Below are 72,089 nucleotides of genomic sequence, written 5' to 3'. Positions count from 1 at the left end.
CAACTCTAGATTTTGGAGGGCTTTCTGCAGAAAAATGGGGATTGATTTGTCCTTTTCCTCTGCTTATCACCCTGAAACTAACGGTCAGACAGAGAGGACAAATCAGTCTTTGAAGCCAATTTTAAGATATTTTGTCGCTGATCAGCAGGAGAAATGGTCATCATTTCTTCATCTGGCTGAGTTTTCTTTTAACAGTCGGGTTAATCAGTCCATGGGGACCTCGCCGTTTTTCTATAATTACAGGATTCATCCTCATTTTGGTGAGTTCTCCAGGATAAGTTCCGGGTGTCCTGGGGTGGATGTCACCATTCAAGAGCTGGGGGATGTCTGGAGGAAGGTTAAAAAGAACATTGGGGTGGTTCAGTATTGGCAGCAGGGGAAGGCCAATACGAGGCGCTCATCAGGGTCCACCTTCAAAGTGGGAGTTAATGTATGGTTATCCTCTAAGAATATTACATTGAAGATGCCCTCGCTGAAGTTGGGTCCTAGATTCATTGGTCCGTATGAAATTCTGGAGGTGGTCAATTCAGTTGCCTTCCGCTTAAAACTCCCTCGGTCTTTCCGTATTCCTAATGTGTTCCACAAGTCATTGTTGAAGGAGTTTATTCCCCCTGCTCTGTCTTCCTCACTACTTTCCTTGATTAGTCCTCTACTTAAGCATGCTGGCTCCTCCATCCAGTGTCAATCGTACACTTGCTGTTGACTGTGTAAGACTGATCCATGTTGAGTCTGTGCTGCAATCATCTGTGTTCACTTTCCTTGAGTAGTCCTCTACTTAAGCCTGCTGGCTCCTCCATCCAGTGTCAATTGTACACTTGCTGCTGCCTGTATAAGACTGATCTCTCTGTGATCTGTGCCTGACGCAGCCTGACTTTATTCCCTTCCCGAACTTAGACTCTTTGCTTGTGACCTGACTTCTCTTGTGCCTGCTCCCTGTAAACTGTCTTTTCTTTCTGGTTTTTCTGAACTCAGCTAGTAAATTGGATTTAGTCTCTGATTTCTCTTTGCTGTACTGCGCCATTTCCTGGACCTGACCTCGGATTGTTTGACCTCCTTTTACTTATTCAGTAAGTGGTGTATATTATTTCTTACTGTTGTTGTAGTCTTTCTCTCCACTTCTGGGGCTAACATTTACTATAGTGACTCGCATCACACATAGTGTTTTGGTCTACTGCAAATGTGGTCAGGAATTTCACACCTAGCTAAATGCTATGGCAAATCAGTCCATAAACTAGCGTAAAACATTTGGTCCGCCAGTCCACAGTCCACTGTAAAAGTGGTCTGTCAGTCCACAGTCTAATGTAAATGTTATGGCCATTCAGTCCATAGTCTTTTAGTCTACTGGAAATGTAGTCATGAATTCCACACCTAGAATAATTGCTGTGCTCAATCAGTCCTTAGACTACTGTAAATGATTGGATCAGTTAGCCCATGGACTAGTGTAAAACTTTTTGTCCGTCAGTCCACAGTCTGATGTAAATGTGGCCAGTCAGTCCACAGTCAGGTGTAAACGATTTCGTCATTGGGTCTACTATCTAGTTTAAATGCTGTGGTCCATCAGTCCAGAGTCTAGTGTAAATTCTTTGTTCATTTAGTTCACAGTCTGGTGTAAATGTTGTTGTTAGCTGATCCAAAGCCTAGAGGAAATGCTGTGGTCAGTCGGTCAACAGTCTAGAGTAAATGTTGTTAGTCTGTCCACAGTCTAGTGGAAAAGCTGTGGTCAGTAGCTCCACAGCCTAGCGTAAATGATGAGATCAGTCTCTTGTAATCGTGGCACTGAATGTTACACCGCTGATAAGAAGCCTATTCTATGAAACATAAGAACGTTTTCTTATTTTAGAAGACAGAGAATAAGGAGAAGAAATGTTCCTTACATCTCTACCTGAAATATGGTTGTGTTATACTAGGAGTTGTGTATAGAAGATATACATGTGAAAAACACAAACAATATATTCCCATGTACCAGGAAGGTGTTATTACACCCCGGCAGGCCTAGAACTTATGTCTAAACCTACAATTATCAGTAATTAATATGAACATTAATTACCTGTTAGGAGATTTTTCTAATTCTCTTCTTGAAATCCACAAGGAAAAATTTCACGTTCCACCATCTCACTGGGCGTCAGTCACCTGTAAATAGTCAAAGGTGTGATAATATGTTCCTGCTACATGCTATACACAAAGAAAAATATAACACACTAGGGACAAAATGACTTATTTCAGGTATAAGGACTGTGGTCAGTTTATTCTGAATCCTGTAGTCAGTCATTTGATAGTAGTTTTCTGGTCTACTTGAAATGTGGTCAGGTATTCATCCGTTAGATTGAATTTAAATGTAAATCTGAAAAAGGAATCAGTTTTCCCTGTTTTATAACATCAATCAAATAGGTAATCCCTTTATTTCTCCAGGTTTTAAATTCTCCCAATTTCATTAACTCCAGTGAAAGGGAATTATGCCATATCGGAGTAAAGGGTATGATACCCTTTGCTCTAGTAATCTTTCTTAGCCCCATGCAGCATGTACAGTTCACACCAAAGGAAATATTGGTTACAATTTCAGCTCATTCATGTTGGGAATATTAGATTCCAACATTGATAAAAGACAAGTGTATTTTTCTTAGGATATTAGTCTCAAAAGCTCTAACGTCATAAATATCCAAGTTTCCAATACTGACGTTGACATGCCAAGTACAACTTTATATTGGAAGACCTCAACCATCATGAATCGTCACAAAAGTTAATTACTCCTTCTAAGCCGATTATGTTTCCTGCTTCATATCACATCATATTACGCCAATATAAAGTTTGTCCCATTCTGCAAAAATTATGCCCACTTACAGGGAAAATAATTACCTGTTATCAGCCAACACTTTTTTCTCATTGATCGTGTTTTTGCCCTGCTAAATATTATTTATGTTATTATCAATATGAAGGCTAATATGTAACAGAGAAATGTCCCCCCTTATCTTATCTGCTACTAAAACCCCAGTCTTGTAGTTAGGGATTACATATAAGAAATATGACAAATGACCCCCACTTCCATCTTACTGTATACAGTATAATACTAGAAAGCTTTTACAGAACATGGAGACCTGAACAAAAATCTTTTCTGCTCAATAATTCGGATTTCCTTACCTCCCCTGTGTTCTCCAGTCCTTTTTCTCCCCTGCTGTTTGTGTGCACCCCTGTGATGACAACGGCCTGACCTGTACCCCCACAGCACCGAGTTCTAACATTACGATATTAAGCCTTTATGACATGATAAAAGAAGAGAAGCAAAGGAACCTGGGGACGATGTTGTCCTGTGGACGCATACAGCCTGCTGCTTCCTTACCAGCAATTTACAAATGTTCTGTACATCTCTAAATTTCAGTTTGAAGTAGAGAAACATGTGTCTGATTTAAAAGCACATTTTTATCAAATAAAAAAAAGATTTATCAATTTTTAAAAATGTTTAAAAAAGCTAAATTTGCTCCCTTCATCGTAAGGCGTGGCAGTATTTTTTGTAGAAATATTGCTCATCAAAGCAAACATTCAGATTTTAGCTTTAATGTTATTGTCACTGGTAAAATATGTGACTGGTTGTAATAGGGCCTTGTGTAACCACCATAATTCCTGGAAGAGCAGGAGGTGTTAGAGTTGCTGAAACACACAGAATAAAGCCATGTATGACACATGTCTACACCAAATAGACCGCTCTGCAGACTGATTCATTCTCTATGTGACCAAATACAGCAATATCTCAGGCAGTTCTATAGAGAATGAATGGAGCTGAGGTTTATATGCTGCACCTCCAACCTGCTTTCCTGAGATCAGTGAGGGTCCTCGGGGTTGGATCTCCACCAATCAGAAAGTCATCACCTATCCTATGCTAGAAAATTAATGATGATATTTGGATGCAATCCGATCCAAGGTCCTTTTGTATTTGGGGATATAAGTCCTTAATTAGTTTACCTTGTGGTCCTATAATTAGCATGTATTCTGATAATTCTAATTTATTATAGTAATTACCTGTCCAGAGACACCTCTTCCACATCTTCATGCTTCACCGCAATCGCACCAACTGCACAAGTGAATGGAAAATAGAGCTGAAAGTTCTAAGTGATTGTGACATCAACTACCTATGACATCATCAGTGATGACAAGCATAGGATGCTGGAAAGGGCATTGGATGATTACATAAAGGGTCACAATGGTGGAGGATGCCCAAGAAATGATAAGGGCTGATATTTAAGGAGTTAATAAAAACCCACCTGGTCACCCCCCAATAATAATAACACTATACTACACACAGCTTCTTAATTGGAAGTCTGTCTGATCATAGCTTTATTGAATGATGATTGATTCAACATGGTGAATATAAGAATTATTAAAAAGAAAAGTATAAACTACCCTGTAGTCAGAGTTCTTGGCAATGATGGCTTCATCATGAAATGCCAAAATCTGAAAAATCCCATGTACATTTCTACTTATGCTGACCAGTTGTACAGATACATTCAAGATTATTTTCCTTCACTACTCGATAAAACAACCAACCAGCTTCAGTGGTATACAATGGCTCCTGTGTACATAGCCCTAAAACATCACCCATCACCTATCCAACCTTAACTGGTCAACCTAGAATGTGGAACATTACGTAATGGATACAATACATACAATGCACAATGCAATACATACATACAATGTAATGAAGCACCTTCCTGTACCGGAGTTACATTCCTCAAAACCTAGTACAAATTTTCAAATAAAAAAATGAATATATGTATATATCTATATATATAATTGTCTAAGGGTCACTTCCGTCTGTCTGTCCTGGAAATCCCACGTCTCTGATTGGTCGAGGCCGCTAGGCCTCGACCAATCAGCGACGGGCACAGTCCGGCCAAGAATTAGTCCCTCCCTACTTCCGTCCAGTCAGTGCCCGGCGCCCGCTCCATACTCACCTCCAGTCAGCACTCACACAGGGTTAATGGCAGCGTTAACTGTCATGATCTCCATGGCCAGAGAACTAGCATAAGCCTCTATAGGAACAAGCTCTTGGAAGATGTAACTATACTGACCATGAACTAAACCTACCGCATCATCTAGAAGTAGCCAGGTAGCATGTCCTACTTTTTATCCCTATATGCCCAGCGCCGGCCGGAGAACTAAATAATGCTAGCAGAGGGAAATATAAGACCTGACTCACCTCTAGAGAAATGCCCAAAAAAAGGAGACAGAGGCCCCCCACATATATTGGCGGTGATTTTAGAAGAAATAACAAACGCAGCAGGAAAATAGTTTTAGCAAATTTGAGGTCCGCTTTCTAGATAGCAGAAGACAGAAAGCATACTTTCATGGTCAGTAGAAAACCCTAACAAAACACATCCAGAAATTACTTTAGGACTCTGGCATTAACTCATAATACCAGAGTGGCAATTCCTGATCAACAAGAGCTTTCCAGACACAGTAACGAAACTGCAGCTGTGAACTGGAACCAAAATACAAAAACAAAACATGGACGAATGTCCAACTTATCTAGTAGATGTCTGGGAGCAGGAACAAGCACAGAGAGGCTTCTGATAACATTGTTGACCGGCAAGCATCTAACAGAGAAGCCAGGTTATATAGCGACACCCAGATCTAATCAGAACAGGTGAACAGGGAAGATGATGTCACAAGTTCAATTCCACCAGTAGCCACCGGGGGAGCCCAGAATCCAAATTCACAACAGTACCCCCCCCTCAAGGAGGGGGCACCGAACCCTCACCAGAACCACCAGGGCGATCAGGATGGGCCCTATGAAAGGCACGAACCAGATCAGAGGCATGAACATCAGATGCAGTGACCCAAGAATTATCCTCCTGGCCATATCCCTTCCACTTGACCAGATACTGGAGTCTCCGTCTGGAAACACGGGAGTCTAGGATTTTTTCCACAACGTACTCCAACTCACCCTCAACCAACACCGGAGCAGGAGGCTCAACGGAAGGCACAACCGGTGCCTCATACCTGCGCAATAACGACCGATGAAAAACGTTATGAATAGAAAAGGATGCAGGGAGGTCCAAACGGAAGGAAACAGGGTTAAGAATCTCCAATATTTTATACGGACCGATGAACCGAGGCTTAAACTTAGGAGATGAGACCCTCATAGGGACAAAACGAGAAGACAACCACACCAAATCTCCAACACAAAGCCGAGGACCAACACGACGGTGACGGTTGGCAAAAAGCTGAGTCTTCTCCTGGGACAACTTTAAATTGTCCATCACCTGCCCCCAGATATGATGCAATCTCTCCACCACCGCATCCACTCCAGGACAATCCGAGGATTCCATCTGACCGGAGGAAAATCGAGGATGGAACCCCGAATTACAGAAAAACGGGGAAACCAAGGTGGCAGAGCTGGCCCGATTATTGAGGGCGAACTCCGCCAATGGCAAAAAAGCAACCCAATCATCCTGGTCAGCAGACACAAAACACCTCAGATATGTCTCCAGGGTCTGATTAGTCCGCTCGGTCTGGCCATTAGTCTGAGGGTGAAAAGCAGACGAAAAAGACAAATCTATGCCCATCCTAGCACAAAATGCCCGCCAAAATCTAGACACAAATTGGGTTCCTCTGTCAGAAACGATATTCTCAGGAATACCATGCAAACGAACAACATTTTGAAAAAACAGGGGCACCAACTCGGAAGAAGAAGGCAATTTGGGCAGGGGAACCAAATGAACCATCTTAGAAAAACGGTCACACACCACCCAGATGACAGACATCTTCTGAGAAACAGGCAGATCTGAAATAAAATCCATCGAGATGTGTGTCCAAGGCCTCTTAGGAATAGGCAAGGGCAACAATAATCCACTAGCCCGAGAACAACAAGGCTTGGCCCGAGCACAAACGTCACAAGACTGCACAAAGCCTCGCACATCTCGTGACAGGGAAGGCCACCAGAAGGATCTTGCCACCAAATCCCTGGTACCAAAAATTCCAGGATGACCTGCCAACGCAGAAGAATGCACCTCAGAGATGACTTTACTGGTCCAATCATCAGGAACAAACAGCCTATCAGGCGGACAACGATCCGGTCTATCCGCCTGAAACTCCTGCAAGGCCCGCCGCAGGTCTGGAGAAACGGCTGACAAGATAACTCCCTCCTTAAGAATACCTGTGGGGTCAGAGTTGCCAGGTGAATCAGGCTCAAAACTCCTAGAAAGGGCATCCGCCTTAACATTCTTAGAACCTGGTAGGTACGATACCACAAAATTAAACCGAGAAAAAAATAATGACCAGCGCGCCTGTCTAGGATTCAGGCGCCTGGCGGTCTCAAGATAAATCAAATTTTTGTGGTCAGTCAATACCACCACCTGATGTCTGGCCCCCTCGAGCCAATGGCGCCACTCCTCAAACGCCCACTTCATGGCCAAAAGCTCCCGATTCCCAACATCATAATTCCGCTCAGCGGGCGAAAATTTACGGGAAAAGAAGGCACAAGGCCTCATCACGGCGCAGTCAGAACTTTTCTGCGACAACACTGCCCCAGCTCCGATCTCAGAAGCGTCGACCTCAACCTGAAAAGGAAGAGTCACATCAGGCTGACGCAACACAGGGGCAGAAGAAAAACAGCGCTTAAGCTCCTGAAAGGCCTCCACAGCATCAGGGGACCAATTAGCAACATCAGCACCCTGTCTAGTCAAATCGGTCAATGGCTTAACGACATCCGAAAAACCAGAAATAAATCGACGATAAAAGTTGGCAAAGCCCAAAAATTTCTGAAGACTTTTAAGAGAAGAGGGCTGCGTCCAATCACAAATAGCTTGAACCTTGACAGGATCCATCTCAATGGAAGAGGGAGAAAAAATATATCCCAAAAAGGAAATTCTCTGAACCCCAAAAACGCACTTAGAACCCTTGACACACAGAGAATTAGACCGCAAAACCTGAAAAACCCTCTTAACTTGCCGGACATGAGAGTCCCAGTCATCCGAAAAAATCAGAATATCATCCAGATACACTATCATAAATTTATCCAAAAAATCGCGGAAAATATCATGCATAAAGGACTGGAAGACTGAAGGGGCATTAGAAAGACCAAAAGGCATCACCAAATACTCAAAGTGGCCCTCGGGCGTATTAAATGCGGTTTTCCACTCATCCCCCTGCCTGATCCGCACCAAATTATACGCCCCACGGAGATCAATCTTAGAGAACCACTTGGCCCCCTTTATGCGAGCAAACAAATCAGTCAGCAACGGCAATGGGTATTGATATTTAACCGTGATTTTATTCAAAAGCCGATAATCAATACATGGTCTCAAAGAGCCGTCTTTTTTTGACACAAAGAAAAAACCGGCTCCTAAGGGAGATGACGACGGACGAATATGTCCCTTTTCCAAGGACTCCTTTATATATTCTCGCATAGCAGTATGCTCAGGCACAGACAGATTAAATAAACGACCCTTTGGGTATTTACTACCCGGAATTAAATCTATAGCACAATCGCACTCACGGTGCGGAGGTAGTGAACCCAGCTTGGGTTCTTCAAAGACGTCACGATAATCAGACAGGAACTCAGGAATTTCAGAGGGAATAGATGATGAAATGGAAACCAAAGGTACGTCCCCATGAGTCCCCTTACATCCCCAGCTCAACACAGACATAGCTCTCCAGTCAAGGACTGGGTTGTGAGACTGCAGCCATGGCAATCCCAGCACCAAATCATCATGTAGATTATACAGCACCAGAAAACGAATAGTCTCCTGGTGATCCGGATTAATACACATAGTCACTTGTGTCCAGTATTGTGGTTTATTATTAGCCAATGGGGTGGAGTCAATCCCCTTCAGAGGAATAAGAGTTTCCAAAGGCTCTAAATCATACCCACAACGATTGGCAAAGGACCAATCCATAAGACTCAAAGCGGCGCCAGAGTCGATATAGGCGTCAGTAGTAATAGATGACAAAGAGCAAATCAGGGTCACAGACAAAATAAATTTAGACTGTAAAGTGCCAATGGAAACGGATTTATCAAGCTTTTTAGTACGCTTAGAGCATGCTGATATAACATGAGTAGAATCCCCACAATAGAAACACAACCCATTTTTCTGTCTAAAATTCTGCCGCTCGCTTCTGGACAGAATTCTATCACACTGCATGCTTTCTGGCGTCTTCTCAGTGGACACCGCCAGATGGTGCACTGGTTTGCGCTCCCGCAGACGCCTATCGATCTGAATGGCCATTGTCATGGACTCATTCAGACCCGCAGGCACAGGGAACCCCACCATAACATCCTTAATGGCATCAGAGAGACCCTCTCTGAAAGTAGCCGCCAAGGCACACTCATTCCACTGAGTAAGCACAGACCATTTACGGAATCTTTGGCAGTAAATTTCAGCTTCATCTTGCCCCTGCGATAGGGACATCAAAGTTTTTTCTGCCTGAAGTTCCAAATGAGGTTCCTCATACAGCAAGCCCAAGGCCAAAAAAAACGCATCCACATTGCGCAACGCAGGATCCCCTGGTGCCAATGCAAAAGCCCAGTCTTGAGGGTCGCCCCGGAGCAAGGAAATCACAATCCCAACCTGCTGTGCAGGGTCTCCAGCAGAACGAGATTTCAGGGACAAAAATAGCTTACAATTATTTCTAAAATTCTGAAAGCTAGATCTATTCCCTGAGAAGAATTCCGGCAAAGGAATTCTCGGCTCAGATACCGGAGCATGAATAATAAAATCTTGCAAATTTTGTACTTTCGTGGTGAGATTATTCAAACCTGCAGTTACACTCTGAAGATCCATTATTAACAGGTGAACACAAAGCCATTCAAAGATTATAAGGAGAGAGAAAAAAAAGAAAGACTGCAGCATAGACAGACTGGCAAGTGATCCAATTAAGAGCACAGAGAAAAAAAAAAAAAAAAAAAACTCTCAGCAGACTTCTTATTTCTCTCCTTTCTCAGCCAAGGATTTTAACCCTTTAGTGGGCCGGTCAAACTGTCATGATCTCCATGGCCAGAGAACTAGCATAAGCCTCTATAGGAACAAGCTCTTGGAAGATGTAACTATACTGACCATGAACTAAACCTACCGCATCATCTAGAAGTAGCCAGGTAGCATGTCCTACTTTTTATCCCTATATGCCCAGCGCCGGCCGGAGAACTAAATAATGCTAGCAGAGGGAAATATAAGACCTGACTCACCTCTAGAGAAATGCCCAAAAAAAGGAGACAGAGGCCCCCCACATATATTGGCGGTGATTTTAGAAGAAATAACAAACGCAGCAGGAAAATAGTTTTAGCAAATTTGAGGTCCGCTTTCTAGATAGCAGAAGACAGAAAGCATACTTTCATGGTCAGTAGAAAACCCTAACAAAACACATCCAGAAATTACTTTAGGACTCTGGCATTAACTCATAATACCAGAGTGGCAATTCCTGATCAACAAGAGCTTTCCAGACACAGTAACGAAACTGCAGCTGTGAACTGGAACCAAAATACAAAAACAAAACATGGACGAATGTCCAACTTATCTAGTAGATGTCTGGGAGCAGGAACAAGCACAGAGAGGCTTCTGATAACATTGTTGACCGGCAAGCATCTAACAGAGAAGCCAGGTTATATAGCGACACCCAGATCTAATCAGAACAGGTGAACAGGGAAGATGATGTCACAAGTTCAATTCCACCAGTAGCCACCGGGGGAGCCCAGAATCCAAATTCACAACAGTTAACGGACCGAGTTATGCCGTGTGTAACACACTCCGTTAACGCTGCTATTAACCCTGTGTGACCAACTTTTTACTATTGATGCTGCCTATGCAGCATCAATAGTAAAAAAAAATCTAATGTTAAAAATAATAAAAAAACAAAAAACCTGCTATTCTCACCTTCCGTTGTCCGCCGATGTGCGTGCGGCTGCCGCCAGCTTCCGTTCCCAGAGATTTATTGCAAAATTACTCAGAAGACTTAGCAGTCTCGTGAGACCGCTAAGTCATCTGGGTAATATTGCAATGCATCTCTGGGAACGGAAGCTGGCAGCAGCGGCTCGCGCATCGGGACAGCTTCGCTTTTTTTTTTAACAGGGATATGGTGCTCACACTGCTATATACCACATGGGCTGTGTTATATACTATGTGGCCAGTGTTATGTACTGCATGGCTCATACATGCATATTCTAGAATACCCGATGCGTTAGAATCGGGCCACCATCTAGTATACATATATATATATATATATTTGCCAAGCCTCTGTCAATCAGTTCAGAGTGCAGCCAACACATATATATAGGTTGTGTTCATTTGGAATGACATGACAGGATGTTCAATCAATAAAGTGCAATCTATATATTTAAAAAAATAACAGCAATAAAAACCACAAGTGAAAACATGAAAAAAAATACATCGTGATAAACTGTCAATAATATTGAACACATCTGCATCAGTTTGCAAATAAACTAAAAGAATTGTTTGTTGAAACATGGGAGCGGTGTGCACAGGTGATCATACTTAGCGTTATGTATATAATATTTTTTTTTCCAAGGAATAAGGGCAAGTTGGACACACTTTCTTTTCCACTGTTCCACTAGGAACTGTAATATCATCCGCGAAACACATATTTTGCACTACTACCCGACCCATACTCTGCATTCTCCACGTATCCAGGCCTTCATTTCCGCTAAGTAAATATCATTAACCTCTTCCTGACCAATCCCTTCATGCGCACTCTATGCCTATCCTGTGTCTGCTACCATGCTCATCAATCAAAAAAAAAAAAAAAAGACGATCCTGAGGCTTTACAATTTTACTTGGAAGCCAGTAATCTGGATACAGATATTCATGAGCTGGTGTTGGACTTGTTGCGATTCATACTCACACACAATTTGTTTACATTCAAGGATCAGTTTTTCTTACAGAGGCGTGGTACAGCAATGGGAGCGGCGTGTGTGCCCTCCTATACAAATCTCTTTCTTGGATTTTGGGAGAGGGGTTTGTTGATGGATGGTGCATACGCCTCTCCGCAGATCCTTGGGTGGCTTCGATTTATATTTTGTTTGTTTGTCAGGGCTCTGCCATGGATTTAGATGCCTTTATGATGGCTTTGAATCTCAACGAGTCCAACATCAGACTCACCTACCACTATGAAGGGTAATTTCTTTCCTTGATGTGGAGCTGAGAGTGCAGGATGATGGTTCAGTATATACTAATATGTATCGTAAAAAAAATCTGTCAATTCACTTTTACATGCATCTTCTGCACATCTGGGCTCCAAAATCAATGCTATTCCTACTGGCCAATTTCTTCAGGCTCAGAGAATTTGCTCTTCAGATGCTTTGTTTGAGGGACAGGCCGGAGACTTTGGCAGAGATTCAGGGATTGGGGATACAGCAACAGGAGTATTAAAAAAGGCTATTTAAGAGCTAAAAAAACAACAAAAGTGGATCTCTTGGCCCCACAAAGAAGCAAAAATAAAGAAAAAAATGAAGGTACGTGCTTTATCTCCACATACAATCAGCAGTGGGAAATGATGCGAACCACTCTCAAAAAACATTTTAATGACGGCACGCAGAGGCAGAAATTTGAAAGACACTTTGGTGTCTACTCATTATGTTTCAAAATCTCCCTCCTTTTTTAAGGGTAAGGGGAAAAGGAAAGGATTCTTTCCATGTGGCAACTGCCTGGCTTGAAAAAATCATAAAAGATCCACGTACTTCGTGTCATCGGACGGCCTCAAGACCTTTGATATTAGGGATTATATCACATGTACTACCACACATGGAGTGTATTATGCTATATGCAGTTGTAACCTAATTTACATTGGGTTAACATCACGTGAGTTGTGTGTGAGAACCCGTGAACACGTTAGGGATATTGAGGCCACCCGTGACGTGGATGACGTGGATTCTTTGAAAACAATACCAAGACTCTTTAAATTAAAACATAAATGTAACTCAGGGGATTTCAAAATATGGGGCATTGACTGTTTACATATGGGAATTCAAGGCGGTGATAGCTCACTGTAAGGATTCTGGACTTTCCCGGTGCCTGGCCAGGCTATTCTTGATTGGCCTGCACTTAAAAATGTCAAAGAGGTACAGCGTTTCATCGGATTTGCAAACTTCTATAGACTATTCATTCGTAATTTTTCTGAAATTGTGCGACCCATTACACTACTAACTAAGAAGGAAAAGACTTTCTTGTGGTCCGCACTGGCTCAGGAAGCTTTTGATTGTCTTAAATCCCGGTTTACGTCTGCACCGGTACTAATTCACCCAAACCCAGCACTTCCGTTCATCGTAGAAGTGGACGCTTCGGACTCTGCTCTGGGGGCCATCCTCTCACAGAGAACGGGAGAGAAAAGCTTGCTGCATCCATGTGCTTTTTTTTCTCGCAGACTCTCCGCTGCAGAAAAGAACTACGATGTGGGTGATAAGGAGCTTCTTGCCATTATCGCTTCATTTAAGGAATGGAGACACCATCTGCAGGGGGCATCACAACAAGTTATTGTGTTCACGGATCATCGCAATCTGGAGTTCCTTAGGTCTGCGAGATATCTTTCTCCACGGCAAGCTCGTTGGAGTCTATTTTTTAATCAATTTAACGTTGTCATTTCGTACCGCCCAGGTTCACGTAATGGGAAAGCGGATGCTTTGTCCCGAATCCATGCCATGGACTCCGTACCTGGGAACCCTTCTAAGACTGTCCTGTCTGATGCCAACTTTATTGGAGTCATTCAGAGTAAGGACTTATGGAAGACCATTAAGGAGGCCTACGACGCAGATCCATTTCTCGCCAACCCGACTGCTGATGTGAACTTGGTTCTCAGAAACGGTATGTGGGTCCGGGATCAAAGTTTATACATTCCAGAGGCTGTAAAGCTGCAGGTGCTCAAGTTTGTCCATGATTCCAAGTTGGCGGGTCATCGGGGGGTACAGAAGATACAGGAGTTTCTGAGCCTTTTTTTTGGAGGCCTACCTGTCTGAAGGACGTTAAGAGCTATGTTCTCTCTTGTGAGGTATGTGCACGTTTCAAGACTCCCCATGTATCACCTAGTGGACTGCATCAACCACTACCTGTCCCCTCTCGTCCTTGGGGGTCTATTTCAATGGACTTTATAGTTGAATTGCCCTCCTCTGGGGGAGAAAAATTCTATTCTGGTGGTTGTAGATCACCTTACTAAGGCTGCCCACTTCATTCCTTGCACTGGTCTTCCCTAAGCCAAGGAGACGGCTGATCTGGTCATCCAGAATGTGTTTCGGCTGCATGGAGTTCTGGACGAAGTCAGTTCAGATCGGGGAGTGCAGTTTACGTCCAAGTTCTGGAAAGGATTCTGTGATTCGCTTGGTGTTAATGACAGAACGGACGAATCCGACTGTAGAACAGTATCTTCGATGTTATATCAACCATTCTCAGGATGACTGGTTGGAGTTGCTCCCGCTCGCAGAATTCTGTTATAACAACTCTCAGAGTTCTTCTACTAAGGTAACACCTTTCTTTGCCAACCTAGGTTATCATCCCAGTATTCTTCCCAGATCTCCAATCAATGCACCGGTGCCTGCAGTTCATGAAAGGTTGGCGGCAATGAGACAGAATCTGGAAACCCTGAAGGAATCGCTATCTACTGCATAAGAGAAATATAAGAGATCTGCCGACAGGTTTCGGAAGCCTGCACCTATGTTCAAGGCAGTGGACTCTGTGTGGTTATCTACTAAAAACTTGAGATTGAACATTCCATCACAGAAACTCGGACAAAAGTTCATCGGCCCGTTCAAGATCTCTGGGATCGTGAGTTCCGTTGCCTGTCATCTGAAGTTGCCAAGAACCTTGAAGGTACACCCTGTGTTTCATGTCTCCCTGTTAAAACTGGTGTCTCCAAATACATTTCAGGGTCGGATTACACCTCCTCCCCAGCCTGTGTTAGTGGACGGACAAGAACAGTTTGTGGTAGAGAAGATTCTGGACTCCAGGATCCGCAGGAATCAACTGCAGTACCTCATCAAGTGGCAAGGATATCCGTCTGAGGAGAACTCTTGGGAGCCAGTGGGCAATATCTGTGCTCCTCAAGAAATTACTCTGTTCCATCAGAAATATCCTGACAAGCCTGGTCGTGGATCGTCCTGAGGCCGCTTCTGAGGTGGGAGTAATGTAAGGATTCTGGACTTTCCTGGTGCCTGTTCGCCCTGATCCAAGATGGAGTCTTGGATCTCGCCCTGTCATGGCACTTCCTGTCTGTCCTGATTATTTAAGTCTGGGTCATGTGTTCTAAGGTGCCTGAGTATATTGTGCTGCTGGCTCCTGAGCTTCTGCCAGTTTGCAGGTGAACTCCCTGCTTCTGCTCACTACTTGGTGGTCTGCCTTTCTTCATTCAGCTACCTCTCGCCTCTGGAACGTCTGCGATGAGCTGCACACCAGTGGAAGTGTCTTCTTTGTTTGCAAAACTTTTCCCAGTGTTGTGCCTCTTTGCACAACCACACCAGGTGAGCAAGGTTCAAGTTGTGCTTGTCTCATCCAGAAATATTTACTCATCTGCTACGCTTAGATAGCGCTCTCCCTCTTTTCCCCTTGTCCTCTCTTTCCCAGGACTGCATTCACACAATGCATCATCTGTGAATTATTGGACTCCTACTAACAAGTACTGGCACATGTGTGATCAAGTTTTGCTGGACTTCCTTATTTTAAGTACTGTGTGTATTCGCACTCTAACCTTATTGGACTTCCTTGTTTAAATATCTGTTCGCCTCTAAGTCTGCTGTGATTTACTTTATTGTGCTGAGGACCTTGTTACTACTGCAGGAATATCTGCATTATGCTCCATTTGCTATTTACTATATAGAGCTGAAGTCCTCTTTACAATTGCAGAAATATCTGTGTCAATTCTGTTGACATTTCTGTTTCAAGTAAAAACATTCTTTGCTGCAACTTTGTTCTCGGACTGGCTTTATCCCATGCTATTAGATTCCGTAGTACCCATATAATTATTACACTCACGCATACTTACTCAAAAAGAATGTAGGTGGATTGTGACCTTAGATACAATGGCACCTATGGGATTAAATGAGCAACTCAGCATCTCCTCCTTCTTATAAGTACCGTTCATCTCTGGATTAATGATCATGGTTTTAATATTTTATTTTAACTATGTTTTTGTTTCTTTTTTTTTGTTTAGTATATATTTTATCAAGGAACATTGTTCTAAATATCCCATTATGAATCTGATAGCGTGAATATCCTTTCGATCACCTCTAGCTGTTCAAAACAGCTGACATGTCCCCGGAAAGATGTGGGCTTACCACCGGAGCCCACATCAAAGGGGGGGACTTCGACATCGGCGTACTATTTTGTTCGATGTAGGAAAGGGGTTAAACTACTTAGTTATACACGTAAATGTTGCAAAGTGTGTGGCTTGTTCTTTTGCTTACTAGCTATCAAGAGACAGGGCTTTTGATTAATGACTATTGTTTCTGTGTTTTTCAGTCTTTCCCAGCATTAATATGGACTTTAGAGCCCGTGACGGCGCATGACTCTCGTAAATAGATGATGTGTTTAAGGACACCAGTGATTTAAGCATGCAAGGAAATAATAAGAGGCTGCAAGAAACAATTGTGAAATTTAAGTAACTTTAGAGAAAAATGACTCGAGTTTGGTGGAATCACGCATTTTTAGATAAATATCTTCAGAAGGGGTTAATCCCTAGGGGGTTAAGGGTGCAGGTATTTCCATTCCTCCCATTGGTGATACTAAATTTTGGGATAGGTGGGAGGAATGTGCCAATAAATGCTCAAGTGGGTTTATGACACTTCTTAAAGAGATGAACTCTAACTCACTCAAGGAAATGAAAATTGAAATATAAATTCTTCAACCAACCATCAAGAGTGAAATGTCAGGAGAAGCACTAAAGAAATCAAATAATGATATAGATGTGGAGGTGCAAAAATGGTCTGAGGAGATCCAGCAAACAAAGGCAAAAAATTCCAACAAAATATAAATGATAAACAGTCCAATAGGACACATAAATGCAGAAACCTGAATGAGCGATCACGTCCTTTTTATAGGAACGAATCATTCTCACGATCTCGTTCAACATCCATTTGATCCACCACATCTTTTGAAGATCATCATACTGGTAAAAAGGACTGCCCTGAAACAGAGAGTGAGGGAACTCAATCTAACAAGAAAATAAACACGAGACAAAATGCTAAGAAAGGGCTTATGGGTATACAGTCGGATACCAGGTCCCAAGGGGGGCTACAGGTAATTAATCTATCTGATCATGCCCTCTCTACAGTTCAATTGCATGTATTAAATAGAGGCCTAACATTTTCTTCAACTAATGCCTTTGATTATTTTGCAGCACTAAAAGACCTCCATCTTTTTTCACGCAAACTTATTTTAAAGAAACTGCAATTCATGGGTGAACACGGACAGGATGCCTTAAGTGGGGCTGAGAGAGAGGCTCTTAGGGCTCTTCTTTGGACTTGGTCGAGGAACAAACACCTACACGAGAAGGTGGGTTTCCTTCAACTCTTTTACCCAGATCAACAAGATTACCCTCTTGTCCCTTAGCCCTGCGGGGGAGATTATCACCAAGCTGGTAGCGGAAGATTTAAAAAAAAAACTGTCCACACGGCGCCAATTTGATAAATTAACGTTTAAAGAAAGAGAAGCTATTGGTCAATTACAATCCCTTAAGGATGTTGTCTTTAAGGCAGCGTACAAGGGGGGAACATTGTGATCTGGCAGCAACATATGAGCAGGAGGCATTTCGCAAATTAACCCCTTTCTGACATCAGACGTAATATTTCGTCCATGTGACTGGGGCCAATTTGACTAAGGACGGAATATTACGTCATCGCGATCACCCACACTCACGGCGGTGGGCGGGCGATCGCCGCTGGGTGTCAGCTGATTCTGACACCTATCGCCGGCAGAGCAGGGGAGAATGATAAGAGCCGTGTTCAGCATCCAGTGCCGGGGAACAGCACTTACTGTAAAGCTTCTTCTCTGGCGCTGATGCATGTCACCTAGATGACATCTATGTGTGTTATGCATATGCACGTGTGCGGGACATTTTGTGGCCCGTGCTGACATTTAAAACGGACATGTCAGCATGTTTTGCCCCACGGACACATGGTCTGTGGACACCCACTGACATGTGCACAGACCCATTCACTTGAATAGGCAAATAGCGCTCCTTTCCTCCCGAGTCTCTACGTATGGCTAAGTAGTATTGTACAGCCACATATGAGGAATTGCCACTTTCAGCGAAATTGTGGGACAAATTCTTGTGCAATTTTTACCAACTTCTTGTGTGAAAATGTAAAATCTTTGGCTAAATAAAATTTTGGTGGTAAAAATGTTGCTTTGTCTTCACTGCCCAATAGTATAAAATTCTGTGACACACCCATGGTGTCAATATGATCACTGCACCCCTAGATGAATTCATTGAGAGGTGTAGTTCCTAATATGGGATCACTTATGGGGGGTTCTGCTGTTCTGGCACGTCAGGGGTTCTGCCAATGTGATATGGCACCCTCAAACCATTCCAGCAAAATCTAAACTCCAATTTGGCGCCTCTTCTCTTCTGAGATGTTTTGTTCAGTCATTCTACAGTCTTCTGAATATGTGATAGTCATACTACAGTCTACTGGAAATGTGGTCAGACAATCCACAAGTAGCGTAAATGCTATGGTCAGTCAGTCCATAAGCTAGTGTAAACGTTTTGATCCGTCAATCCACAATCCACTATAAAAGTGGTCTGTCCGTCCACATTCTAGGGTAAATGTTGAGTTCATTCAGACCATAGTCTTCTGGTCTACTGGAAATGTGGTCAGAAATTTCATGATTGTCATGATTACGGGAGCTTAGTCTCCAGAAACGCCTTGAGATTCTTACCCATATGGTTCGTGCTAAAGTCTGTATCCTCCATGTTTAAAGTTTGTGAATAAAGAAAACTCTTTTTTATGGACTCGGTGAAGCTGGACATTCTTTTGTTTTTTGGACTTTATACGCTTGGACACAGCGGGTCCGTGCTCCCAAGGTTTGGTTCTTGCATCGCGGGTGAGCTGGTTTATATTCCTTCCCAGAAATTTCACACCTAGTATAAATGCTGTGGTCAGTCAGTCCTTAGACTAGTGTAAATGTTATAGTCAGTCAGTGCAAACTTTACTGGAACTGTGGTCAGGCACTCCAAATCTAGTAAATCTAGTGAAAATGATGCTGTCAGTACGTCTTTTAACAATTGCAAATGCTGTAGTCAGTCAGCACAAACTCTTCTGGCAATGTGGCCAGTCAGTCATCAAACTAATGTAAATGATTTGATCCATTCATCCACAGACTAAAGTAAAGGTTTTGATCAGTCTGTCCAAGGTCTACTGTAAATGTGGCCATTCAATCCACACTCTAGTATAAATGCTGCAGTGAGTCAGTCCACAGCCTTGTATAAAAGCTGGTGATTCAGTCCATAGCCTTCTGGTCTACTGGAAATGTGGTCAGGAATTCCACACATAGCATAAATAATGTGCTCGGTCAGTCCTTAGACTACTGTAAATGCTTGGATAAGTCAGCCCATGAACTAGTGTTAAACTTTTTGTCTGTCAGTCCACATTCTGCTGTAAAATTGGCCAGTTAGTCCACAGTCTAGTGTGAATAATGTCGCCAGTGGGTCTACCATCTAGTTTAACTGCTGTGGTGAATCTACAGTCTAGTGTAAATTCTGTGTTCAGTTGGATCACAGTCTAGTGTAAATGTTGTTGTTAGTCAATCCACAGTCTGAAGGAAATGCTGTGGTAAGTCGGTCAACTGTTTAGTGTAAATGTTGTTGTTAGGGTACCATCTCACAGCGGCACTTTGATCGCTATGACGGCACGATCCGTGACGTTCCAGTGATATACTTACGACCTCGCTGTGTCTGACACGCTACTGCGATCAGGGACCCCGCTGAGAATCGTACGTCGTAGCAGATTGTTTGAAACTTTCTTTCGTCGTCAAGTGTCCCGCTGTGGCAGCATGATCGCATCGTGTAACAAAGGTGTGCACGATATTCTCCACCTCCATGTGCTGATTCTACATCGCAAATACGTCATGAAATTATCGCTCCAGCGCCGTGCATTGCGAAGTGTGACTGCAGTCTATGACGCTGGAGCGATAATGGAGCAACGCTGGAGCGATCGTGCCGTCGTAGCGACCAAAGTGCCACTGTGAGATGGTACCCTTAGTCATTCCACAGTCTAGTGGAAATGGTGTGTTCATTTGCTTTACAGTCTAGTACACCGCTGATAAGAAGCCTATTCTATGAAACATATGAACATTTTCTTATTTTAGAAGACAGAGGATAAGGGGAAGAAATGTTCCTTACCTCTGTACCTGAAATATGGTTGTGTTATCCTATGAGTTGTGTATGGAAGACATACATGTGAAAAACAAAAACAGTATATTCTGATCTACCAGGAAGGTGTTACACATCTCGGCAGACCTAGAACTTATGCATATACCAATGATTATCAGAAATTAATAGGAATGTTAATTACCTGTTATGAGATCTACAGACTAGTGTAAAATTTTGGTCTCTAAGACCAAGGTGTACTGTAAATCTGGCCAGTCTGTCCACAGTCTAGTGTAATTGATGTGGTCAGTCAGTCCACAATCTAGTATAAATGCTGTGGTCAGTCGGTCCACAGTCTAGTGTAAATGTTATGGACATTCAGTCCATAGTCTTCTGGCCTAATAGAAATGTGACCAGGAATTCCACACCAAGAATAAATGCTGTGCTCCTTCAGTGCTTGAAACAGTCAGCCCATGGACTACTGTAAAACTTTTTGTCCATCAGTCCACATTCTGATGTAAAAGTGGCCAGTCAGTACACAGTCTAGTGCAAATTCTTTGTTCAGTTGGTTCACAGTCTAGCGTAAATGTGGTTGTTAGCCGATCCAAAGCCTAGAGGAAATGCTGTGGTCAGTTGGTCAACAGTCTAGAGTAAATGTTGTTAGTCTGTCCACAGTCTAGTGGAAAAGCTGTGGTCAGTAGCGCCACAGCCTAGCATAAATGATGAGATCAGTCTCTTGTAATCGAGAGATTGAATGTTACACCGCTGATAAGAAGCCTATTCTATGAAATAGAAGAACGTTTTCTTATTTTAGAAGACAGAGAATAAGGAGAAGAAATGTTCCTTACATCTCTACCTGAAATATGGTTGTGTTATACTAGGAGTTGTGTATAGAAGATATACATGTGAAAAACACAAACAATATGTTCCCATGTACCAGGAATGTATTATTACACCCCGGCCTAGAACTTATGCCTAAACCTAAAATTATCAGTAATTAATATGAATATTAATTACCTGTTAGGAGATTGTTCTATTTCTCTTCTTGAAATCCACAAGGAAAAATTTCACGTTCCACCATCTCATTGGGCGTCAGTCACCTGTAAATAGACAAATGTGTGATAATATGTTCCTGCTAAATGCTATACACGAAGAAAAATATAACACACTAGGGACAAAATTATTTATTTCCGGTATAAGGACTGTGGTCAGTTCATTGTGAATCCTGTGGTCAGTCTATTGATAGTTTTCTGCTTATGTTATGTTAAGTCATTCTACAGTATTCTATAAATGTTATAGTCAGACTACAGTCTACTGGAAATGTGGTCAGACAATGCACACCTAGCGTAAATGCTATGATCAGTCAGTCCATAAACTAGTGTAAAAGTTTTGGTCCCCCAGTCCACAGTCCACTGTAAAAGTGGTCTATTAGTCCACATTCTAGTGTAAATGTTGTGTTCATTCAGTCCATAGTCTTCTGGTCTACTGGAAATGTGTTCAGAAATTCCACACCTAGCATAAATGCTGTGGTCACTCAGTCTTTAGACTAGTGTAAATGTTATATCCAGGCAGTGCAAACTTTACTGGAAATGTGGTCAGGCAGTCGAAATCTAGTGAAAATGACAAGGTCAGTAAGGCCTTAAAAAAGTGCAAATGCTTTGATCAGTCAGTATTCAAACTAATGTAAATGCTGTGATCATTCATCCAAAGACTAGATTAAAAGTTTTGATCCGTCAGTCCAAGGTCTACTGTAGATGTGGCCAGTCAGTTCACAGAATAGTATAAAGACTATGGTCAGTCAGTCCACAGTCTAGTGTAAATTAAATGCTCATTCAGAGCATAGTGTCACGATCTCCATTCTGTTCCTGTCTTCTATGTTACTTTGTGTAGAAGCTGTCAGTCTGTTTTGGTTGTGCTGGTCTGTGCTGCAATCATCTGTGTTAACTTTCCTAGATTTGTCCTCTACTTAAGCATGCTAGCTCCTCCATCCAGTGGCAATTTCCAAGAGTTAAACAATGAAAAATTCTTATCGGCTTCCACTTAATCCCGATCAATATAATCAGCTTTCCGGGGCTAAATGGTTTTCCAAACTGGATCTCAGCGGGGCATATAATCTGATACGGATTCGTGAGGCTGATGAGCGGAAGACAGTATTTTTACCATCTGAAAGTGTCTTTGAAAATCTCGTTATGCCTTTTGGTCTAACGAATGCAGCTGCGGTTTTTCAAAATTTTATGAATTATATTTTCTCTGATTATATTGGCAAATCTATTGTGGTTTATTTAGATGATATTCTAATTTTCTCACCTAACATGGATTCACATTATAAACATGTCCGTTTGGTTCTGCAAAGGTTGAGAGATAATTGTTTGTTTGGGCAGATACCCTGTCTCGTGGTCTTGATTCTGTGTCTCCTCCAGAACCTCCTTCCTCCATTCTTCCTCAGGGTATTGTTGTGGTCATGGTTTCCACTGATCTGGAACCTGGAATCCGTACTGCTCAGTACTTGGCTCCTTTCAATACCCCTGAATGCAAGCTGTTTGTCCCTGTGTATCTCAGATTATGCCTTCTGCAAGGATTCCATGATTGTGTATTGAGTGTTCATCCAGGGGTCACTGCAACCCCGAAGGCAGTTGCTAGAGACTGTTTTGGTGGTCCACCATGCATAAGGATATTAGAGATTTTGTGTCAGCTTGTGAAACTTATGCACGTGCCAAAGTACAGCATTGCCGGCCAGCCGGGGAATTGGTTCCTTTGCCAATTCCAGAAAGACCATGGAATCATTTGTCCATGGATTTCATTTCAGATTTACCGCTGTCTGGGGGGATGACTACTATTTGGGTGGCAGAAGATCGCTTCAGCAAAGAAGCTCACTTCATCCCATTACCTGGGTTATCCAATGCTGAATCTCTCTCAAAACTGTTTATTATTGATGTGGCACAATTGCATAGGATTCTGTTACATATTGTATTGGATAGGGGTGTACAATTCAACTCTAGATTTTGGAGGTCTTTCTGCAGAAAAATGGGGATTGATTTGTCCTTTTCCTCTGCTTATCACCCTGAAACTAACGGTCAGACAGAGAGGACAAATCAGTCTTTGAAGCCAATTTTAAGGTATTTTTTCGTTGATCAGCAGGAGAAATGGTCATCATTTCTTCCTCTGGCTGAGTTTTCTTTTAACAGTCGGGTTAATCAGTCCATGGGGACCTCGCCGTTTTTCTATAATTACAGGATTCATCCTCATTTTGGTGAGTTCTCCAGGATAAGTTCCGGGTGTCCTGGGGTGGATGTCACCATTCAAGAGCTGGGGGATGTCTGGAGGAAGGTTAAAAAGAACATTGGGGTGGTTCAGTATTGGCAGCAGTGGAAGGCCAATACGAGGAGCTCATCAGGGGCCACCTTCAAAGTGGGAGTTAATGTATGGTTATCCTCTAAGAATATTACATTGAAGATGCCCTCGCTGAAGTTGGGTCCTAGATTCATTGGTCCGTATGAAATTCTGGAGGTGGTCAATCCAGTTGCCTTCCGCTTAAAACTCCCTCGGTCTTTCCGTATTCCTAATGTGTTCCACAAGTCATTGTTGAAGGAGTTTATTCCCCCTGCTCTGTCTTCCTCACTACTTTCCTTGATTAGTCCTCTACTTAAGCATGCTGGCTCCTCCATCCAGTGTCAATCGTACACTTGCTGTTGACTGTGTAAGACTGATCCATGCTGAGTCTGTGCTGCAATCATCTGTGTTCACTTTCCTTGAGTAGTCCTCTACTTAAGCCTGCTGGCTCCTCCATCCAGTGTCAATTGTACACTTGCTGCTGCCTGTATAAGACTGACCTCTCTGTGATCTGTGCCTGACCCAGCCTGACTTTATTCCCTTCCTAAACTTAGACTCTTTGCTTGTGACCTGACTTCTCTTGTGCCTGCTCCTTGTAAACTGTCTTGTCTTTCTGGTTTTTCTGAACTCAGCTAGTAAATTGGATTTAGTCTCTGATTTCTCTTTGCTGTACTGCGCCATTTCCTGGACCTGACCTCAGATTGTTTGACCTCCTTTTACTTATTCAGTAAGTGGTGTATATTATTTCTTACTGTTATTGTAGTCTTTCTCTCCACTTCTGGGGCTAACATTTACTATAGTGACTCGCATCACACATAGTGTTTTGTGTTGTGATTTTGCTTTTTGCTCCCTCTAGTGGTCATTAGTGATTTGACTCTGGAGCGTCTGTCTTTTCCTATATCCTCACCTGGGCCGTTAGTTCAGGGGCGTTGCTATATAGGCTCCCTGGACCTTCAGTTCAATGCCTGGCATCGTTGAAATCAGAGCTAATCTGTTGTGCTCTTGTCCTCTGATCCTGGTTCCTGTTTTTCAAGCTAAGTCTGCTTCTTTGTTTTTTGCTTTTGTTTTGTTTGGTATTTTTGTCCAGCTTGTTCCTATCTGTATCCTGACCTTTGCTGGAAGCTCTAGGGGGCTGGTGTTCTCCCCCCGGACCGTTAGACGGTTCGGGGGTTCTTGAATCTCCAGCGTGGATTTTTATAGGGTTTTTGTTGACCAGATAAGTTATCTTGCTATATTCTGCTATTAGTAAGCTGGCCTCTCTTTGCTGAAACCTGGTTCATTTCTGTGTTTGTCATTTCCTCTTACCTCACCGTTATTATTTGTGGGGGGGCTTGTATCTTGCTTTGGGGTCCCTTTCTCTGGAGGCAAGAGAGGTCTTTGTTTTCTTCTCCTAGGGGTAGTTAGATTCTCCGGCTGGCGCGAGTCATCTAGCGATCACCGTAGGCATGATCCCCGGCTACTTCTAGTGTTGGCGTTAGGAGTAGCTATTTGGTCAACCCAGTTACCACAGCCCTATGAGCTGGATTTTTGTATCTTGCAGACTTACACATTCCTCTGAGACCCTGTCCACTGGGGTCATAACAGTATGCCAGGCCAGTATTAAATGTTTAATGCATTGCAGAAGTGGGATTATAAGAAAGAAAATTTTGAGGTTTTTTTTTCCCTCTCTCATTTTTTTTTTCTTTTCCCCTTTACCTCAGAGTGGCTTAAGCTTGCTGCAGACATGAATGTCCAGACCTTGATTACAAGTGTGGACCAGCTTGCCGCTCGTGTGCAGGGTATACAAGATTATGTTACCAGAAATCCTAGGTCTGAACCCAAGATTCCGATTCCTGAACTGTTTTCAGGAGACCGATTTAAGTTTAGGAATTTCAGGAATAATTGTAAATTATTTTTGTCCCTGAAACCTTGTTCGTCTGGAGACTCTGCTCAACAAGTAAAAATTGTTATTTCATTCTTACGGGGTGACCCTCAGGATTGGGCTTTTTCGTTGGCGCCAGGAGATCCGGCATTGGCTGATATTGATGCGTTTTTTCTGGCGCTCGGTTTACTTTATGAGGAACCCAATCTTGAGATTCAGGCAGAGAAAGCCTTGCTGGCTATGTCTCAGGGCCAGGACGAGGCTGAGGTGTATTGCCAAAAATTTCGGAAATGGTCCGTGCTGACATATTGGAACGAGTGTGCACTGGCCGCTAATTTTAGAAATGGCCTTTCTGAGGCCATTAAGAATGTTATGGTGGGTTTTCCTATTCCCACAGGTCTGAATGATACCATGTCCCTGGCTATTCAAATTGACCGGCGGTTGCGGGAGCGCAAAACCGCAAATTCCCTCATGTTGTTGTCTGAACAGACACCTGATGTGATGCAATGTGATAGAAAAACCGCAAATTCCCTCATGGTGTTGTCTGAACGGACACCTGATTTGATGCAATGTGATAGAATCCTGACTAGAAATGAGAGGAAAATTCATAGACGCCGGAATGGCTTGTGCTACTACTGTGGTGATTCTACACATGTTATCTCAGCATGCTCTAAACGTATATCTAAGGTTGTTAGTCCTGTCACCGTTGGTAATTTGCATCCTAAGTTTATTCTGTCTGTAACTTTGATTTGCTCACTGTCATCTTATCCTGTCATGGCGTTTGTAGATTCAGGTGCTGCCCTGAGTCTTATGGATCTCTCATTTGCTAAGCGCTGTGGTTTTATTCTTGAACCATTAGAAAATCCTATCCCTCTTAGGGGTATTGATGCTACGCCATTGGCAGAAAATAAGCCGCAGTATTGGACACAGGTTACCATGTGCATGACTCCTGAACACCGCGAGGTGATACGTTTTCTCGTTCCACATAAAATGCATGATTTGGTTGTATTGGGACTCGCATGTGGAGCAGGTCAGGATGGTCTTTAAAATTTTGCGTGAAAATTCTTTGTTTGTCAAGGGCTCAAAGTGTCTTTTTGGTGTACAGAAGGTTCCCTTTTTGGGGTTCATTTTTTCCCCTTCTGCTGTGGAGATGGACCCAGTCAAGGTCCGAGCTATTCTTGATTGGACTCAGCCCTCGTCAGTTAAGAGTCTTCAGAAGTTCTTGGGTTTCGCTAACTTCTACCGTCGTTTTATCGCTAACTTTTCTAGCATTGTGAAACCTTTGACGGATATGACCAAGAAGGGCTCCGATGTGGTTAATTGGGCTCCTGCTGCCGTGGAGGCTTTCCAGGAGTTGAAACGTCGGTTTACTTCGGCGCCTGTTTTGTGCCAGCCTGATGTCTCATTTCCCTTTCAAGTTGAGGTGGATGCTTCAGAGATTGGAGCAGGGGCCGTTTTGTCGCAGAGAGGCCCTGGTTGCTCTGTTATGAGACCTTGCGCCTTTTTCTCTAGGAAGTTTTCGCCTGCGGAGCGAAATTATGATGTGGGCAATCGGGAGTTGTTGGCCATGAAATGGGCATTTGAGGAGTGGCGTCATTGGCTCGAGGGTGCTAAGCATCGTGTGGTGTTCTTGACTGATCACAAAAATCTGATGTATCTCGAGTCTGCTAAACGCCTGAATCCTAGACAGGCCCGCTGGTCATTGTTTTTCTCCCGATTTGACTTTGTTGTCTCGTATTTACCAGGTTCAAAGAATGTGAAGGCCGATGCTCTTTCCAGGAGCTTTGTGCCTGATGCTCCTGGAGTCGCTGAACCTGTTGGTATTCTTAAGGATGGTATTATCTTGTCAGCTATTTCTCCAGATCTGCGACGTGTGTTGCAGAGATTTCAGGCTGATAGGCCTGATTCTTGTCCACCTGACAGACTGTTTGTGCCTGATAAGTGGACCAGCAGAGTCATTTCCGAGGTTCATTCCTCGGTGTTGGCAGGTCACCCAGGAATTTTTGGCACCAGAGATCTGGTGGCCAGATCCTTTTGGTGGCCTTCCTTGTCTAGGGATGTACGGTCATTTGTACAGTCCTGTGGGACTTGTGCTCGAGCTAAGCCTTGCTGTTCTCGTGCCAGCGGGTTGCTCTTGCCCTTGCCTGTCCCTAAGAGACCTTGGACACATATCTCCATGGATTTCATTTCTGATCTTCCGGTGTCTCAGAGCATGTCTGTTATCTGGGTGATATGTGATCGCTTCTCCAAGATGGTCCATTTGGTTCCTTTGCCTAAGCTGCCTTCCTCTTCCGATCTGGTTCCTGTGTTTTTCCAGAACGTGGTTCGTTTGCACGGCATCCCTGAGAATATTGTGTCAGACAGAGGATCCCAGTTCGTTTCCAGATTCTGGCGATCCTTTTGTAGTAGGATGGGCATTGACTTGTCGTTTTCGTCTGCTTTCCATCCTCAAACTAATGGACAGACGGAGCGAACTAATCAGACTTTGGAGGCTTATTTGAGGTGTTTTGTCTCTGCTGATCAGGATGATTGGGTGACCTTCTTGCCGTTAGCTGAGTTTGCCCTTAATAATCGGGCTAGTTCCGCCACCTTGGTTTCGCCGTTTTTCTGCAACTCTGGTTTCCACCCTCGTTTTTCTTCGGGTCATGTGGAACCTTCTGACTGCCCTGGAGTGGATTCTGTGGTGGATAGGTTGCAGCGGATCTGGAATCTTGTGGTGGACAACTTGAAGTTGTCACAGGAGAGGGCTCAGCGCTTTGCCAACCGCCGCCGCGGTGTGGGTCCCCGACTGCGTGTTGGGGATTTGGTGTGGCTTTCTTCCCGCTTTGTTCCTATGAAGGTTTCCTCTCCCAAGTTTAAACCTCGTTTTATTGGTCCTTACAAGATATTGGAAATTCTTAATCCTGTATCCTTTCGCCTGGATCTTCCTGTGTCGTTTGCCATCCACAACGTGTTTCATAGGTCCTTGTTGCGGCGGTACGTTGTGCCTGTGGTTCCTTCTGCTGAGCCTCCTGCTCCGGTGTTGGTTGAGGGCGAGTTGGAGTACGTGGTGGAGAAGATCTTGGATTCTCGTCTCTCCAGGCGGAGGCTTCAGTACCTGGTCAAGTGGAAGGGCTATGGTCAGGGAGATAATTCCTGGGTGGTCGCCTCTGATGTTCATGCGGCCGATTTAGTTCGTGCCTTTCACGCCGCTCATCCTGATCGCCCTGGTGGTCGTGGTGAGGGTTCGGTGACCCCTCACTAAGGGGGGGGTACTGTTGTGATTTTGCTTTTTGCTCCCTCTAGTGGTCATTAGTGATTTGACTCTGGAGCGTCTGTCTTTTCCTATATCCTCACCTGGGCCGTTAGTTCAGGGGCGTTGCTATATAGGCTCCCTGGACCTTCAGTTCAATGCCTGGCATCGTTGAAATCAGAGCTAATCTGTTGTGCTCTTGTCCTCTGATCCTGGTTCCTGTTTTTCAAGCTAAGTCTGCTTCTTTGCTTTTTGCTTTTGTTTTGTTTGGTATTTTTGTCCAGCTTGTTCCTATCTGTATCCTGACCTTTGCTGGAAGCTCTAGGGGGCTGGTGTTCTCCCCCCGGACCGTTAGACGGTTCGGGGGTTCTTGAATCTCCAGCGTGGATTTTTATAGGGTTTTTGTTGACCAGATAAGTTATCTTGCTATATTCTGCTATTAGTAAGCTGGCCTCTCTTTGCTGAAACCTGGTTCATTTCTGTGTTTGTCATTTCCTCTTACCTCACCGTTATTATTTGTGGGGGGCTTGTATCTTGCTTTGGGGTCCCTTTCTCTGGAGGCAAGAGAGGTCTTTGTTTTCTTCTCCTAGGGGTAGTTAGATTCTCCGGCTGGCGCGAGTCATCTAGCGATCACCGTAGGCATGATCCCCGGCTACTTCTAGTGTTGGCGTTAGGAGTAGCTATTTGGTCAACCCAGTTACCACAGCCCTATGAGCTGGATTTTTGTATCTTGCAGACTTACACGTTCCTCTGAGACCCTGTCCACTGGGGTCATAACAGTTTTGGTCTACTGCAAATGTGGTCAGGAATTTCACACCTAGCTAAATACTATGGCAAATCAGTCCATAAACTAGCGTAAAACATTTGGTCCACCAGTCCACAGTAAAAGTGGTCTGTCAGTCCACAGTCTAATGTAAATGTTATGGCCATTCATTCCACAGTCTTTTAGTCTACTGGAAATGTAGTCATGAATTCCACACCTAGCATAATTGCTGTGCTCAATCAGTCCTTAGACTACTGTAAATGATTGGATCAGTTAGCCCATGGACTAGTGTAAAACTTTTTGTCCGTCAGTCCACAGTCTGATGTAAATGTGGCCAGTCAGTCCACAGTCAGGTGTAAACGATGTCGTCATTGGGTCTACTATCTAGTTTAAATGCTGTGGTCCATCAGTCCACAGTCTAGTGTAAATTCTTTGTTCAGTTAGTTCACAGTCTGGTGAAAATGTTGTTGTTAGCTGATCCAAAGCCTAGAGGAAATGCTGTGGTCAGTCAGTCAACAGTCTAGAGTAAATGTTGTTAGTCTGTCCACAGTCTAGTGGAAAAGCTGTGGTCAGTAGCTCCACAGCCTAGCGTAAATGATGAGATCAGTCTCTTGTAATCGAGGCATTGAATGTTACACCGCTGATAAGAAGTCTATTCTATGAAACATAAGAACGTTTTCTTATTTTAGAAGACAGAGAATAAGGAGAAGAAATGTTCCTTACATCTCTACCTGAAATATGGTTGTGTTATACTAGGAGTTGTGTATAGAAGATATACATGTGAAAAATACAAACAATATATTCCCATGTACCAGGAAGGTGTTATTACACCCCGGCAGGCCTAGAACTTATGTCTAAACCTACAATTATCAGTAATTAAAATGAATATTAATTACCTGTTAGGAGATTTTTCTAATTCTCTTCTTGACATCCACAAGGAAAAATTTCACGTTCCACCATCTCACTGGGCGTCAGTCACCTGTAAATAGTCAAAGGTGTGATAATATGTTCCTGCTACATGCTATACACAAAGAAAAATATAACACACTAGGGACAAAATTACTTATTTCAGGTATAAGGACTGTGGTCAGTTTATTCTGAATCCTGTAGTCAGTCATTTGTTAGTTTACGGTATATATTATGTTCAGTCATTCTACATTATTCTATAAATGTTATAGTCAGACTACAGTATACTAGAAATGTGGTCAGAAAATGCACACCTAGTGTAAATGCTATGATCAGCCAGTCTATAAACTAGTGTAAAAGTTTTGGTCCGCCAGTCCACAGTCCACTGTAAAAGTGGTCTATTAGTCCACATTCTAGTGTGAATGTTGTGTTCATTCAGTCCATAGTCTTCTGGTCTACTGTAAATGTGTTCAGAAATTCCACACCTAGCATAAATGCTGTGGTCACTCAGTCTTTAGACTAGTGTAAATGTTATATCCAGGCAGTGCAAACTTTACTGGAAATGTGGTCAGACAGTCGAAATCTAGTGAAAATGACAAGGTCAGTAAGGCCTTAAACAAGTGCAAATGCTTTGATCAGTCAGTATTCAAACTAATGTAAATGCTGTGATCATTCATCCAAAGACTAGATTAAAAGTTTTGATCCGTCAGTCCAAGGTCTACTGTAGATGTGGCCAGTCAGTCCACAGAATAGTATAAAGACTATGGTCAGTCAGTCCACAGTCTAGTGTAAATGAAATGCTCATTCAGAGCATAGTGTCACGATCTCCATTCTATTCCTGTCTTCTATGTTACTTTGTGTAGAAGCTGTCAGTCTGTTTTGGTTGTGCTGGTCTGTGCTGCAATCATCTGTGTTAACTTTCCTAGATTAGTCCTCTACTTAAGCATGCTAGCTCCTCCATCCAGTGGCAATTTCTGAGAATTAAACAATTAAAAATTCTTATCGGCTTCCACTAATTCCCGATCAATATAATCAGCTTTCCGGGGCTAAATGGTTTTCCAAACTGGATCTCAGCGTGGCATATAATCTGATACGGGTTCGTGAGGGTGATGAGTGGAAGACAGTATTTTTACCATCTGAAAGTGTCTTTGAAAATCTCGTTATGCCTTTTGGTCTAACGAATGCAGCTGCGGTTTTTCAAAATTTTATGAATGATATTTTCTCTGATTATATTGGCAAATCTATTGTGGTTTATTTAGATGATATTCTAATTTTCTCACCTAACATGGATTCACATTATAAACATGTCCGTTTGGTTCTGCAAAGGTTGAGAGATAATTGTTTGTTTGGGCAGATACCCTGTCTCGTAGTCTTGATTCTGTGTCTCCTCCAGAACCTCCTTCCTCCATTCTTCCTCAGGGTATTGTTGTGGTGATGGTTTCCTCTGATCTGGAACCTGGAATCCGTACTGCTCAGTACTTGGCTCCTTCCAATACCCCTGAATGCAAGCTGTTTGTCCCTGTGTATCTCAGATTATGCCTTTTGCAAGGAATCCATGATTGTGTATTGAATGTTAATCCAGGGGTCACTGCAACCCCGAAGGCAGTTGCTAGAGACTGTTTTGGTGGTCCACCATGCATAAGGATATTAGAGATTTTGTGTCAGCTTGTGAAACTTATGCACGTGCCAAAGTACAGCATTGCCGGCCAGCCGGGGAATTGGTTCCTTTGCCAATTCCAGAAAGACCATGGAATCATTTGTCCATGGATTTCATTTCAGATTTACCGCTGTCTGGGGGGATGACTACTATTTGGGTGGCAGTCGATCGCTTCAGCAAACAAGCTCACTTCATCCCATTATCTGGGTTATCCAATGCTGAATCTCTCTCCAAACTGTTTATTATTCATGTGGTACAATTGCATAGGATTCTGTTAAATATTGTATTGGATAGGGGTGTACAATTCAACTCTAGATTTTGGAGAGCTTTCTGCAGAAAAATGAGGATTGATTTGTCCTTTTCCTCGGCTTACCACCCTGAAACTAACGGTCAGACAGAGAGGACAAATCAGTCTTTGAAGCCAATTTTAAGATATGTTGTCGCTGATCAGCAGGAGAAATGGTCATCATTTCTTCCTCTGGCTGAGTTTTCTTTTAACAGTCGGGTTAATCAGTCCATGGGGACCTCGCCGTTTTTATATAATTACAGGTTTCATCCTCATTTTGGTGAGTTCTCCAGGATAAGTTCCGGGTGTCCTGGGGTGGATGTCACCATTCAAAAGCTGGGGGATGTCTGGAGAAAGGTTAAAAAGAACATTGGGGTGGTTCAGTATTGGCAGCAGCGGAAGACCAATACGAGGCGCTCATCAGGGGCCACCTTCAAAGTGGGAGTTAATGTATGTTTATCCTCTAAGAATATTACATTGAAGATGCCCTCGCTGAAGTTGGGTCCTAGATTCATTGGTCCGTATGAAATTCTGGAGGTGGTCAATCCAGTTGCCTTCCGCTTAGAACTCCCTCGGTCTTTCCGTATTCCTAATGTGTTCCACAAGTCATTGTTGAAGGAGTTTATTCTCCCTGCTCTGTCTTCCTCACTACTTTCCTTGATTAGTCCTCTACTTAAGCATGCTGGCTCCTCCATCCAGTGTCAATCGTATACTTGCTGTTGACTGTGTAAGACTGATCCATGCTGAGTCTGTGCTGCAATCATCTGTGTTCACTTTCCTTGAGTAGTCCTCTACTTAAGCCTGCTGGCTTCTCCATCCAGTGTCAATTGTACACTTGCTGCTGCCTGTATAAGACTGATCTCTCTGTGATCTCTGCCTGACCCAGCCTGACTTTATTCCCTTCCCGAACTTAGACTCTTTGCTTGTGACCTGACTTCTCTTGTGCCTGCTCCCTGTAAACTGTCTTGTCTTTCTGGTTTTTCTGAACTCAGCTAGTAAATTGGATTTAGTCTCTGATTTCTCTTTGCTGTACTGCGCCATTTCCTGGACCTGACCTCGGATTGTTTGACCTCCTTTTACTTATTCAGTAAGTGGTGTATATTATTTCTTACTGTTATTGTAGTCTTTCTCTCCACTTCTGGGGCTAACATTTACTATAGTGACTCGCATCACACATAGTGTTTTGGTCTACTGCAAATGTGGTCAGGAATTTCACACCTAGCTAAATGCTATGGCAAATCAGTCCATAAACTAGCGTAAAACATTTGGTCCACCAGTCCACAGTCCACTGTAAAAGTGGTCTGTCAGTCCAGAGTCTAATGTAAATGTTATGGCCATTCAGTCCATAGTCTTTTAGTCTACTGGAAATGTAGTCATGAATTCCACACCTGGCATAATTGCTGTGCTCAATCAGTCCTTAGACTACTGTAAATGATTGGATCAGTTAGCCCATGGACTAGGGTAAAACTTTTTGTCCGTCAGTCCACAGTCTGATGTAAATGTGGCCAGTCAGTCCACAGTCAGGTGTAAACGATGTCGTCATTGGGTCTACTATCTAGTTTAAATGCTGTGGTCCATCAGTCCACAGTCTAGTGTAAATTCATTGTTCAGTTAGTTCACAGTCTGGTGTAAATGTTGTTGTTAGCTGATCCAAAGCCTAGAGGAAATGCTTTGGTCAGTCGGTTAACAGTCTAGAGTAAATGTTGTTAGTCTGTCCACAGTCTAGTGGAAAAGCTGTGGTCAGTAGCTCCACAGCCTAGCGTAAATGATGAGATCAGTCTCTTGTAATCGTGGCATTGAATGTTACACCGCTGATAAGAAGCCTATTCTATGAAACATAAGAACGTTTTCTTATTTTAGAAGACAGAGAATAAGGAGAAGAAATGTTCCTTACATCTCTACCTGAAATATGGTTGTGTTATACTAGGAGTTGTGTATAGAAGATATACATGTGAAAAACACAAACAATATATTCCCATGTACCAGGAAGGTGTTATTACACCCCGGCAGGCCTAGAACTTATGTCTAAACCTACAATTATCAGTAATTAATATGAATATTAATTACCTGTTAGGAGATTTTTCTAATTCTCTTCTTGAAATCCACAAGGAAAAATTTCACGTTCCACCATCTCACTGGGCGTCAGTCACCTGTAAATAGTCAAAGGTGTGATAATATGTTCCTGCTACATGCTATACACAAAGAAAAATATAACACACTAGGGACAAAATGACTTATTTCAGGTATAAGACTGTGCTCAGTTTATTCTGAATCCTGTAGTCAGTCATTTGTTAGTTTACGGTATATATTATGTTCAGTCATTCTACATTATTCTATAAATGTTATAGTCATACTACAGTATACTAGAAATGTGGTCAGAAAATGCACACCTAGCGTAAATGCTATGATCAGCCAGTCCATAAACTAGTGTAAAAGTTTTGGTTCCCCAGTCCACTGTAAGAGTGGTCTATTAGTCCACATTCTAGTGTAAATGTTGTGTTCATTCAGTCCATAGTCTTCTGGTCTACTGGAAATGTGTTCAGAAATTCCACACCTAGCATAAATGCTGTGGTCACTCAGTCTTTAGACTAGTGTAAATGTTATATCCAGGCAGTGCAAACTTTACTGGAAATGTGGTCAGGCAGTCGAAATCTAGTGAAAATGACAAGGTCAGTAAGGCCTTAAACAAGTGCAAATGCTTTGATCAGTCAGTATTCAAACTAATGTAAATGCTGTGATCATTCATCCAAAGACTAGATTAAAAGTTTTGATCCGTCAGTCCAAGGTCTACTGTAGATGTGGCCAGTCAGTCCACAGAATAGTATAAAGACTATGGTCAGTCAGTCCACAGTCTAGTGTAAATGAAATGCTCATTCAGAGCATAGTGTCACGATCTCCATTCTGTTCCTGTCTGCTATGTTACTTTGTGTAGAAGCTGTCAGTCTGTTTTGGTTGTGCTGGTCTGTGCTGCAATCATCTGTGTTACCTTTCCTAGATTAGTCCTCTACTTAAGCATGCTAGCTCCTCCATCCAGTGGCAATTTCCGAGAATTAAACAATTAAAAATTCTTATCGGCTTCCACTTATTCCCGATCAATATAATCAGCTTTCCGGGGCTAAATGGTTTTCCAAACTGGATCTCAGCGGGGCATATAATCTGATACGGGTTCGTGAGGGTGATGAGTGGAAGACAGTATTTTTACCATCTGAAAGTGTCTTTGAAAATCTCGTTATGCCTTTTGGTCTAACGAATGCAGCTGCGGTTTTTCAAAATTTTATGAATGATATTTTCTCTGATTATATTGGCAAATCTATTGTGGTTTATTTAGATGATATTCTAATTTTCTCACCTAACATGGATTCACATAATAAACATGTCCGTTTGGTTCTGCAAAGGTTGAGAGATAATTGTTTGTTTGGGCAGATACCCTGTCTCGTAGTCTTGATTCTGTGTCTCCTCCAGAACCTCCTTCCTCCATTCTTCCTCAGGGTATTGTTGTGGTGATGGTTTCCTCTGATCTGGAACCTGGAATCCGTACTGCTCAGTACTTGGCTCCTTCCAATACCCCTGAATGCAAGCTGTTTGTCCCTGTGTATCTCAGATTATGCCTTTTGCAAGGAATCCATGATTGTGTATTGAATGTTCATCCAGGGGTCACTGCAACCCCGAAGGCAGTTGCTAGAGACTGTTTTGGTGGTCCACCATGCATAAGGATATTAGAGATTTTGTGTCAGCTTGTGAAACTTATGCACGTGCCAAAGTACAGCATTGCCGGCCAGCCGGGGAATTGGTTCCTTTGCCAATTCCAGAAAGACCATGGAATCATTTGTCCATGGATTTCATTTCAGATTTACCGCTGTCTGGGGGGGATGACTACTATTTGGGTGGCAGTCGATCGCTTCAGCAAACAAGCTCACTTCATCCCATTATCTGGGTTATCCAATGCTGAATCTCTCTCCAAACTGTTTATTATTCATGTGGTACAATTGCATAGGATTCTGTTAAATATTGTATTGGATAGGGGTGTACAATTCAACTCTAGATTTTGGAGAGCTTTCTGCAGAAAAATGAGGATTGATTTGTCCTTTTCCTCGGCTTACCACCCTGAAACTAACGGTCAGACAGAGAGGACAAATCAGTCTTTGAAGCCAATTTTAAGATATGTTGTCGCTGATCAGCAGGAGAAATGGTCATCATTTCTTCCTCTGGCTGAGTTTTCTTTTAACAGTCGGGTTAATCAGTCCATGGGGACCTCGCCGTTTTTATATAATTACAGGTTTCATCCTCATTTTGGTGAGTTCTCCAGGATAAATTTTGGGTGTCCTGGGGTGGATGTCACCATTCAAGAGCTGGGGGATGTCTGGAGAAAGGTTAAAAAGAACATTGGGGTGGTTCAGTATTGGCAGCAGCGGAAGACCAATACGAGGCGCTCATCAGGGGCCACCTTCAAAGTGGGAGTTAATGTATGGTTATCCTCTAAGAATATTACATTGAAGATGCCCTCGCTGAAGTTGGGTCCTAGATTCATTGGTCCATATGAAATTCTGGAGGTGGTCAATCCAGTTGCCTTCCGCTTAGAACTCCCTCGGTCTTTCCGTATTCCTAATGTGTTCCACAAGTCATTGTTGAAGGAGTTTATTCTCCCTGCTCTGTCTTCCTCACTACTTTCCTTGATTAGTCCTCTACTTAAGCATGCTGGCTCCTCCATCCAGTGTCAATCGTATACTTGCTGTTGACTGTGTAAGACTGATCCATGCTGAGTCTGTGCTGCAATCATCTGTGTTCACTTTCCTTGAGTAGTCCTCTACTTAAGCCTGCTGGCTTCTCCATCCAGTGTCAATTGTACACTTGCTGCTGCCTGTATAAGACTGATCTCTCTGTGATCTGTGCCTGACCCAGCCTGACTTTATTCCCTTCCCGAACTTAGACTCTTTGCTTGTGACCTGACTTCTCTTGTGCCTGCTCCCTGTAAACTGTCTTGTCTTTCTGGTTTTTCTGAACTCAGCTAGTAAATTGGATTTAGTCTCTGATTTCTCTTTGCTGTACTGCGCCATTTCCTGGACCTGACCTCGGATTGTTTGACCTCCTTTTACTTATTCAGTAAGTGGTGTATATTATTTCTTACTGTTATTGTAGTCTTTCTCTCCACTTCTGGGGCTAACTGTCATGATTCTCAATGGCGAGAGAACATAGCCCAGCATATATGAGAACTAGCTCTTGGAAGATGGAAACTATACTGACCATGAACTAAACCTGCCGCACAACTAGAAGTGGCCGGGTAGCATGCCTACGTTTTTTTATCCCTAGATGCCCAGCGCCAGCCGGAGAACTACCTAATCCTAGCAGAGGAAAAGCCAGTCCTGGCTCACCTCTAGAGAAATTTTCCCAAAAGGCAGACAGAGGCCCCCACATATATTGGCGGTGATTTTAGATGAAATGACAAACGTAGTATGAAAATAGGTTTAGCAAAATCGAGGTCCGCTTACTAGATAGCATGAAGACAGAAAGGGCACTTTCATGGTCAGCAGAAAACCCTATCAAAACACCATCCAGAAATTACTTTAAGACTCTAGCATTAACTCATAACACCAGAGTGGCAATTTCCGCTCACAAGAGCTTTCCAGACACAGTAACGAAACAGCAGCTGTGAACAGGAACAAAATGCAAAAACACACAAGGACAAAAGTCCAACTTAGCTGGGAGTTGTCTAGTAGCAGGAACATGCACAGAAAGACTACTGATTACATTGTTGACCGGCATGAAACTGACAGAGGAGCAAGGTTATATAGCGACTCCCACATCCTGATAGGAGCAGGTGAACAGAGGGGATGATGCACACAAGTTAAATTCCACAAGTGGCCACCGGGGGAGCCCAGAATCCAATTTCACAACAGTACCCCCCCCTCAAGGAGGGGGCACCGAACCCTCACCAGAACCACCAGGGCGATCAGGATGAGCCCTATGAAAGGCACGGACAAGATCGGAGGCATGAACATCAGAGGCAGTGACCCAAGAATTATCCTCCTGACCGTATCCCTTCCATTTGACCAGATACTGGAGTTTCCGTCTGGAAACACGAGAGTCCAAGATCTTTTCCACAACGTACTCCAACTCACCCTCAACCAACACCGGAGCAGGAGGCTCAACGGAAGGCACAGCTGGTACCTCATACCTGCGCAACAATGACCGATGAAAAACATTATGAATCGAAAAGGATGCAGGGAGGTCCAAACGGAAGGACACAGGGTTAAGAATCTCCAATATCTTGTACGGGCCGATGAACCGAGGCTTAAACTTAGGAGAAGAAACCCTCATAGGGACAAAACGAGAAGACAACCACACCAAGTCCCCAACACAAAGCCGAGGACCAACACGACGACGGCGGTTGGCAAAAAGCTGAGTCTTCTCCTGGGACAACTTCAAATTGTCCACCACCTGCCCCCAAATCTGATGCAACCTCTCCACCACAGCATCCACTCCAGGACAATCCGAAGATTCCACTTGACCGGAGGAAAATCGAGGATGAAACCCCGAATTACAGAAAAACGGGGACACCAAGGTGGCAGAGCTGGCCCGATTATTGAGGGCGAACTCCGCCAAAGGCAAAAAAGCAACCCAATCATCCTGATCCGCAGACACAAAACACCTCAAATATGTCTCCAAGGTCTGATTAGTCCGCTCGGTCTGGCCATTAGTCTGAGGATGGAAAGCAGACGAAAAAGACAAATCTATGCCCATCCTAGCACAGAATGCCCGCCAAAATCTAGACACGAATTGGGTCCCTCTGTCAGAAACGATATTCTCCGGAATACCATGCAAACGAACAACATTTTGAAAAAACAGAGGAACCAACTCGGAAGAAGAAGGCAACTTAGGCAAGGGAACCAGATGGACCATCTTAGAGAAACGGTCACACACCACCCAGATGACAGACATCTTCTGAGAAACAGGCAGATCCGAAATAAAATCCATCGAGATGTGCGTCCAAGGCCTCTTCGGGATAGGCAAGGGTAACAACAATCCACTAGCCCGAGAACAACAAGGCTTGGCCCGAGCACAAACGTCACAAGACTGCACAAAGCCTCGCACATCTCGTGACAGGGAAGGCCACCAGAAGGACCTTGCCACCAAATCCCTGGTACCAAAGATTCCAGGATGACCTGCCAACGCAGAAGAATGAACCTCAGAGATGACTCTACTGGTCCAATCATCAGGAACAAACAGTCTACCAGGTGGGCAACGATCAGGTCTATCCGCCTGAAACTCCTGCAAGGCCCGCCGCAGGTCTGGAGAAACGGCAGACAATATCACTCCATCTTTAAGGATACCTGTGGGCTCAGAATTACCAGGGGAGTCAGGCTCAAAACTCCTAGAAAGGGCATCCGCCTTAACATTCTTAGAACCCGGTAGGTAAGACACCACAAAATTAAACCGAGAGAAAAACAACGACCAGCGCGCTTGTCTAGGATTCAGGCGCCTGGCAGACTCAAGGTAAATTAAATTTCTGTGGTCAGTCAATACCACCACCTGATGTCTGGCCCCCTCAAGCCAGTGACGCCACTCCTCAAAAGCCCACTTCATGGCCAAAAGCTCCCGATTCCCAATATCATAATTCCGCTCGGCGGGCGAAAATTTACGGGAAAAAAAAGCACAAGGTCTCATCACGGAGCAGTCGGAACTTCTCTGCGACAACACCGCCCCAGCTCCGATTTCAGAAGCGTCGACCTCAACCTGAAAAGGAAGAGCAACATCAGGCTGACGCAACACTGGGGCGGAAGAAAAGCGGCGCTTGAGCTCCCGAAAGGCCTCCACAGCATCAGGGGACCAATCAGCAACATCAGCACCCTTCTTAGTCAAATCAGTCAATGGTTTTACAACATCAGAAAAACCAGCAATAAATCGACGATAAAAGTTAGCAAAGCCCAAAAATTTCTGAAGACTCTTAAGAGAAGAGGGTTGCGTCCAATCACCAATAGCCTGAACCTTGACAGGATCCATCTCGATGGAAGAGGGGGAAAAAATGTATCCCAAGAAGGAAATCTTCTGAACCCCAAAAACACACTTAGAACCCTTCACACACAAGGAATTAGACCGCAAAACCGGAAAAACCCTCCTGACCTGCTGGACATGAGAGTCCCAGTCATCCGAAAAAATCAGAATATCATCCAGATACACAATCATAAATTTATCCAAATAATCGCGGAAAATGTCATGCATAAAGGACTGGAAGACTGAAGGGGCATTTGAAAGACCAAAAGGCATCACCAAATACTCAAAATGGCCCTCGGGCGTATTAAATGCGGTTTTCCACTCATCCCCCTGCTTGATTCGCACCAAATTTTACGCCCCACGGAGATCAATCTTAGAGAACCACTTGGCCCCCTTTATACGAGCAAACAAATCAGTAAGCAGTGGTAACGGATATTGATATTTAACCGTGATTTTATTCAAAAGTCGATAATCAATACACGGCCTCAAAGAGCCGTCTTTCTTAGACACAAAGAAAAAACCGGCTCCTAAGGGAGATGACGAAGGACGAATATGTCCCTTTTCCAAGGACTCCTTTATATATTCTCGCATAGCAGCGTGTTCAGGCACAGACAGATTAAATAAACGACCCTTAGGGTATTTACTACCCGGGATCAAGTCTATGGCACAATCGCACTCCCGGTGCGGAGGTAGTGAACCAACCTTGGGTTCTTCAAAAACGTCACGAAAGTCAGACAAGAATTCAGGAATCTCAGAGGGAATAGATGATGAAATGGAAACCAAAGGTACGTCCCCATGAGTTCCTTTACATCCCCAGCTTAACACAGACATAGCTCTCCAGTCGAGGACTGGGTTATGAGATTGCAGCCATGGCAATCCCAGCACCAAAACATCATGTAGATTATACAGCACCAGAAAGCGAATAACCTCCTGGTGATCCGGATTAACACGCATAGTCACTTGTGTCCAGTATTGTGGTTTATTACTAGCCAATGGGGTGGAGTCAATCCCTTTCAGAGGTATCGGAGCCTCCAATGGCTCCAAATCATACCCACAGCGTTTGGCAAAGGACCAATCCATAAGACTCAAAGCAGCGCCAGAGTCGACATAGGCGTCCGCGGTAATAGATGACAAAGAACAAATCAGGGTCACAGATAGAATAAACTTAGACTGTAAAGTGCTAATTGAAACAGACTTGTCAGGCTTCTTAGTACGCTTAAAGCATGCTGATATAACATGAGTTGAATCACCACAATAGAAGCACAACCCATTTTTTCGTCTAAAATTCTGCCGCTCGCTTCTGGACAGAATTCTATCACATTGCATATTTTCTGGCGTTTTCTCAGTAGACACCGCCAAATGGTGCACAGGTTTGCGCTCCCGCAGACGCCTATCGATCTGAATAGCCATCGTCATGGACTTATTCAGACTCGCAGGCACAGGGAACCCCACCATAACATCCTTAATGGCATCAGAGAGACCTTCTCTGAAAATCGCCGCCAGGGCGCACTCATTCCACTGAGTAAGCACAGACCATTTGCGGAATTTTTGGCAGTATATTTCAGCTTCATCTTGCCCCTGAGACAAGGACATCAAGGCCTTTTCCGCCTGAAGCTCTAAATGAGGTTCCTCATAAAGCAACCCCAAGGCCAGAAAAAACGCATCCACATTGAGCAACGCAGGATCCCCTGGTGCCAATGCAAAAGCCCAGTCTTGAGGGTCGCCCCGGAGCAAGGAAATTACAATCCTGACCTGCTGTGCAGGGTCTCCGGCAGAGCGAGACTTCAGGGACAAAAACAATTTGCAATTATTTTTAAAATTTTGAAAGTGAGATCTATTCCCCGAGAAGAACTCAGGCAAAGGAATTCTAGGCTCAGACATAGGTGCATGAACAACAAAATCTTGCAAATTTTGTACCTTTGTGGCGAGATTATTCAAACCTGTAGCTACACTCTGAAGATCCATTTGAAACAGGTGAACACAGAGCCATTCAAGGATTAGAAGGAGAGGAAGAGAGGAAGGCTGCAGTATAGGCAGACTAGCAAGTGATTCAATTAAGAGCACACTCAGAACTAGAGGAAAAAAAAAAAAAAAAAAAAAAATTGTAGCAGACTTCTTTTTTCTCTCCTTTCTCAGCCAGTAATTTAACCCCTTTTTTTGGGCCGGTCAAACTGTCATGATTCTCAATGGCGAGAGAACATAGCCCAGCATATATGAGAACTAGCTCTTGGAAGATGGAAACTATACTGACCATGAACTAAACCTGCCGCACAACTAGAAGTGGCCGGGTAGCATGCCTACGTTTTTTTATCCCTAGATGCCCAGCGCCAGCCGGAGAACTACCTAATCCTAGCAGAGGAAAAGACAGTCCTGGCTCACCTCTAGAGAAATTTTCCCAAAAGGCAGACAGAGGCCCCCACATATATTGGCGGTGATTTTAGATGAAATGACAAACGTAGTATGAAAATAGGTTTAGCAAAATCGAGGTCCGCTTACTAGATAGCATGAAGACAGAAAGGGCACTTTCATGGTCAGCAGAAAACCCTATCAAAACACCATCCAGAAATTACTTTAAGACTCTAGCATTAACTCATAACACCAGAGTGGCAATTTCCGCTCACAAGAGCTTTCCAGACACAGTAACGAAACAGCAGCTGTGAACAGGAACAAAATGCAAAAACACACAAGGACAAAAGTCCAACTTAGCTGGGAGTTGTCTAGTAGCAGGAACATGCACAGAAAGACTACTGATTACATTGTTGACCGGCATGAAACTGACAGAGGAGCAAGGTTATATAGCGACTCCCACATCCTGATAGGAGCAGGTGAACAGAGGGGATGATGCACACAAGTTAAATTCCACAAGTGGCCACCGGGGGAGCCCAGAATCCAATTTCACAACAGCTAACATTTACTATAGTGACTCGCATCACACATAGTGTTTTGGTCTACTGCAAATGTGGTCAGGAATTTCACACCTAGCTAAATGCTATGGCAAATCAGTCCATAAACTAGCGTAAAACATTTGGTCCACCAGTCCACAGTCCACTGTAAAAGTGGTCTGTCAGTCCAGAGTCTAATGTAAATGTTATGGCCATTCAGTCCATAGTCTTTTAGTCTACTGGAAATGTAGTCATGAATTCCACACCTAGCATAATTGCTGTGCTCAATCAGTCCTTAGACTACTGTAAATGATTGGATCAGTTAGCCCATGGACTAGTGTAAAACTTTTTGTCCGTCAGTCCACAGTCTGATGTAAATGTGGCCAGTCAGTCCACAGTCAGGTGTAAACGATGTCGTCATTGGGTCTACTATCTAGTTTAAATGCTGTGGTCCATCAGTCCACAGTCTAGTGTAAATTCATTGTTCAGTTAGTTCACAGTCTGGTGTAAATGTTGTTGTTAGCTGATCCAAAGCCTAGAGGAAATGCTTTGGTCAGTCGGTTAACAGTCTAGAGTAAATGTTGTTAGTCTGTCCACAGTCTAGTGGAAAAGCTGTGGTCAGTAGCTCCACAGCCTAGCGTAAATGATGAGATCAGTCTCTTGTAATCGAGGCATTGAATGTTACACCGCTGATAAGAAGCCTATTCTATGAAACATAAGAACGTTTTCTTATTTTAGAAGACAGAGAATAAGGAGAAGAAATGTTCCTTACATCTCTACCTGAAATATGGTTGTGTTATACTAGGAGTTGTGTATAGAAGATATACATGTGAAAAACACAAACAATATATTCCCATGTACCAGGAAGGTGTTATTACACCCCGGCAGGCCTAGAACTTATGTCTAAACCTACAATTATCAGTAATTAATATGAATATTAATTACCTGTTAGGAGATTTTTCTAATTCTCTTCTTGAAATCCACAAGGAAAAATTTCACGTTCCACCATCTCACTGGGCGTCAGTCACCTGTAAATAGTCAAAGGTGTGATAATATGTTCCTGCTACATGCTATACACAAAGAAAAATATAACACACTAGGGCCAAAATGACTTATTTCAGGTATAAGACTGTGGTCAGTTTATTCTGAATCCTGTAGTCAGTCATTTGTTAGTTTACGGTATATATTATGTTCAGTCATTCTACATTATTCTATAAATGTTATAGTCATACTACAGTATACTAGAAATGTGGTCAGAAAATGCACACCTAGCGTAAATGCTATGATCAGCCAGTCCATAAACTAGTGTAAAAGTTTTGGTCCGCCAGTCCACAGTCCACTGTAAAAGTGGTCTATTAGTCCACATTCTAGTGTAAATGTTGTGTTCATTCAGTCCATAGTCTTCTGGTCTACTGGAAATGTGTTCAGAAATTCCACACCTAGCATAAATGCTGTGGTCACTCAGTCTTTAGACTAGTGTAAATGTTATATCCAGGCAGTGCAAACTTTACTGGAAATGTGGTCAGGCAGTCGAAATCTAGTGAAAATGACAAGGTCAGTAAGGCCTTAAACAAGTGCAAATGCTTTGATCAGTCAGTATTCAAACTAATGTAAATGCTGTGATCATTCATCCAAAGACTAGATTAAAAGTTTTGATCCGTCAGTCCAAGGTCTACTGTAGATGTGGCCAGTCAGTCCACAGAATAGTATAAAGACTATGGTCAGTCAGTCCACAGTCTAGTGTAAATTAAATGCTCATTCAGAGCATAGTGTCACGATCTCCATTCTGTTCCTGTCTGCTAAGTTACTTTGTGTAGAAGCTGTCAGTCTGTTTTGGTTGTGCTGGTCTGTGCTGCAATCATCTGTGTTACCTTTCCTAGATTAGTCCTCTACTTAAGCATGCTAGCTCCTCCATCCAGTGGCAATTTCCGAGAATTAAACAATTAAAAATTCTTATCGGCTTCCACTTATTCCCGATCAATATAATCAGCTTTCCGGGGCTAAATGGTTTTCCAAACTGGATCTCAGCGGGGCATATAATCTGATACGGGTTCGTGAGGGTGATGAGTGGAAGACAGTATTTTTACCATCTGAAAGTGTCTTTGAAAATCTCGTTATGCCTTTTGGTCTAACGAATGCAGCTGCGGTTTTTCAAACTTTTATGAATGATATTTTCTCTGATTATATTGGCAAATCTATTGTGGTTTATTTAGATGATATTCTAATTTTCTCACCTAACATGGATTCACATTATAAACATGTCCGTTTGGTTCTGCAAAGGTTGAGAGATAATTGTTTGTTTGGGCAGATACCCTGTCTCGTAGTCTTGATTCTGTGTCTCCTCCAGAACCTCCTTCCTCCGTTCTTCCTCTGGGTATTGTTGTGGTCATGGTTTCCTCTGATCTGGAACCTGGAATCCGTACTGCTCAGTACTTGGCTCCTTCCAATACCCCTGAATGCAAGCTGTTTGTCCCTGTGTATCTCAGATTATGCCTTTTGCAAGGATTCCATGATTGTGTATTGAGTGTTCATCCAGGGGTCACTGCAACCCCCGAAGGCAGTTGCTAGAGTCTGTTTTGGTGGTCCACCATGCATAAGGATATTAGAGATTTTGTGTCAGCTTGTGAAACTTATGCACGTGCCAAAGTACAGCATTGCCGGCCAGCCGGGGAATTGGTTCCTTTGCCAATTCCAGAAAGACCATGGAATCATTTGTCCATGGATTTCATTTCAGATTTACCACTGTCTGGCGGGATGACTACTATTTGGGTGGCAGCCGATCGCTTCAGCAAACAAGCTCACTTCATCCCATTATCTGGGTTATCCAATGCTGAATCTCTCTCCAAACTGTTTATTATTCATGTGGTACAATTGCATAGGATTCTGTTAAATATTGCATTGGATAGGGGTGTACAATTCAACTCTAGATTTTGGAGGGCTTTCTGCAGAAAAATGGGGATTGATTTGTCCTTTTCCTCTGCTTATCACCCTGAAACTAACGGTCAGACAGAGAGGACAAATCAGTTCCGGTTAGCGCTCTTAAAACATTGCGGCGCCGGCCACTCTACACACCGGCAGCAGGGCGCGGGAGCGCCGCATAGTAACTACACTTACCAGGTAATTTACTCTCTCCCATTGGGCCCTCACCCTGCCACTTATACCGCAACATCCAGATACCTTTAGTTATTGTATGCCCCTGACATGCTCATCTCTCACAGGTTCACAGAACCCACCTCAGGGCTACTTTTGCGTTAGTATACGCATTACTACTCGGCATTTAAGGTACATCATATACCTTTACCACTTCTTATACTCTATGTACCTCCTTTATCTCACGTACCTATATCATCTTCTCTGCAGTGTATGCCTTTAACCACAAGGACTCTTCCCTCTTCTCTGTGCACATTAAAGGTAATACTTTTTCTTCTTTTGAATCCTTTATGTTGATTGTCATATGGACTGGCTTCAGGAACCTTAGTCTGGCCCTGTGACCTTGCTTATGAGTATATCTCCATTTGGGGATTCACGTAGTGTTGCATTGTACATATGTATCACGTTATGTCACTGTTGCCTTATTTTATCCTCTTTTGTTTTACCTATCCTTTGTTTCTTTTATCCAGGTTGGGAACTTTATTTCTGTTTTTGTTTTGAGTAATTGTATATATTGTATGTTTACATATTCTGTCTTTATTTTTTCCATAGCGATTGTATGATTAAGGCCCTGGTAGGGCCGAAACGTCATAATAATTACCTCTGGTCGCTTTTCATGTCAAATAAACTCTTCACTATTTTGCAAATACACATACAGAGTGTGCGGTGTACTATATTCTCTATGTACGTGGGGCTCATACAGCCCACTACACCTGCACCTCGCTCCCCCATTACCCTGAGTGCGCGCCAATTTTCTTTACTCATCTTACCATAGTCTTGGCCGCTGCACCAGTCTGCCCTAATGTCCACTTCTACCTTTGCTTTTGATACAGCCACTAGCGCTAATATTGTCTCATCAGTGACTGGTTCCACTGAGTTTCTCAGAACACCTGCAACCGACTTGAGAACCAGGGATTATGAAAAGACTAAGCGGAAGCTAGTCTCATATGATTTGCATTGCACTACCCTGGCTGAATACTTTCGCCAGAGCAAAATTCCTAGAGGATTGAGATGTAATTTGCGACCTACACTATTCGCAGAAAATCCGGAATTTTGTGAAAGGTACAAACAAATTCTGAATAAATGCTCATTGGACATTATCGTCCTCACAATTGAATACCTCCAGAAGGAAATTATTGACGTTCAAAAAAGTATCCAGGCCATTGAGACCCAGCTGACGACCACCCTTTCATCTACCGACTGGACGGCACTCAAAACGAAAACGGACAAAGCCATAACGGAGTTCGAGAGGAACCTACAGGAACGTAAGAGACTTAAGTTCCAGAGAGACAGTGAAGACTACGCTACCGACAAAGTATATCGATGGAGCGACTTGTCCAAAACCACAAACTGGCGGTATCGCAACTATTCCAGGAGACCAGGATCCTACAGCTCCGGCAGCGACTCCTCCACCGGTTCCAACAGGCAACATTTTTTAGCCACAGGCCGCAGGGGAGGACGACATCAAACAGACCAACCCGAAGATCGCGGCGAAAGAATGGTGACCCGAAGCCAGGTAAGCCAGCCAATCAAGTGGTTAACATCTCCAGTTATTCCTTATCACCAGCGGAACTGACAGTCCTACAGAAAGGATTATCTTTCTGTCCGACACCCCACTGGGATCCATTCCAACTTGAGAAAGACTTGCATCGCTTCTACAGATCCATTAGACTTAAGACTCATTTTGGCAATATACCTACTTCGGACCCAGTTGGGAGGCCTTCCGGATCTGTTGATACTATCCCGGCACTATCTATCTCTTCTCTGGGACTTCGTAATGTCAGCACTTTTTCTCCTCCACACTCTTACCATGCTATCGAAACGTTCATCTCTCTGGTTGATCATGATATTAAATCCCTATCACATGAACAAAGATTAGGATTCTATCCGACACATACCAACATGACACTTGAAGAGAAACGGGCACTTTTTTCCATACGGTCCAACAATACCATCACTATAAAACCTGCAGACAAAGGGGGTGCCACGGTTGTCATGGACCGGTCACAATACCGGGGTGAAATACTTAAGACAACTAGCAGATACCAACACCTATAAGGCCATACCTAGGGACCCCACTACAGCTATCACCAAAAAAATTAGGGAACTCATTGAAATATACCTAACAAATGGCACGATCGATGGCAAGACGGCTACCTTTTTGCAGAACCCCCATCCAATCATTCCAGTTTTCTACGTTTTACCAAAAATCCACAAATCCCTATATAACCCCCCAGGAAGACCAATCGTGGCCTCCACCGACTCGGTTCTTTCACCACTCTCCATATTTCTCGAAAAGATTCTGACACCTTTGACAAAAAACACCAGGTCCTTTATATTGGACACTAACCAGTTTTTTGATAAAATTAAACAGATACACCAGGTACCTCCCCACAGTGTCCTCGTCACCATGGACGTTAATAGTTTATACACCTCCATAACCCACGAGAAGGGCATACGTGCCACCAGAGAACTACTGGAACACACAGATATGTCCATGAATGCTATATCTTTCTGTCTTGAACTTCTACATATGGTCCTTTTTGAAAATTATTTCTTATATGAGGACACCTATTATGCCCAGATATGCGGGACTGCCATGGGCTCAAATGTGGCCCCGGCCTACGCCAATGCGTACATGGATTACTTTGAATCACACCACGTCTACACCAATGAGCTTTTCTCTCAATATGTCCAGTACCCTTGATACATTCTACTTTACCCTTAACTCTACCTTCCATGAGTTGAAATTTACCATTCATACCCACGAAGCACAAATAGCTTTCCTAGATACCCTGGTATTGAAAGATGCTAACGGACTCCTAAAAACAGATCTTTACACAAAACCCACGGACTGCAATAGTTTGTTACTTTACTCTAGCTGCCATCCAGCCACCACCAAAAACAGTTTACCTAGGTCTCAATTCAAAAGAGTTTCCCGCATTGTCACGGATCCTGAGACGCGACAAGTTCGACTCACAACCATGGCACAGAAGTTCAGCGACAGGAGCTATCCTTCCACCCTCCTGACACAAGAACTCAACAGGTCTTCAAATCCACCGATGAGTCCCGCACCACGCCAACCCCAGGAAAGGATACCGTTCGTGCACACCCACCATCCTTTTATGACTAAGGTGTACTCGGTCATAAAAAAGCACTGGCCCCTCCTGGGCAGAGCCCATTCCGAAATCCCGTCCTTCAAGGTTCCTGCACTTATGAGCACGAGGAGACCTCCCAATATCCGCGACCAAATAGTCAAGGCAGACATGGGCAGCACACATCGAATACCAACACAGCAATTCTTAAGCTCACGCCGCAATGGGACCTTCCCATGCTTGAACTGTGCCGCCTGTTCAAATGTGATAAAATCTGACAATGTGACACACCCTAGGACTGGGAAATCTGATCCTATTCGCGGATTTTTTACGTGCGACTCAAATTTTGTAATTTACATTATTAAGTGCCCCTGCGGCCTAATTTACGTGGGCCAAACCACGCAGCACGTACTGGATAGAATCGCAAGCCACAAGTCCACCATCAGGTGTAATAAAATCTGGCTTCCCCTACCTGACCATTTTGTAAAGGCAAGACACACAGTGGCTCAACTTAAATTTCAGGTCCTGGAACATGTACCCCGTCCTAGACGGGGCGGTAATCACATCAAACGGCTGAAATCCGGGGAAACTTTTTGGATATATACATTAGATACCCTTGCACCTAGGGGCTTAAATAGGGACATAGATTGGCTGATCTAATTATTGTACCTCACTAATATTTTCCTCTTTCCTTACAGATCCGTTGAGTCACCCGGTGAGTCCCTTTATAAACATCACATTACCCATTCATATATCTGCCATCTACAAGATATGTATTACCTGTAGTAGTATCCCCTTTCTAGTTTCCCACAACATTCCATCCTACTTGTGCCATAAGTGCCACAGTCCCCTTAACATTTCTTTATTTTATACTGCCCTGTTCATTCTTTCTATATGCCCCAGGGTCTCCCCCCATTAGACACATTCGTTAAGCAAACTTCGCATCAGGTATGGGCCCCCCATGGTTATTTACAGCAGCTCCAGTACTGCTCATACAGACATAATTGTCTGCTATCAGCCGCTGACATGCACAGCGCCTGGGTTACTTAGCAACCAGGCACACACTGAATCGCCGGCCGCGCATGCGCAGTAGCGGTCCCTGACAGCTGGCCTTACTTCCGATGTCAGAGGCACCACTTCCGGTTAGCGCTCTTAAAACATTGCGGCGCCGGCCATGCTACACACCGGCAGCAGGGCGCGGGAGCGCCGCATAGTAACTACACTTACCAGGTAATTTACTCTCTCCCATTGGGCCCTCACCCTGCCACATATACCGCAACATCCAGATACCTTTAGTTATTGTATGCCCCTGACATGCTCATCTCTCACAGGTTCACAGAACCCACCTCAGGGCTACTTTTGCGTTAGTATACGCATTACTACTCGGCATTTAAGGTACATCATATACCTTTACCACTTCTTATACTCTATGTACCTCCTTTATCTCACGTACCTATATCATCTTCTCTGCAGTGTATGCCTTTAACCACAAGGACTCTTCCCTCTTCTCTGTGCACATTAAAGGTAATACTTTTTCTTCTTTTGAATCCTTTATGTTGATTGTCATATGGACTGGCTTCAGGAACCTTAGTCTGGCCCTGTGACCTTGCTTATGAGTATATCTCCATTTGGGGATTCACGTAGTGTTGCATTGTACATATGTATCACGTTATGTCACTGTTGCCTTATTTTATCCTCTTTTGTTTTACCTATCCTTTGTTTCTTTTATCCAGGTTGGGAACTTTATTTCTGTTTTTGTTTTTGGAATATGAGTAATTGTATATATTGTATGTTTACATATTCTGTCTTTATTTTTTCCATAGCGATTGTATGATTAAGGCCCTGGTAGGGCCGAAACGTCATAATAATTACGTCTGGTCGCTTTTCATGTCAAATAAACTTTTCACTATTTTGCAAATACACATACAGAGTGTGCGGTGTACTATATTCTCTATATCACCCTGAAACTAACGGTCAGGCAGAGAGGACAAATCAGTCTTTGAAGCCAATTTTAAGATATTTTGTCGCTGATCAGCAGGAGAAATGGTCATCATTTCTTCCTCTGGCTGAGTTTTCTTTTAACAGTCGGGTTAATCAGTCCATGGGGACCTCGCTGTTTTTCTATAATTACAGGTTTCATCCTCATTTTGTTGAGTTCTCCAGGATAAGTTCCGGGTGTCCTGGGGTGGATGTCACCATTCAAGAGCTGGGGGATGTCTGGAGGAAGGTTAAAAAGAACATTGGGGTGGTTCAGTATTGGCAGCAGCGGAAGGCCAATACAAGGCGCTCATCAGGGGCCACCTTCAAAGTGGGAGTTAATGTATGGTTATCCTCTAAGAATATTACATTGAAGATGCCCTCGCTGAAGTTGGGTCCTAGATTCATTGGTCCGTATGAAATTCTGGAGGTGGTCAATCCAGTTGCCTTCCGCTTAAAACTCCCTCGGTCTTTCCGTATTCCTAATGTGTTCCACAAGTCATTGTTGAAGGAATTTATTCCCCTGCTCTGTCTTCCTCACTACTTTCCTTTATTAGTCCTCTACTTAAGCATGCTGGCTCCTCCATTCAGTGTCAATCGTACACTTGCTGTTGACTGTGTAAGACTGATCCATGCTGAGTCTGTGCTGCAATCATCTGTGTTCACTTTCCTTGAGTAGTCCTCTACTTAAGCCTGCTGGCTCCTCCATCCAGTGTCAATTGTACACTTGCTGCTGCCTGTATAAGACTGATCTCTCTGTGATCTGTGCCTGACTGTTATGACCCCAATGGCGAGGGTCTCAGAGATATCAGCAAGTCTGCAAAGTACAAAAATCCAGCTCATAGGGCAGTGGTAACTGGGTTGACCATATATCTACTCCTAACGCCAACCCTAGAAGTAGCCGGGGAACATGCCTACGTTGGTCGCTAGATGTCTCGCGCCAGCCGGAGAGCTAACTACCCCTAGAAGAGGAAAACAAAGACCTCTCTTGCCTCCAGAGAAAGGACCCCAAAAGTAGGATACAAGCCCCCCACAAATAATAACGGTGAGGTAAGAGGAAATGACAAACACAGAGATGAACTAGGTTTAGCACAGAGAGGCCCACTTACTAATAGCAGAATATAGTAAGATAACCTATATGGTCAACAAAAACCCTATCAAAAATCCACGCTGGAGATTCAAGAACCCCCGAACCGTCTAACGGTCCGGGGGGAGAACACCAGCCGCCCTAGAGCTTCCAGCAAGGTCAGGATACAGATAATATGCAAGCTGGACAAAAAATGCAAACAAAAACGAATTGCAAAAAGCAAAAAAGCAGACTTAGCTTAATCAAGCAGGAACCAGGATCAGTAGACAAGAGAACTACAGATTAGCTCTGATATCAACGTTGCCAGGCATTGAACTGAAGGTCCAGGGAGCTTATATAGCAACACCCCTGACCTAACGACCCAGGTGAGCATAAAAGGAATGACTGACAACCCCAGAGTCAAATCACTAGTAGCCACTAGAGGGAGCCAAAAAGTAAATTCACAACAGTACCCCCCCCTTAGTGAGGGGTCACCGAACCCTCACCAAGACCACCAGGGCGATCAGGATGAGCGGCGTGAAAGGCACGAACTAAATCGGCCGCATGCACATCAGAGGCGACCACCCAGGAATTATCCTCCTGACCATAGCCCTTCCACTTGACCAGGTACTGAAGCCTCCGCCTGGAGAGACGAGAATCTAAGATCTTCTCCACCACGTACTCCAACTCGCCCTCAACCAACACCGGAGCAGGAGGCTCAGCAGAAGGAACCACAGGCACAACGTACCGCCGCAACAAGGACATATGAAATACGTTGTGAATGGCAAACGACACCGGAAGATCCAGGCGAAAGGATACAGGATTAAGGATCTCCAATATCTTGTAAGGACCAATGAATCGAGGCTTAAATTTGGGAGAGGAGACCTTCATAGGAACAAATCGAGAAGACAGCCATACCAAATCCCCAACACAAAGTCGGGGACCCACACCGCGGCGGCGGTTGGCAAAACGCTGAGCCTTCTCCTGTGACAACTTCAAGTTGTCCACCACATGATTCCAGATCTGCTGCAACCTATCCACCACAGAATCCACCCCAGGACAGTCAGAAGGCTCCACATGTCCCGAGGAAAAACGAGGGTGGAAACCAGAGTTGCAGAAAAATGGCGAAACCAAGGTGGCAGAACTAGCCCGATTATTAAGGGCAAATTCAGCCAACGGCAAGAAGGTCACCCAATCATCCTGATCAGAAGAGACAAAACACCTCAAATACGCCTCCAGAGTCTGATTAGTTCGTTCCGTTTGTCCGTTAGTCTGTGGATGAAAAGCGGACGAAAACGACAAATCTATGCCCATCCTACCACAAAAGGATCGCCAGAACCTGGAAACAAACTGGGATCCTCTGTCCGACACAATATTCTCAGGAATGCCGTGCAAACGAACCACGTTCTGGAAGAACACAGGAACCAGATCAGAAGAGGAAGGCAGTTTGGGCAAAGGAACCAGATGGACCATCTTGGAGAAACGATCACATATCACCCAGATGACAGACATGCCCTGAGACACCGGAAGATCCGAAATGAAATCCATAGAGATGTGTGTCCAAGGTCTCTTCGGGACAGGCAAGGGCAAGAGCAACCCGCTGGCACGAGAACAGCAAGGCTTAGCTCGAGCACAAGTACCACAGGACTGCACAAATGACCGCACATCTCTTGACAAGGAAGGCCACCAAAAGGACCTGGCCACCAGATCTCTGGTGCCAAAAATTCCCGGGTGCCCTGCCAACACTGAGGAATGAACCTCGGAAATGACTCTGCTGGTCCATTTAGCAGGCACAAACAATCTGTCAGGTGGACAAGAGTCAGGCCTACAAGCCTGAAATCTCTGCAACACACGTCGCAGATCTGGAGAAATAGCTGACAGGATAACTCCTTCCTTAAGAATACCCACAGGTTCAGCGACTCCAGGAGCATCAGGCACAAAGCTCCTAGACAGAGCATCGGCCTTCACATTCTTAGAACCTGGTAAATACGAAACCACAAAGTCAAAACGGGAGAAAAACAATGACCAGCGGGCCTGTCTAGGATTCAGGCGTTTAGCAGACTCGAGGTACATCAGATTTTTGTGATCAGTCAAGACCACCACACGATGTTTAGCACCCTCGAGCCAATGACGCCACTCCTCAAATGCCCACTTCATGGCCAACAACTCCCGATTGCCCACATCATAATTTCGCTCTGCCGGCGAAAACTTCCTAGAGAAAAAGGCACAAGGTCTCATAGTAGAGCAACCAGGGCCTCTCTGCGACAAAACGGCCCCTGCCCCAATCTCCGAAGCATCCACTTCAACCTGAAAGGGAAGTGAGACATCAGGCTGGCACAAAACAGACGCTGAAGTAAACCGGCGCTTCAACTCCTGGAAAGCCTCCACGGCAGCAGGAGCCCAGTTAGCCACATCAGAACCTTTCTTGGTCATATCCGTCAACGGTTTAACAACGCTAGAAAAATTAGCGATAAAACGACGGTAGAAGTTAGCAAAACCCAAGAACTTCTGAAGACTCTTAACTGACGAGGGTTGAGTCCAATCATGAATAGCTCGAACCTTGACTGGGTCCATCTCCACAGCAGAAGGGGAAAAAATGAACCCTAAAAAGGGAACCTTCTGTACACCAAAGAGACACTTTGAGCCTTTAACAAACAAAAAATTTTCACGCAAAATCTTGAAAACCATCCTGACCTGTTCCACATGCGAGTCCCAATCATCAGAAAAAAACAGAATATCATCCAGATAAACGATCAAAAATTTATCCAGATACTTCCGGAAAATGTCATGCATAAAGGACTGAAAAACTGAAGGTGCATTAGAGAGCCCAAATGGCATCACCAAGTACTCAAAATGACCTTCGGGCGTATTGAATGCGGTTTTCCATTCATCTCCTTGCTTAATGCGCACAAGGTTGTACGCACCGCGAAGGTCTATCTTGGTGAACCACTTGGCACCTTTAATCCGGGCAAACAAGTCTGACAACAACGGCAAAGGATACTGAAATTTGACAGTGATCTTATTCAAAAGCCGATAGTCAATACAAGGCCTCAAAGATCCGTCCTTTTTAGCCACAAAAAAGAATCCCGCACCAAGAGGGGAAGAAGAAGGACGGATATGCCCCTTCTCCAGAGACTCCTTGATATATGAACGCATCGCGGTATGTTCAGGTACCGACAGATTAAACAGTCTTCCCTTAGGAAACTTACTGCCTGGAATCAAATCTATTGCACAGTCACATTCCCTATGAGGAGGCAATGCACTTGACCTAGACTCGCTGAAGACATCCTGATAATCAGACAAATACGCCGGAACTTCCGAAGGCGTAGAAGTAGCAATAGACACGGGCAGGGAATCTCCATGAATTCCATGACAGCCCCAACTTGACACTGACATTGCCTTCCAGTCCAAGACTGGATTATGGGTCTGTAACCATGGCAACCCCAAAACAACCAAATCATGCATCTTATGCAGAACAAGAAAACGTATCACCTCCCGATGTTCAGGAGTCATGCACATGGTAACCTGTGTCCAAAACTGCGGCTTATTTTCTGCCAATGGCGTAGCGTCAATACCCCTAAGAGGGATAGGATTTTCTAATGGCTCAAGAACAAAATCGCAACACTTAGCAAATGACAGATCCATAAGACTCAGGGCAGCACCTGAATCCACAAACGCCACGACAGGATACGATGACAGTGAGCAAATCAAAGTTACAGATAGAATGAACTTAGGTTGCAAATTACCAATGGCGACAGGACTAACAACCTTAGTAAGACGCTTAGAGCATGCTGAGATAACATGTGCAGAATCACCACAGTAGTAACACAAGCCATTCTGGCGTCTATGAATTTTCCGCTCATTTCTAGTCAGGATTCTATCACATTGCATTAAATCAGGTGCCTGTTCAGATAACACCATGAGGGAATTTGCGGTTTTGCGCTCCCGCAACCGCCGGTCAATTTGAATCGCCAGGGCCATGGAATCATTCAGACCTGTGGGAATGGGAAAACCCACCATCACATTCTTAATGGCTTCAGAAAGGCCATTTCTAAAATTTGCAGCCAATGCACACTCGTTCCACTGGGTCAGCACGGACCATTTCCGAAATTTTTGGCAATACACCTCAGCCTCGTCCTGGCCCTGAGACATAGCCAGCAAGGCTTTTTCTGCCTGAATCTCAAGATTGGGTTCCTCATAAAGCAAACCGAGCGCCAGAAAAAACGCATCAATATCAGCCAATGCCGGATCTCCTGGCGCCAGCAAGAAAGCCCAATCCTGAGGGTCGCCCCGTAAAAAAGAAATAACAATTTTCACTTGCTGAGCGGAGTCTCCAGAGGAACAGGGTCTCAGGGACAAAAACAATTTACAATTATTCCTGAAATTTCTAAACTTAAATCGGTCTCCGGAAAACAGTTCAGGAATCGGTATCTTAGGTTCTGACATAGGATTTCTGGTAACATAATCTTGTATGCCCTGCACACGAGCAGCAAGCTGGTCCACACTTGTAATCAAGGTCTGGACATTCATGTCTGCAGCAATCACAAGCCACTCAAAGGTAAAGGGGAAAAGAAAAAAAAAAATGAGAGAGAAAAAAAACTCAGAACTTTCTTTCTTATAATCCCACTTCTGCAATGCATTTAACATTTAGTACTGGCCTGGCAAACTGTTATGACCCCAATGGCGAGGGTCTCAGAGATATCAGCAAGTCTGCGAAGTACAAAAATCCAGCTCATAGGGCAGTGGTAACTGGGTTGACCATATATCTACTCCTAACGCCAACTTTAGAAGTAGCCGGGGAACATGCCTACGTTGGTCGCTAGATGTCTCGCGCCAGCCGGAGAGCTAACTACCCCTAGAAGAGGAAAACAAAGACCTCTCTTGCCTCCAGAGAAAGGACCCCAAAAGTAGGATACAAGCCCCCCACAAATAATAACGGTGAGGTAAGAGGAAATGACAAACACAGAGATGAACTAGGTTTAGCACAGAGAGGCCCACTTACTAATAGCAGAATATAGTAAGATAACCTATATGGTCAACAAAAACCCTATCAAAAATCCACGCTGGAGATTCAAGAACCCCCGAACCGTCTAACGGCCCGGGGGGAGAACACCAGCCGCCCTAGAGCTTCCAGCAAGGTCAGGATACAGATAATATGCAAGCTGGACAAAAAATGCAAACAAAAACGAATTGCAAAAAGCAAAAAAGCAGACTTAGCTTAATCAAGCAGGAACCAGGATCAGTAGACAAGAGAACTACAGATTAGCTCTGATATCAACGTTGCCAGGCATTGAACTGAAGGTCCAGGGAGCTTATATAGCAACACCCCTGACCTAACGACCCAGGTGAGCATAAAAGGAATGACTGACAACCCCAGAGTCAAATCACTAGTAGCCACTAGAGGGAGCCAAAAAGTAAATTCACAACACCTGACCCAGCCTGACTTTATTCCCTTCCCGAACTTAGACTCTTTGCTTGTGACCTGACTTCCCTTGTGCCTGCTCCCTGTAAACTGTCTTGTCTTTCTGGTTTTTCTGAACTCAGCTAGTAAATTGGATTTAGTATCTGATTTCTCTTTGCAGTACTGCGCCATTTCGTGGACCTGAACTCGGATTGTTTGACCTCCTTTTACTCATTCAGTAAGTGGTGTATATTAATTCTTACTGTTATTGTAGTCTTTCTCTCCACTTCTGGGGCTAACATTTACTATAGTGACTCGCATCACACATAGTGTTTTGGTCTACTGCAAATGTGGTCAGGAATTTCACACCTAGCTAAATGCTATGGCAAATCAGTCCATAAACTAGCGTAAAACATTTGGTCCACCAGTCCACAGTCCACTGTAAAAGTGGTCTGTCAGTCCACAGTCTAATGTAAATGTTATGGCCATTCAGTCCATAGTCTTTTAGTCTACTGGAAATGTAGTCATGAATTCCACACCTAGCATAATTGCTGTGCTCAATCAGTCCTTAGACTACTGTAAATGATTGGATCAGTTAGCCCATGGACTAGTGTAAAACTTTTTGTCCATCAGTCCACAGTCTGATGTAAATGTGGCCAGTCAGTCCACAGTCAGGTGTAAACGATGTCGTCATTGGGTCTACTATCTAGTTTAAATGCTGTGGTCCATCAGTCCACAGTCTAGTGTAAATTCATTGTTCAGTTAGTTCACAGTCTGGTGTAAATGTTGTTGTTAGCTGATCCAAAGCCTAGAGGAAATGCTGTGGTCAGTCGGTCAACAGTCTAGAGAAAATGTTGTTAGTCTGTCCACAGTCTAGTGGAAAAGCTGTGGTCAGTAGCTCCACAGCCTAGCGTAAATGATGAGATCAGTCTCTTGTAATCGAGGCATTGAATGTTACACCGCTGATAAGAAGCCTATTCTATGAAACATAAGAACGTTTTCTTATTTTAGAAGACAGAGAATAAGGAGAAGAAATGTTCCTTACATCTCTACCTGAAATATGGTTGTGTTATACTAGGAGTTGTGTATAGAAGATATACATGTGAAAAACACAAACAATATATTCCCATGTACCAGGAAGGTGTTATTACACCCCGGCAGGCCTAGAACTTATGTCTAAACCTACAATTATCAGTAATTAATATGAATATTAATTACCTGTTAGGAGATTTTTCTAATTCTCTTCTTGAAATCCACAAGGAAAAATTTCACGTTCCACCATCTCACTGGGCGACAGTCACCTGTAAATAGTCAAAGGTGTGATACTGATAATATGTTCCTGCTACATGCTATACACAAAGAAAAATATAACACACTAGGGACATAATTACTTATTTCAGGTATAAGGACTGTGGTCAGTTTATTCTGAATCCTGTAGTCAGTCATTTGTTAGTTTACGGTATATATTATGTTCAGTCATTCTACATTATTATATGATATAGTCAGACTACAGTATACTAGAAATGTGGTCAGAAAATGCACACCTAGCGTAAATGCTATGATCAGCCAGTCCATAAACTAGTGTAAAAGTTTTGGTCCGCCAGTCCACAGTCCACTGTAAAAGTGGTCTATTAGTCCACATTCTAGTGTAAATGTTGGGTTCATTCAGTCCATAGTCTTCTGGTCTACTGGAAATGTGTTCAGAAATTCCACACCTAGCATAAATGCTGTGGTCACTCAGTCTTTAGACTAGTGTAAATGTTATATCCAGGCAGTGCAAACTTTACTGGAAATGTGGTCAGACAGTCGAAATCTAGTGAAAATGACAAGGTCAGTAAGGCCTTAAACAAGTGCAAATGCTTTGATCAGTCAGTATTCAAACTAATGTAAATGCTGTGATCATTCATCCAAAGACTAGATGAAAAGTTTTGATCCGTCAGTCCAAGGTCTACTGTAGATGTGGCCAGTCAGTCCACAGTCTAGTGTAAATGAAATGCTCATTCAGAGCATAGTGTCACGATCTCCATTCTGTTCCTGTCTTCTATGTTACTTTGTGGAGAAGCTGTCAGTCTGTTTTGGTTGTGCTGGTCTGTGCTGCAATCATCTGTGTTAACTTTCCTAGATTAGTCCTCTACTTAAGCATGCTGGCTTCTCCATCCAGTGGCAATTTCCGAGAATTAAACAATTAAAAATTCTTATCGGCTTCCACTTATTCCCGATCAATATAATCAGCTTTCCGGGGCTAAATGGTTTTCCAAACTGGATCTCAGCGGGGCATATAATCTGATACGGGTTCGTGAGGGTGATGAGTGGAAGACAGTATTTTTACCATCTGAAAGTGTCTTTGAAAATCTCGTTATGCCTTTTAGTATAACGAATGCAGCTGCGGTTTTTCAAAATTTTATGAATTATATTTTCTCTGATTATATTGGCAAATCTTTTGTGGTTCATTTAGATGATATTCTAATTTTCTCACCTAACATGGATTCACATTATAAACATGTCCGTTTGGTTCTGCAAAGGTTGAGAGATAATTGTTTGTTTGGGCAGATACCCTGTCTCGTAGTCTTGATTCTGTCTCCTCCAGAACCTCCTTCCTCCATTCTTCCTCAGGGTATTGTTGTGGTCATGGTTTCCTCTGATCTGGAACCTGGAATCCGTACTGCTCAGTACTTGGCTCCTTCCAATACCCCTGAATGCAAGCTGTTTGTCCCTGTGTATCTCAGATTATGCCTTCTGCAAGGATTCCATGATTGTGTATTGAGAGTTCATCCAGGGGTCACTGCAACCCCGAAGGCAGTTGCTAGAGACTGTTTTGGTGGTCCACCATGCATAAGGATATTAGAGATTTTGTGTCAGCTTGTGAAACTTATGCACGTGCCAAAGTACAGCATTGCCGGCCAGCCGGGGAATTGGTTCCTTTGCCAATTCCAGAAAGACCATGGAATCATTTGTCCATGGATTTCATTTCAGATTTACCGCTGTCTGGGGGGATGACTACTATTTGGGTGGCAGTGGATCGCTTCAGCAAACAAGCTCACTTCATCCCATTATCTGGGTTATCCAATGCTGAATCTCTCTCCAAACTGTTTATTATTAGTGTTAGAGTTGCTGAAACACACAGAATAAAGCCATGTATGACACATGTCTACACCAAATAGACCGCTCTGCAGACTGATTCATTCTCTATGTGACCGAATACAGCGATATCTCAGGCAGTTCAATAGAGAATGAATGGAGCTGAGGTTTATAGGCTGCACCTCCAACCTGCTTTCCTGAGATCAGTGAGGGTCCTCGGGGTTGGATCTCCACCAATCAGAAAGTCATCACCTATCCTATGCTAGAAAATTAATGATAATATTTGGATGCAATCCGATCCAAGGTCCTTTTATATTTGGGGATATAAGTCCTTAATTAGTTTACCTTGTGGTCCTATAATTAGCATGTATTCTGATAATTCTAATTAATTATAGTAATTACCTGTCCAGAGACACCTCTTCCACATCTTCATGCTTCACCGCAATCGCACCAACTGCACAAGTGAATGGAAAATAGAGCTGAAAGTTCTAAGTGATTGTGACATCAACTACCTATGACATCATCAGTGATGACAAGCATAGGATGCTGGAAAGGGCATTGGATGATTACATAAAGGGTCACAATGGTGGAGGATGCCCAAGAAATGATAAGGGCTGATATTTAAGGAGTTAATAAAAACCCACCTGGTCACCCCCCAATAATAATAACACTATACTACACACAGCTTCTTAATTGGAAGTCTGTCTGATCATAGCTTTATTGAATGATGATTGATTCAACATGGTGAATATAAAAATTATTAAAAAGAAAAGTATAAACTACCCTGTAGTCAGAGTTCTTGGCAATGATGGCTTCATCATGAAATGCCAAAATCTGAAAAATCCCGTGTACATTTCTACTTATGCTGACCAGTTGTACAGATACATTCAAGATTATTTTCCTTCACTACCCGATAAAACAACCAACCAGCTTCAGTGGTATACAATGGCTCCTGTGTACATAGCCCTAAAACATCACCCATCACCTATCCAACCTTAACTGGTCAACTTAGAATGTGGAACATTACGTAATGGATACAATACATACAATGCACAATGCAATACATACATACAATGTAATGAAGCACCTTCCTGTACCGGAGTTACATTCCTCAAAACCTAGTACAAATTTTCAAATAAAAAAATGAATATATGTATATATCTATATATATAATTGTCTAAGGGTCACTTCCGTCTGTCTGTCCTGGAAATCCCACGTCTCTGATTGGTCGAGGCCGCTAGGCCTCGACCAATCAGCGACGGGCACAGTCCGGCCAAGAATTAGTCCCTCCCTACTTCCGTCCAGTCAGTGCCCGGCGCCCGCTCCATACTCACCTCCAGTCAGCACTCACACAGGGTTAATGGCAGCGTTAACGGACCGCGTTATGCCGTGTGTAACGCACTCCGTTAACGCTGCTATTAACCCTGTGTGACCAACTTTTTACTATTGATGCTGCCTATGCAGCAGCAATAGTAAAAAAAAAATCTAATGTTAAAAATAATAAAAAAACAAAAAACCTGCTATTCTCACCTTCCGTTGTCCGCCGATGTGCGCGCGGCTGCCGCCAGCTTCCGTTCCCAGAGATGCATTGCAAAATTACTCAGAAGACTTAGCAGTCTCGTGAGACCGCTAAGTCATCTGGGTAATATTGCAATGCATCTCTGGGAACGGAAGCTGGCAGCAGCGGCTCGCGCATCGGGACAGCTTCGCTTTTTTTCTAACAGGGATATGGTGCTCACACTGCTATATACCACATGGGCTGTGTTATATACTATGTGGCCAGTGTTATATACTGCGTGGCTCATACATGCATATTCTAGAATACCCGATGCGTTAGAATCGGGCCACCATCTAGTATACATATATATATATATATATATATATATATATATATATATATGTATATATATATATATATATATATGTGTATATATATATATATATATATATATATATATATATATATATATATATATATATATATATATATATATATATATATATATATATATATATATATTTGCCAAGCCTCTGTCAATCAGTTCAGAGTGCAGCCAACACATATATATAGGTTGTGTTCATTTGGAATGACATCACAGGCTGTTCAATCAATAAAGTGCAATCTATATATTTAAAAAAATAACAGCAATAAAAACCACAAGTGAAAACATGAGAAAAAATACATATAGTGATAAACTGTCAATAATATTGAACACATCTGCATCAGTTTGCAAATAAACTAAAAGAATTGTTTGTTGAAACATGGGAGCGGTGTGCACAGGTGATCATACTTAGCGTTATGTATATAATATTTTTTTCCCAAGGAATAAAGGCAAGTTGGACACACTTTCTTTTCCACTGTTCCACTAGGAACTGTAACATCATCCGCGAAACACATATTTTGCACTACTACCCGACCCATACGCTGCATTCTCCACGTATCCAGGCCTTCATTTCCGCTAAGTAAATATCATTAACCTCTTCCTGACCAATCCCTTCATGCGCACTCTATGCCTATAGTGTGTCTGCTACCATGCTCATCAATCAAAAAAAAAAAAAAAGACGATTTTGAGGCTTTACAATTTTACTTTGAAGCCAGTAATCTGGATGCAGATATTCATGAGCTGGTGTTGGACTTGTTGCGATTCATACTCACACACAATATTTTTATATTCAATGATCAGTTTTTCTTACAGAGGCGTGGTACAGCAATGGGAGCGGCGTGTGTGCCCTCCTATACAAACCTCTTTCTTGGATTTTGGGAGAGGGGTTTGTTGATGGATGGTGCATACGCCTCTCCGCAGATCCTTGGGTGGCTTCGATTTATGTTTTGTTTATTTGGCAGGGCTCTGCCATGGATTTAGATACATTTATGATGGCTTTGAATCTCAACGAGTCCAACATCAGACTCACCTACCACTGTGATTGAAGGGTAATTTCTTTCCTTGATGTGGAGCTGAGAGTGCAGGATGATGGTTCAGTATATACTAATATGTATCGTAAAAAAAATCTGTCAATTCACTTTTACATGCATCTTCTGCACATCTGGGCTCCAAAATCAATGCTATTCCTACTGGCCAATTTCTTTAGGCTCAGAGAATTTGCTCTTCAGATGCTTTGTTTGAGGGACAGGCCGGAGACTTTGGCAGAGATTCAGGGATTGGGGATACAGCAACAGGAGTATTAAAAAAGGCTATTTAAGAGCTAAAAAAACAACAAAAGTGGATCTCTTGGCCCCACAAAGAAGCAAAAATAAAGAAAAAAATGAAGGTACGTGCTTTATCTCCACATACAATCAGCAGTGGGAAATGATGCGAACCACTCTCAAAAAACATTTTAATGACGGCACGCAGAGGCAGAAATTTGAAAGACACTTTGGTGTCTAGTCATTATGTTTCAAAATCTCCCTCCTTTTTTAAGGGTAAGGGGAAAAGGAAAGGATTCTTTCCATGTGGCAACTGCCTGGCTTGAAAAAATCATAAAAGATCCACGTACTTCGTGTCATCGGACGGCCTCAAGACCTTTGATATTAGGGATTATATCACATGTACTACCACACATGGAGTGTATTATGCTATATGCAGTTGTAACCTAATTTACATTGGGTTAACATCACGTGAGTTGTGTGTGAGAACCCGTGAACACGTTAGGGATATTGAGGCCACCCGTGACGTGGATGACGTGGATTCTTTGAAAACAATACCAAGACTCTTTAAATTAAAACATAAATGTAACTCAGGGGATTTCAAAATATGGGGCATTGACTGTTTACATATGGGAATTCAAGGTGGTGATAGCTCACTGTAAGGATTCTGGACTTTCCCGGTGCCTGGCCAGGCTATTCTTGATTGGCCTGCACTTAAAAATGACAAAGAGGTACAGCGTTTCATCGGATTTGCAAACTTCTATAGACTATTCATTCGTAATTTTTCTGAAATTGTGCGACCCATTACACAACTAAGAAGGAAAATACTTTCTTGTGGTCCGCACTGGCTCAGGAAGCTTTTGATTGTCTTAAATCCCGGTTTACGTCTGCACCGGTACTAATTCACCCAAACCCAGCACTTCCGTTCATCGTAGAAGTGGACGCTTTGGACTGTGCTCTGGGGCCATCCTCTCACAGAGAACGGGAGAGAAAAGCTTGCTGCATCCATGTGCTTTTTTTTCTCGCAGACTCTCCACTGCAGAAAAGAACTACGATGTGGGTGATAAGGAGCTTCTTGCCATTATCGCTTCATTTAAGGAATGGAGACACCATCTGCAGGGGGCATCACAACAAGTTATTGTGTTCACGGATCATCGCAATCTGGAGTTCCTTAGGTCTGCGAGATATCTTTCTCCACGGCAAGCTCGTTGGAGTCTATTTTTTAATCAATTTAACTTTGTCATTTCGTACCGCCCAGGTTCACCTCATGGGAAAGCGGATGCTTTGTCCCGAATCCATGCCACGGACTCCGTACCTGGGAACCCGTCTAAGACCGTCCTGTCTGATGCCAACTTTATTGGAGTCATTCAGAGTAAGGACTTATGGAAGACGATTAAGGAGGCCTACGACGCAGATCCATTTCTCGCCAACCCGACTGCTGATGTGAACTTGGTTCTCAGAAACGGTATGTGGGTCCGGGATCAACGTTTATACGTTCCAGAGGCCGTAAAGCTGCAGGTGCTAAAGTTTGTCCATCATTCCAAGTTGGCAGGTCATCGGGGGGTACAGAAGACACAGGAGTTTCTGAGCCATTTTTTTTGGTGGCCTACCTGTCTGAAGGACGTTAAGAGCTATGTTCTCTCTTGTGAGGTATGTGCACGTTTCAAGACTCCCCATGTATCACCTAGTGGACTGCATCAACCACTACCTGTCCCCTCTCGTCCTTGGGGGTCTATTTCAATGGACTTTATACGGTAGTTGAATTGCCCTCCTCTGGGGGAGAAAAATTCTATTCTGGTGGTTGTAGATCACCTTACTAAGGCTGCCCACTTCATTCCTTGCACTGGTCTTCCCTAAGCCAAGGAGACGGCTGATCTGGTCATCCAGAATGTGTTTCGGCTGCATGGAGTTCTGGACGAAGTCAGTTCAGATCGGGGAGTGCAGTTTACGTCCAAGTTCTGGAAATGATTCTGTGATTCGCTTGGTGTTAATATTTGTCTGTCCTCTGCATACCATCCTCAGACTAATGGGCAGACAGAACGGACGAATCAGACTCTAGAACAGTATCTTCGATGTTATATCAACCATTCTCAGGATGACTGGTTGGAGTTGCTCCCGCTCGCAGAATTCTGTTATAACAACTCTCAGAGTTCTTCTACTAAGGTAACACCTTTCTTTGCCAACCTAGGTTATCATCCCAGTATTCTTCCCAGATCTCCAATCAATGCACCGGTGCCTGCAGTTTGTGAAAGGTTGGCGGCAATGAGACAGAATCTGGAAACCCTGAAGGAATCGCTATCTACTGCATAAGAGAAATATAAGAGATCTGCCGACAGGTTTCGGAAGCCTGCACCTATGTTCAAGGCAGGGGACTCTGTGTGGTTATCTACTAAAAACTTGAGATTGAACATTCCATCAGAGAAACTCGGACAAAAGTTCATCGGCCCATTCAAGATCTCTGGGATCGTGAGTTCCGTTGCCTGTCGTCTGAAGTTGCCAAGAACCTTGAAGGTACACCCTGTGTTTCATGTCTCCCTGTTAAAACCGGTGTCTCCAAATACATTTCAGGGTCGGATTACACCTCCTCCCCAGCCTGTGTTAGTGGACGGACAAGAACAGTTTGTGGTAGAGAAGATTCTGGACTCCAGGATCTGCAGGAATCAATTGCAGTACCTCATCAAGTGGCAAGGATATCCGTCTGAGGAGAACTCTTGGGAGCCAGTGGGCAATATCTGTGCTCCTCAAAAAATTACTCTGTTCCATCAGAAATATCCTGACAAGCCTGGTCGTGGATCGTCCTGAGGCCGCTTCTGAGGTGGGAGTAATGTAAGGATTCTGGACTTTCCTGGTGCCTGTTCGCCCTGATCCAAGATGGAGTCTTGGATCTCGCCCTGTCATGGCACTGTCTGTCCTGATTATTTAAGTCTGGGTCATGTATTCTAAGGTGCCTGAGTATATTGCGCTGCTGGCTCCTTAGCTTCTGCCGGTTTGCTGGTGAACTCCCTGCTTCTGCTCACTACTTGGTGGTCTGCCTTTCTTCATTCAGCTACCTCTCGCCTCTGGAACTTCTGCGATGAGCTGCACACCAGTGGAAGTGTCTTCTTTGTTTGCAAAACTTTTCCCAGTGTTGTGCCTCTTTGCACAACCACACCAGGTGAGCAAGGTTCAAGTTGTGCTTGTCTCATCCAGAAATATTTACTCATCTGCCACGCTTAGATAGCGCTCTCCCTCTTTTCCCCTTGTCCTCTCTTTCCCAGGACTGCATTCACACAATGCATCATGTGTGAATTATTGGACTCCTACTAACAAGTTCTGGCACATGTGTAATCAAGTTTTGCTGGACTTCCTCATTTTAAGTACTGTGTGCATTCGCACTCTAACCTTATTGGACTTCCTTGTTTAAATATCTGTTCGCCTCTAAGTCTGCTGTGATTTACTTTATTGTGCTGAGGACCTTGTTACTACTGCAGGAATATCTGCATTATGCTCCATTTGCTATTTACTATATAGAGCTGAAGTCCTCGTTACAATTGCAGAAATATCTGTGTCAATTCTGTTTACATTTCTGTTTCAAGTAAAAACATTCTTTGCTGCAACTTTGTTCTCGGACTGGCTTTATCCCATGCTATTAGATTCCGTAGTACCCATATAATTATTACACTCACGCATACTTACGCAAAAAGAATGTAGGTGGATTGTGACCTTAGATACAATGGCACCTATGGGATTAAATGAGCAACTCAGCATCTCCTCCTTCTTATAAGTACCGTTCATCTCTGGATTAATGATCATGGTTTTAATATTTTATTTTAACTATGTTTTTGTTTCTTTTTTTTGTTTAGTATATATTTTATCAAGGAACATTGTTCTAAATATCCCATTATGAATCTGATAGCGTGAATATCCTTTCGATCACCTCTAGCTGTTCAAAACAGCTGACATGTCCCCGGAAAGATGTGGGCTTACCACCGGAGCCCACATCAAAGGGGGGGACTTCGACATCGGCGTACTATTTCGCTCGATGTAGGAAAGGGGTTAAACTACTTAGTTATAGATGTTGCAAAGTGTGTGGCTTGTTCTTTTGCTTACTAGCTATCAAGAGACAGGGCTTTTGATTAATGACTATTGTTTCTGTGTTTTTCAGTCTTTCCCAGCATTAATATGGACTTTAGAGCCCGTGACGGCGCATGACTCTCGTAAATAGATGATGTGTTTAAGGACACCAGTGATTTAAGCATGCAAGGAAATAATAAGAGGCTGCAAGAAACAATTGTGAAATTTAAGTAACTTTAGAGAAAAATGACTCGAGTTTGGTGTAATCACGCATTTTTAGATAAATATCTTCAGAAGGGGTTAATCCCTAGGGGGTTAAGGGTGCAGGTATTTCCATTCCTCCCATTGGTGATACTAAATTTTGGGATAGGTGGGAGGAATGTGCCAATAAATGCTCAAGTGGGTTTATGACACTTCTTAAAGAGATGAACTCTAACTCACTCAAGGAAATGAAAATTGAAATATAAATTCTTCAACCAACCATCAAGAGTGAAATGTCAGGAGAAGCACTAAAGAAATCAAATAATGATATAGATGTGGAGGTGCAAAAATGGTCTGAGGAGATCCAGCAAACAAAGGCAAAAAATTCCAACAAAATATAAATGATAAACAGTCCAATAGGACACATAAATGGAGAAACCTGAATGAGCGATCACGTCCTTTTTATAGGAATGAATCATTCTCACGATCTCGTTCAACATCCATTTGATCCACCACATCTTTTGAAGATCATCATACTGGTAAAAAGGACTGCCCTGAAACAGAGAGTGAGGGAACTCAATCTAACAAGAAAATAAACACGAGACAAAATGCTAAGAAAGGGCTTATGGGTATACAGCCGGATACCAGGTCCCAAGGGGGGCTACAGGTAATTAATCTATCTGATCATGCCCTCTCTACAGTTCAATTGCATGTATTAAATAGAGGCCTAACATTTTCTTCAACTAATGCCTTTGATTATTTTGCAGCACTAAAAGACCTCCATCTTTTTTCACGCAAACTTATTTTAAAGAAACTACAATTCATGGGTGAACACGGACAGGATGCCTTAAGTGGGGCTGAGAGAGAGGCTCTTCGGGCTCTTCTTTGGACTTGGTTGAGGAACAAACACCTACACGAGAAGGTGGGTTTCCTTCAACTCTTTTACCCAGATCAACAAGGTTACCCTCTTGTCCCTTAGCCCTGCGGGGGAGATTATCACCAAGCTGGTAGCGGAAGATTTAAAAAAAAACTGTCCACACGGCGCCAATTTGATAAATTAACGTTTAAAGAAAGAGAAGCTATTGGTCAATTACAATCCCTTAAGGATGTTGTCTTTAAGGCAGCGTACAAGGGGGGAACATTGTGATCTGGCAGCAACATATGAGCAGGAGGCATTTCGCAAATTAACCCCTTTCTGACATCAGACGTAATATTTCGTCCATGTGACTGGGGCCAATTTGACTAAGGACGGAATATTACGTCATCGCGATCACCCACACTCACGGCGGTGGGCGGGCGATCACCGCTGGGTGTCAGCTGATTCTGACACCTATCGCCGGCAGAGCAGGGGAGAATGATAAGAGCCGTGTTCAGCATCCAGTGCCGGGGAACAGCACTTACTGTAAAGCTTCTTCTCTGGCGCTGATGCATGTCACCTAGATGATATCTATGTGTGTTATGCATATGCACGTGACATGCGGGACATTTTGTGGCCCGTGCTGACATTTAAAACGGACATGTCAGCATGTTTTGCCCCATGGACACATGGTCTGTGGACACCCACTGACATGTGCACAGACCCATTCACTTGAATAGGCAAATAGCGCTCCTTTCCTCCCGAGTCTCTACGTATGGCTAAGTAGTATTGTACAGCCACATATGAGGAATTGCCACGTTCAGCGAAATTGTGGGACAAATTTTTGTGCAATTTTTACCAACTTCTTGTGTGAAAATGTAAAATCTTTGGCTAAATAAAATTTTGGTGGTAAAAATGTTGCTTTGTCTTCACTGCCCAATAGTATAAAATTCTGTGACACACCCATGGTGTCAATATGATCACTGCACCCCTAGATGAATTCATTGAGAGGTGTAGTTCCTAATATGGGATCACTTATGGGGGGTTCTGCTGTTCTGGCACGTCAGGGGTTCTGCCAATGTGACATGGCACCCTCAAACCATTCCAGCAAAATCTAAACTCCAATTTGGCGCCTCTTCTCTTCTGAGATGTTTTGTTCAGTCATTCTACAGTCTTCTGAATATGTGATAGTCATACTACAGTCTACTGGAAATGTGGTCAGACAATCCACAAGTAGCGTAAATGCTATGGTCAGTCAGTCCATAAGCTAGTGTAAACGTTTTGATCCGTCAGTCCACAATCCACTATAAAAGTGGTCTGTCCGTCCACATTCTAGGGTAAATGTTGAGTTCATTCAGACCATAGTCTTCTGGTCTACTGGAAATGTGGTCAGAAATTTCATGATTGTCATGATTACGGGAGCTTAGTCTCCAGAAACGCCTTGAGATTCTTACCCATATGGTTCGTGCTGCAGTCTGTATCCTCCATGTTTTAAGTTTGTGAATAAAGAAAACTCTTTTTTATGGACTCGGTGAAGCTGGACATTCTTTTCTTTTTTGGACTTTATACGCTCGGACACAGCGGGTCCGCGCTCCCGAGGTTTGGTTCTTGCATCGCGGGTGAGCTGGTTTATATTCCTTCCCAGAAATTTCACACCTAGTATAAATGCTGTGGTCAGTTAGTCCTTAGACTAGTGTAAATGTTATAGTCAGTCAGTGCAAACTTTACTGGAACTGTGGTCAGGCACTCCAAATCTAGTGAAAATGATGCTGTCAGTACGACTTTTAACAATTGCAAATGCTGTAGTCAGTCAGCACAAACTCTTCTGGCAATGTGGCCAGTCAGTCATCAAACTAATGTAAATGATTTGATCCATTCATCCACAGACTAAAGTAAAGGTTTTGATCAGTCTGTCCAAGGTCTACTGTAAATGTGGCCATTCAATCCACACTCTAGTATAAATGCTGTAGTGAGTCAGTCCACAGCCTTGTATAAAAGCTGGTGATTCAGTCCATAGCCTTCTGGTCTACTGGAAATGTGGTCAGGAATTCCACACATAGCATAAATAATGTGCTCGGTCAGTCCTTAGACTACTGTAAATGCTTGGATAAGTCAGCCCATGAACTAGTGTTAAACTTTTTGTCTGTCAGTCCACATTCTGCTGTAAAATTGGCCAGTTAGTCCACAGTCTAGTGTGAATAATGTCGCCAGTGGGTCTACCATCTAGTTTAACTGCTGTGGTGAATCTACAGTCTAGTGTAAATTCTGTGTTCAGTTGGATCACAGTCTAGTGTAAATGTTGTTATTAGTCAATCCACAGTCTGAAGGAAATACTGTGGTAAGTCGGTCAACTGTTTAGTGTAAATGTTGTTGTTAGGGTACCGTCTCACAGCAGCACTTTGATCGCTACGACGGCACGATCCGTGACGTTCCAGCGATATACTTACGACCTTGCTGTGTCTGACACGCTACTGCGATCAGGGACCCCGCTGAGAATCGTACGTCGTAGCAGATCGTTTGAAACTTTCTTTCGTCGTCAAGTGTCCCGCTGTGGCGGCATGATCGAATCGTGTAACAAAGGTGAGCACGATATTCTCCACCTCCGTGTGCTGATTCTACATCGCAAAAACGTCATGAAATTATCGCTCCAGCGCCGTGCATTGCGAAGTGTGACTGCAGTCTATGACGCTGGAGCGATAATGGAGCGACGCTGGAGCGATCGTGCCGTCGTAGCGACCAAAGTGCCACTGTGAGACGGTACCCTTAGTCATTCCACAGTCTAGTGGAAATGGTGTGTTCATTTGCTTTACAGTCTAGTACACCGCTGATAAGAAGCCTATTCTATGAAACATATGAACATTTTATTATTTTA

The 72,089-nt window shown here is 43.4% G+C and overlaps 1 long non-coding RNA gene across 1 annotated transcript; it reads left to right on the top strand.

Annotated features, from left to right (window-relative positions):
* The first annotated feature begins 17,157 nt into the window (after positions 1-17,157).
* LOC143781144 (uncharacterized) lies at positions 17,158-68,405 on the top strand. The gene is made up of 3 exons (XR_013216588.1): positions 17,158-17,219; positions 17,320-17,474; positions 68,252-68,405. It is a non-coding gene; the product is annotated as an uncharacterized LOC143781144 (long non-coding RNA).
* Positions 68,406-72,089: the final 3,684 nt, after the last annotated feature.

This window comes from Ranitomeya variabilis, chromosome 6, assembly GCF_051348905.1.
Source record: "Ranitomeya variabilis isolate aRanVar5 chromosome 6, aRanVar5.hap1, whole genome shotgun sequence".
In the NCBI taxonomy this organism is placed as follows: domain Eukaryota; kingdom Metazoa; phylum Chordata; class Amphibia; order Anura; family Dendrobatidae; genus Ranitomeya; species Ranitomeya variabilis.
This window is presented reverse-complemented; position numbering and strand designations above follow the sequence as displayed.